The sequence below is a fragment of the Telmatherina bonti genome (genome assembly GCF_933228915.1).
Source record: "Telmatherina bonti genome assembly, chromosome: 4".
Lineage (NCBI taxonomy): Eukaryota > Metazoa > Chordata > Actinopteri > Atheriniformes > Telmatherinidae > Telmatherina > Telmatherina bonti.
The window spans coordinates 12,439,323-12,511,411 of NC_136622.1; the positions used below are offsets into that span (position 1 = coordinate 12,439,323).

Sequence of the window (72,089 nt, forward strand, 5' to 3'; positions counted from 1 at the left end):
ACCACAGCTATGTGCTTGTTTGTTCAGCCTACCTACCCAGAGCTAAATGCGGACAGTGATAGACGAGGGATGCCAAGAAGCTTGCAATGAACTGAAGGAGAGTTAATGATGGTTTTAGATAATGATTTAGATCAGTTCTGCATGTACTTTTTCCAACATGGCGAGGAGTTTAAAGCTGTCTAGAGGGTTATTTTAGTTAGCATAAATGTAAAAAAAAAAAAAAAAAAAAAAACAAGCCAGGAAGAAACTTTCCATGCAGTTTAATGTCCACTCTTACTCTGGTATAAATTACTTTCACTTGATGAGTCCACAACCTCACTTTGTATAACAATAAATACTTTCTGTGCTGAAAGACATAAATAAAAAGGCTGTGATGAGGTGCTCTGAATAAAAATCTGCTGTCAGCACATTCACCTGCGAGAAGAGAACCTGCTCCTCTGAAGTCTGGCTTTCATTTACGGCTCATTGTTTCTCACAAGAGAAAAGCAACGGTAGGATCTTCACGGTAGTGGGCGCAGCACGAGCGCTGGCGAGGCTCGTTTCGTCGCCAACTAAAGTCAAAGGGAACTTTTACTCAGGCAGAAATAAATACAGATCGGATCTGTGAAGAGTTTATGCTTTCTGTTCTACCAAACACAAAGAAGCAGATCCATGTTGTCCATGTTAAGCAGATCAGAGTCTTCTCAGGCACTATTTTGGATTCATCTCCATATTCCAGTCACCGGTGTGTTCGGCGACATGTAAAACTAGTTAAACGCCACAAACGTTTGTTTTCTTTGGAATCGCAGACAAGTCTGCTCTTGTGATGGATCACACAACGAAGGGATACGTGCTTAACTTCCATGGAAACCAAAAAAGTGCAAAATTATCACAGCTAAGCAGTCTGACATGAAAGTTAATATCTGTCGTCTCGTTTCTGCTCGTCATCGAGTCCTGAGATACTCTGGCGTGGAGTAGTTGAACAGCAGGAAGTCCATGCGATACAGGTTGAACAGTTTCTTCTGGTAGAAAGGACTGATGTGCTTGAAGAAGTGTGACGCCATGTCGCCATCCGTCCTGGTGCTCTTGCCAGATGTTGGGAATGAAACCGTCCCCTCAACTCCGGCTAACCTGAGCACGGCGTGGGCATCTGGCTCCAGGGTCTCGTACTTTCCCACGACGTCGTAGTGGATCAGACAGGGATGACACAAAGTGTGCACCCGCTCCCAGTGCTCATTAAAAGGTTCTTCCCGTTGTGTCCGCGGATCAACAAGATACTGGACAAACTCCCGGAAAGACACATCGTTCCCTTTCTCCAGGGCTTGGGGATCGGCATTGGGCCGGTGCCGGCGAATGATCTTGGTCCCGTAGCGCTTGTGGAAGGCCGTGTTGTAGCTACGCGTGAACTTGTTCCGGTATGCGGACACGAGCCGTTCAAAGGGCTCACGCACGAACAAGAACTTGAGGTAGCTGCGAAGGCGCTGGTTTATCTCGGTGACTGAGAACTCCGAGAGCGTGCGGAGGTTACCTGCAACGTGGGCCTCGTTGGCAGGAATGGAGAGAGGGTCAGTGTAGCGGCCGTCACTGGTGAGCACCATGAGGACACGCTTCCAGTTGGTGCAGGCTACCTGCAAGGTGTTGGAGAAGAAACAGCGTCAATCGACACAACAGGACGAACAGCTTCCAGTATCATGCTATGCTAAGCTTTCCACCTGCGCAGTTATGTCAATGTATAATGATGACATTAGAAATAAAAAAAACAACATTTAACAGACGATATTATAGATTCATCAGAAATAATAGAACTTCAATACAGGTGTTTTATTTCTTCTCACATACTGTAGCTATTAACTCTAAACGTAAGCAAGAGGAGCGAACGTCTTCATGCCTCTGAGAGCTGGAAGAGCTTTCTGCTTGTTTTAGTTTTGTCTCGTATAGGTTTTTCTCTTCACCCCTGAAGCTGCTGAATGTCCCGAATTTTGATTTAGATTTGATTGAACAATATTGCTACATTAAACTCTGTTATTCTGTCACTATCTCATTCACTCCAAATGGTCCAATGAGCAAGATGAATCTGGACAATTACCAGAAGTAAAACCTCGGCCACTGCTGTGGACACTGTTACTGACTTCCTAACTTTTTTACAACGTTTAGCAAGTTTTCAAACCTTTGTAAAGAAAAAAGCCATTGTGATTGATGTAGCGATCCTAAATATCGGTAAAAAGGAACACGAGAACAAGAACTAATACTAAGGGCTCATGGAGGATCTGGAGAAAGCCTGGAAGGTGAGGCTAACAGTAGCACCTGTGGCCATCAGAGGACTGGGAGCCGTGTTTCTCCCATACTGGCGAAGTGTCTGAAACCGATACCTGGAGAGAATCAGACATCAGTCCAGAAGAGCACAGTCCTTGGAAAGCGAAGATGCTGCGCATCCCAGGCGTCTGGTGGCTTGAGATGAAGAGCCACACAGATCAGATCAGGGATGGCTGAGGGACTAACTACTGTTGGGCAACTTTCAACGACACTGCAAGAAGTTTATCTGCTTAGATTTGCTGGGTGGTTTGTGGCCATTCATCTTCCTTTTGATATAATTTCAGAGATTTTCCTCAAGGTTCAGATCTGGAGATTGAGCTGGCCGTGACGAGCTACTGGTGTGGTGATGCTCCACCCAGGTCTTGACTCCCCTGGCTGTACGGCATGCAGGACCGGCCTGCTGTAATCCTCAGAGTTGAGCACAGGCTAAGTATGATGAAGCAAGTATTTTTCTAGGATAATCTTATATTTAGCTTTAATGCATCCTTTCCAAACACACATCTGCCTGATTTCAGCCCTGTTGAAGCCCCTCCATTACCACTGATCCTGCTTGTGATTTAACAGTCAGTGCATGACGCCGTGGCTTACAGACCTCTCCAGGTCTCCAATAGAAGTCTTCTACTCTCCTTGCTTACCGATTAAGGTGAGTTTTGCATGAGTCCAGTTTTGCTTGGAGAAACCAGCCGTTTTTTCCGTCCACTTCCCCCCAGTCTGTCACTGTGTTTGACAGTGACTTCACGTCAGACAATGGTTCGTGAGTGATGAGTTTATGATCATCCCTTTTAACTCAAAGTAGCTTTTTCCCTCTGCCAGACTGTAGCTTTGTAGTCCTTGTAAAGTAGAATTAGATATGCTTGCTAGTAATTTCAATATGACCAAATTATAATCATGATTATTATTCCTTCTATATTATTAAGACGATCTAGTCAACCTTCCTTAACAGGAAACGAGCATCTCTCTCAAACATCTTGTATTATTTTATACCAGAGGAGCACCGCCGCTCCTTTCTCTCAACACATTATCATGTTGCTGTCAGGGAAATGTGTGTTACGTTAATAACATGCGGCAGGCAACAGCAACATGGCATTTTATGGTTTTCATAGTCTTGAAAAGTAAAAATCTTCATTTTAATGTTGAATTGATCTTCCAGTCCTAATAAGCGTTGCAGCCCCAGAGTTCCTGGGCCAGCACGAGGCTGGGTCTGATAAGAAAGCAGTTTTATGGCAGAATAATAAATCCCAGCTTTAGTTGGGAGTGTTTTCAGGACGACTGCTGTGGTGAACACTCATTTAAATGCTGCTCTGACAGACACATGCAGACATCTTGCACCAAATGGCCTCATGCAGACCTTGTCTTTTTCTCTGCAAGTGTAAACACAACTGACTGAAGAAACTATTCGGAGTTTTACTTTTCCATACTTTTGTTTATGACACTTAAATCTTTATAGGATGTTTATTTGGTCATGAACATCTGGGGTAGTGACATTCTCTAAAGGTGTGGCTGAATATGTGCATCTTCTTGGTGTGCTTAATTTTTTTTTTTTTTTTGCACTCCCACCCTCGCAGTCATCTCCACCAACCTCTCATCTGGAATTTCAGCTGCACCGATTAAACTCGTGGTAACCAACCTTGGGTACGTAGCAGTAAATGAGGCTGTGTTTGTCATCCACAATGAGGTGTTTCAGGTCCTCAGGCGAGAGCACCCGGCGCTTCCTCGTGTGGCTCAGGCATGCCTGCTCCAACAGCTCCCTGCGGCCTTGAAGGGACCTCTGAGCTGCCGACAGCTCCAGCTGCTTGTGATGAAGACGATGCAGGATGGATGAAACAGGAACCAAAAAAAAAGGAAAAATATAGAAATCTTTTAAAACAAGTGCCGCAGACAAGCTGTCTCTAGAGCTTCAATTCTCGGGGTTGAACTCGAACTATTCGGTCTCTGTGACATTTCTGTTTACACTTCAGCTTTTATGATAGCTGGAAATAAGCTCCAGCTGCAGTTTAAGTGCTGTGTTAGTTATCAAGCTTGAGCAATCACATCTATTGGTTAAATATGCCACAGATAGTATATGACTATGGCCGATAATGCTGCTGTGGTCACCAAACCTCAGAAAAAATGACAATGATATTCAATTTTTGCATTTGAAGACATCAGAAAACACAGTGTTAGCTTTCTTTGCTGAGTTAACTGGGTTACTTACATTACTACAGTCTATTACACTGTTCTAATGTATTCTATTACATGTTTAATAGTGAACTATTAGTATAAGAGTGAACAGCTATTACATTTCTTTCACATGAATGTAATAGAAAACCTTTAAGTGTCAAAGTGTTTGCTGCCAACACAAAGCCACATCTCCTGAAAGAAAAAAAGACCTGTTTTCCTGTTTTTCATCACTAGAAGGGAAACATGGGAACCTTCAGTGTAATCCAGTTGGGAGGAGGGGGCAGGGGGACGCCAGGGTGGGGGTCTACTCACAGTTTATGAAGAAATTATGTTTGGAAGACACTAGGGGTGTGACGATATGCTTTTGTCCCGATTCAATTCGATTCCAATTTTTTGGGTGCCGATTCGATTTTAATTGAGATTCTCACAATTCTTCGATATTGTTGATTTTTGTCGATTAAAAACAAAGAAAATTGTACAAAACCTTTTATTTTGCTCGTCATTTTTCTTGATTTAAATTAGGAAAAAATAACACAGTAGCCAGACCATCATTCTGCAGCTATAACGCCCAAGATGAGTAAAAAGATCAATAAAAAACAAGAAAAATGACTAAAATTTTACATTAGATTATTTTTATTTGAAAAAAAAATTTTTTTAACAAAAAAAAAATAAAAAAAATAAAAAAATTTAAAATTGCCAATCAAAAAATCCCGACATTCGATTTTTCGCTTCGATTTTCCCACCCCTAGAAGACACCATACAATGCGGACGAGCCTGCGATGCAGAGATGGATTACAGAGGAAGCAGGCAGCGTGTTGAGATATCTCTGATTCTGCTGGGAAATATTTGCTACCTGAGGATTACGACTGGTCGTCCAGAGAAAATAATGTTTCTGTTAATAATCATGATGCTTCAGTCCATGATAAGATTGTACCTGAAGCACTTCATGTGGGAGATGACAACCAAGGCTTCACCCAAACCGAGGTTAGGGACCTTGTTTCTGGACATGGCAGAGGGAACAGGGGTGGAAAACGTAGCGCTGAAATATCTGTGGGAGCAGCAGAGGTCTAAGTAGCACAATAAATATCTCTGATGGCGGCTGGGTGTACTTAAAAAAAGTATACGACAACTGGGTATTTTAGAAACTAGATTTCATAAACACCAAACCCGTTTTTATTTTCGACAGAGGATCTGCACTACATCTCACCTCCATCTGGTTTAATGTTTCACGTTATCTTTAATATTATATATACACATAAATATGAAACCAGTGGTAACTCATGGAATCAATCACAGCTGCCAACCTGTGTTGCCATAATAACAAACTGATGAATTTACTTCCATCAGAAACTTGTTTCTTCCGCCTTACCATTTTATTTTTAAAACTTTGGTGCATGAAGGGTAAAAACTGCTCTTCACAAGTCCTGATTGGTGTGTTTAGACCACATATGTCAAAGTCAAGGCCCGTGGGCCGGATTCGGCCCACGAATGAATTATCTATGGCCCCCGGGATGATATTTGATTAGTATTAGAACCGGCCCGCAGGCTGTAGCCACCCGCTGGTGTTTTGCATGCACCAATACTACATTTCCCACAATGCAACGGTAACCCACGAACTCACTGCAGCGCAGCAAGCGGACCTCGGCTTCATCATTCATTAGCAGTCAGAGCAGATGTCAACTTTCAGCTACCTCCTCCCCAAAAAATGGCTAAACCGAAGGTGGATGCTGAGAACAAGGGGTTTCAAGCTAGGTGGGAGGCAGAGTACATGTTCACTGAGGTAAATGGCAAACATGTGTGTCTTCTGTGTGGAGAAAGTTTGACTGTAATGAAAGAATACAATCTAAGAAGGCACCATGAAACGTCTAACAAACACACAGAAAGTATTGTTTTGTCTGTGTGCCATATATTTTTGCATTTTATTTTATTGTATTTTATTTATTCATTTATATTTATGTTTCAGTTAATGGACTCAGGGGAAACTGCAGATAAGAGCCATGAGAAAGAATACAACTGATTTGATTTATTCTATATTTTCTCATTTTACTATTTGAAGCAGTAATTGGTAGGATAATAGAGCAGCATAATATTGCATTTTCAGTTTATAATGCATGCAGTTTCATTTATGCATTTATCTTGATATAAGGAACTTATTTTGTTTCTGAAGGAAAATTGCTTTTTTGCTGTTTGCCTGTTGAAAATGTTTTCTCTTTAACTTACTGACAGAGCCATAAGAAAATATTACTTTATTCATTTAATGTACAGGACATGTGATTTTTCTTTGAAGGCAGTTTGTTCTTGTCTGTGTGCCTGCTGAAAAATGTTTTCCCGATTATTCATTTAATCATTAAATAATACACTGTGTTAGGTCTTGGTTCAATAGACTACGTGCAATAATTTCAATATGTTTTAATAAACATTGAACCAATCCGGCCCTCGGCTTATAGCCAATTTGTTTTTTTGGCCCTCTGTGTATTTGACTTTGACATCCCTGGTTTAGACATTTAGAAAAAGTAAGGCTGTTTGTCCTCAAGATGGACAGCTGCTGGCTCTACCTGCATAGACTTTTGGGTGGCAACTCTTGGCTCAGAAAGAAAATACCTGTTTTCTGAAAATTTCCAACCAAGGACGGCAAAATAACTGGTCATGAAGTTTGCAGCTGTGTGTGCTTTTGCTTTTCACCTGGTCTCCCTTGTAGAGGGTCTGCAGCGGACTTCTCCGGCTTTTTCCTGGTCTGCTTCCCGTCTTCAAGGCAGGTTCTACAGTAAAGACAGAGAACCTTTTAAGAAACCCAACTATTCAACAAAGACCTTTGAGTGGAACAATACTGTGTATGTCTGCATCACCGTAAGAGCTTGAGCTCCAATTCATTTCACACTTTTTCCACAGAATTTATTAGATACGTTTTAACACAACAATAAATCTGTGCATGCTGTGTGTTTTATGGGAACAAGCGTGTATTTTCCGATGAATTATCACCCCGGGTGCGTTGCCGACACGGTCAGTGCTGAGTTAAGCCTAACCACATTACTGTGAATCACAAATAAAGGGCAGTTTTTAAAATGTGTGTCATGTATTTGCACAGACTTATGTTACACTGTAAAGATGTCCAGTTAGATGTAGTTTCATTCCGAGCCAAATTTCCACGGCTTCGCTGCTCTGATTTAGTCATGATGAGGAAAATCCTCCCTCTATTACTTTATAGATTCCATAGGAACGGCGTGTTCCTGACACACTTCGCCTTTGATACTTTACACTTGTCTTTTTCACTCTCTCTTGTTGATGTTATTTTCTTAACATCTCTTGTAAGATTTGTGTTTTCCCCTTCAGGAGGATTAGTTTATGTGTTCATAGAAAATTATAAAGAACAAAGTACAAAATCAAACCAATGGGTTGAACACCTACTTTCAATTTCCTCAACATTACGCAACCAAATGATAAATGGACGCATGCTAATTCGCTGTGCTTCGTGCCTCTCGTCCCTGCTTCCACCCTTAATAAATTTATCTTATCTTTTCATCACACTGCTGCCATCCGTCCTCCCTTCCTGCTCTTATTAAAAGGCTGTAAGCAGTTTCTGTCTGTAGCTAAAGGCACAAAAAAAACAACGGTGATTGTTTCACACATGCAGTTAAACAATGTAGGCTGAGTGAGACAATGGAAGAAAGAAGAAGGAAATGGGTTTATGTAGACCAGCATGAGGGAAACCGCTTGAAAAGAGCCTTATGGAATGATGAAAAATATTCCATACCTTCACATGGAAAGAATATCAGCTATAAAATGCGAGGCAGAGTGTCAAACTGTCCTAGCATGGAGTCCAGTCAGAGCTGAGAGGCTGTGTGCCTTCTGGGTTTGCATTAATCACATAAAATATATGTTTCACTGCTCTGAGATGGCATCCACATTCAATAAATCCCTGTGACATCTTGGAACTTTAAGGTTATGAAGAACATGAGACGAGCCTTTAGTGAACTTGTTCAAGCTTAAACTCGGGCTGTAAATCATAACAGCTTCCTGTCACTTTGAAGAAGCATAAATCACAAAAAGGAGAACAAGTTCAGTGACTCAGTAAATGTGTAGTACACATGCAGCACAAGAGGATCTAAGAGTGAAACTCTCACCGAGCAGACGGTGTTGATACAGCCCGTTCCTGTTAGTTCTCTCTGTGTGAGTCCACATGAATTAGAAAATCCTCAACTTCCTCTGGGAAATCTTTGCCACATCATCCAAACACACAAGTGGCAGATATCCCAATCTTTACGGACTATTTTGGAAGTTTTACTCCATAAAATCTGAATCCTAGGCAAACACAAATACTTGTTGAGAAGTTTGGAGGCACACTATTTATTTTTAGTACCTAATTAAGCGTTCAGATATATGGTAGAAGCATTTTGGCATTATGAAGAAAAATAAAAGTTATGCAACATTCCTGAGACATGCAGGGAAGTCAGAAAGGTCAGGGAGAATCAGGCCTCTGAATTGTCTGTTTAAAAGGCTTTAGCTTACATCTATAGCAGACGGTTCTTCTGCAGACTCAGGACGGTTCTTCACGAAGAGAGAAAGTAGGTCAACAGACTCGTGGGGGTTTTTCTCCTCTGTGGAGACCTGTTGTTTTTCTCTATAAATAGTTTTTTATCATGTATGCACTTTGCGGTGCTGTTTGTTTGAAAAGCGCTTTATGAATAAAGTTTGATTTGAAGACTAAATGTGATTCTCATATTAATGGTTTATGTGGTTGTAACATGCGCACGACAAATAGGAAGCATTTAAACGTCTCATTCCTGCTGATATGCTGAAGAGCTGACAGAAAAAGTTTAATTAGTCAACAAAAATAATTCAGAAAAAAATGTCAACGCTGTAAATATTGAAAGTAACTTTTTGTGAAGACTAAAGCAAGCATTTTATTTAACATGTCAAATGTTCTACATGTTTTTGCCCTAAATAACTGAATTAAATGTGTAACAATAACAAAAGCGCAACAGAACAATAGCAGAAACTTGAGTGAGAATCATTAATTTCTATTTGTGTCTGGTGTTTTTATTAGGGAGAAAATTCATGATAGTTCCATGGAAAGAATAAGTAGGATGTGTGTTGTTTCATAAGAAAGTATCACATGTCCTGTTTGGTGAGAAGTTTGGGGTAAACAAAGACAAATGCAGAAAACGAGAAGCTTTTCTGAGATGAAATCAGCAAAAAAAAGTTTTTAAAAGTTAAGTAAATTTGGATTAAACAAAATAAAGTTTTTCTCTGTTCCATGAGAACTCTGTTGGCTATTTGCCCAAAGTAATGCTCAACTTATTTGATAATTATGATAAACACGTATAAATGCTTCTTTATTTTGTATTGTTGCACAAAGAAAACAATTTATCTATGCAGGCTTACAGTTCTTTAACATAGATTTAATCGAATAGTCAGCTAAAGTAAAACAATTATAAAAACCTTTTCAGCCCACAAAGACAGAGGTATATAATCCAGATAGATGGTTTAGCAGAGGTCTGTCACGGTAACAAATTATGCCATGCGATTAATTTTTTCAGAAATTATTGCGATAGACGATAATATTGCGCTAAGCTTTTATTGTTGTCAATTTGAGACCATTTCCATCTAAAATAACAATAAAGTCATAATAATGCAATACACCCTTTCAAAGATCAACATACTTTCATTTCTAAAGAACATTCAGCTGGATGTGCAAACTAGTTTATGATCATCCAGTCCCCAGTCTGCTAAAACAGATCAGGATTTCTCCTGGGGTTTTGGTGTTAAATGTGGTTATCTGGAACATATGGTCTCTAAACACCATGTAACACATTTACACAGTCTATGGTCAGCTCAAATAAGAGAAAATGTTTAAACTTGACCAGAGGTAGAATGGTAAAATTGAATGTCTTTGATCGCCTTCACTATGTCATTTTTCATGTCATTGGAAAGTTGTGAAATTGTAACATGTATGTTCATCCAGAACATATGTTCCTACTGGCTGTGAAATGTTTGCAATATTCTTCAAAATGTCTCCTTTTTAACAATATTAAAGAGCAGCATGGCTTTACCAACCATGCAGTCTGAGTGCACACAATGTTTACACCATGTCCCGGTTGTATTTAATCTGTCGGGTAAACACCTCAGTGATCATGGACTGGATTGGAGCTAGCCTGTTTGTTCAGGTATTTTTTCACAGCAGGGAAAATTGCAGTGTTTTAAGTGCAGATGGAAACTTGTTTTATTGCCGTGTTTAGTTAATATGTTTTGAAACAAATGTGACACGAGAAAAGAAAGACAAATAAAAATGATCGCATCCGGCACACTTTTTGCGCACATTTTTTCTGATTGTGCGAATAATTCACTTATTGCTCATTGCGACAAGCTTCGTTTAGCAAGCAACTTTAAAATAAAATTGCCTGTTTAAAAAAAATTAGACAATTTTGTTAATTGTGTTCATCTTATTATTTGTACATTCCAGTGTGCATATGCAACAATATTTCTAATATATGTTTGTATCTCCATCAACCTGTATTTCAGTAGTTACATGAAACTTAAGGCCTGTGATGTGGTAGCCCAATTATTTTAGGATTTTCTATATTCAAGAATAACCTGGAAAACTTAAATAAATAAAAGAAACCACCGTGACCATGTCAATGTTGAATTTTGTCTAATAGTAAACAGCTAAGCTAAACTTTGTGTCTGGTGATAAGCAGCAAACCTTGCTACCATGCGTTTCATATACTTGAACCTTGAATTTCCCCTCAGGGATAAATAAAGTATTGCATTGCAAAGAGTCATCACTAAATTTATATGGAATGGAAAACGTTCCCGTTTGAAATTGTCCACAATACAACGTCGTAGGTCCGCAGGAGGCTTGTCACTGCCCAACTTCAGGCTGTATCACTGGGCTTTTACACTACGGCCATTGGTCACCTGGTTTAACAGTTCAGTGGATGTGGCTTGGCGGTGTTTGGAAGAATCTTTGGCATACCCATTAAAGTTACAAGAATTATTATTTGCAAACACTCCTCTGAAGAAATGCCGGACACTGCATGGTCCCATTCTATCTCATACCATTGCAGTATGGCGCTCTGTAGAGAAAGCGTGTGGTATTACGTCTAATTGGAATCCTTATTCCCCCATCTTTAATAATGGAAGGTATTCTTATTGATAAACGCTGTATTAAACACGCTGAGTGTAGACATTGGTTCGATAAAGGTGTACGTTCCCTGGGCGATATATTCGGTGAAAATGGCCTGCTCTCATTTGAGGATCTGTGCGTTAAGTTTAACTTACAGTGCTCCACTTTCTTTTTCTTTCTGCAGTTAAGATCAGCCATGAAAGCCTATGGGGTACCTTGGCAGGTTCCACTGAAAAAACATCCTCTCCTTAGGTTTTTTAATTGCACCAGTGGACTAAAAGGTGTTATTTCTAAGTTGTTTGTTTATATTCTAGAAATGGTTTATGTTCCTTTACACTTGGATTCCTGTTGGCAAACGGACATCCCTAATATTCCACAAGATTTTGACTGGGAAGCAGTATGGGACTCTGTATTACACTCATCCAAGAACCCCGATCACCAACAGATTCATCTGAACTTTAGTCACAGGACCTACATGACACCCCGTAAACTTTACAATATGAAGCTGAAGGCTGACCCAAACTGTTCTGTCTGTCATACGGGCTCATTAGGAACTTATTTTCACATGATGTGGGAGTGCCCAGGTGTGTCATATTTCTGGGAGGAGGTGAGGAATAGTCTCTCTAATTTGCTGTCTTGTGATATCCCCCTTTCGCCTTTGGTTTTGATCCTCAATGATATGTCTCAGCTGAAATGTCGTAAAATGCAAGAAAGAGTCTTTTTGGCTGGCTTGACTGCTGCAAAAAAGATGCTAGCCACAAGATGGAAACCTCCACACTCATTGTCTCACCGTCAGTGGGTACTAACATTTATAGATGTGGCTTACTTGGAATTATCCACAGCGCGGACGCATAATGCGAAGGAAGAAACTATCGAGCTCTGGAACCGAACTGTGACTGATCTTAAAGCCCTTTTAGTATAAGGCATGCGTGTTTGCCATATGCTTGCGTTTTGTTGTATGATTGTATGTTGTATTATTTTGTCGTGTACAGATGGAAATTTTTGTAAGTAATGTCCTGGACCTTGTTTGCTTGTTTGTTTATTTGGTTATATGTTTGTTTCATGCTGTAATTTAATTGTTATATTACAAAAGTCAATAAATATTTGATCACAAAAAAGGGATAAATAAAGTATCTTTGATTTGATTTGATTGATATATACAATGTCAAAGTTTTCACCCCCCACTCACCCTCACATCAACATTTTCTCTGTTGTTGGAAAATACAAGCGGAGGTTACTCCACTCTGATCTTGCTAAACCACATCTTTTCTATTTGGTGTGTTCTTTCAGAAGCACCAGATAACCACAGTTTCCTCTCAGACCCAGGAAGTGACAACACAAGCTGTTAGAGCGGCGTTTACAGACAGGACCATGTTGAACCTTCACATGTCTGGTTTAACAACGTGTCAGGCATGCGAAACCATGCTGATGTTTTGTTCAGAGGTAAACAAGGCCCCATTACTCCTGTAAACACACAGCACTTTCTTATGAGTAATCAATTGGCTGAGGGATAGTCACTAAGTTTAAGAGCTATACTCGTATGTTTTCGCTGTGTGTTTAGTAAATGTTGTCCAATCTTTTTCCTTGTAAAAGTAAAAGTAGTTTCCTTTCCTTATTCCCTTCAGAAAAACCCCTGTTCCTCAGTGGTATGAGACAATGTGCAGACAATTATGTGCCATCAGGAAGGTAAATATCCTGTATAATAAGAGGTGCAATTCAACTTAATTACACTTGTAAAGAAAGCCTGCTTTTATGAAGACAATGTCATGGAAGTCTTCTTGAGCAGTGAGAAAATTGCTGTGCCCCGATTAAGGTTCATTAACATGTCTGTCACTTTGGAAATGAGAATAAAAAAAAACATCTAAAGTACGGACAGAAAGAGATAATAGAGAGAGCAGCAGTAACAAGACGTCATGTTTGATGGGATCTACAGGCTAAAAGGCGGCGGTGGTAGCGAAACTACATAATCTGATTAGATAATAATCACTAAAAACTAGCTTGTAGATGAGCTCTTAGCTTTCTAATATTATACAGATGATATACAGATGAGATGCTGATGCAGCAAATGTGCAAAGACAAATGTTTCTGTTACTGACTAATGATATCAACCAGCTCATTTCCCAGTATGGAAGAGTTGTAACTTAACATGACGTCAGAGTTCAAGCTGACCTGAAACATATCTGCAGCACCCGTTCTAATTCTTTCTAACAGTACAAGGCTTTGGTTTTGATGGATTACCTGTTGACTTAGGTTAGACATGTAGGAAGAGGCTCCATGCAATTTGTGAGGCCCTAACCAGTTAGAGTAATTATAAACAACTGTATAAATACGAGATAATTCAAGCTCATTTTAAAGGTTGCTTTGAGCTTTTGCACCCTGCACAGCGTAGTGAAAATGAAGGTTTCTGGGGATAAATGACTACCTGCCAGTCTTTATGTCCTCTAACAGTTACAGTGAAGTTCATTTTTTTAAAAAAAGAGGAATTTTTCTACTCTGAATAAAAGGAAAGGGATGCGTTGCTGACTTGCGGTAAAAGTAAATGTGGCAATCAAGACGTTGCTGTCCAAATGATGGGCCTTTGCACCATGCAACTTCCTCACTCTTTTGCAATGTTTCCTGTCCCAACTGCAACTATCCAAAGCAAAGATAAAATAAATCCATATTTATAAGTTATAATACAGAAATACAAATGGCTGAAAACATCTTTTCAAGTTTCTATAGTTAAATTTCACTTCGGTTACCCCTTCACAATCGTGAAATTTTGCCATATTACAAAACAAACAAATGGTTTTGCCACATGTCACAACTACAGTAAGAACAAGGTTCTTTTTTTTCTCCTTCTGCACATTTTATGCAGCCCTGAGATGCAAGTTTTTAAATGACAACCAGCAGTGTAACTAACTTCTTTTATGTATTATTGCAGTAATTTATCAGATAAACATTTATCACATTAGCATGGTGTGGTTTACTCTGGTGCTGGAGAGCCATGATTAACTTAATGCATTGAAGAGTTTATGTACTATAATTTTAGCATAATATTTCAGCATACTTACTACATAAATTTGGGATCGGGAAGCTTGTTTTGCAGACCTGTGGGGTTTAAGGATACATGTAAGGCTGGGCGATATGATGATATATAGCCTTTGGCCGATAGAAAATGTCTATTGTTTCATTTGAGGCTCTATCGTTTACGCCACGACAAGGTGCTTCACAGCAGTATTTTATGTCAAGATGGGCTTTACGGCATGCACGCTGCAATATATAAACAAACATGGAGGAAGACGATAGCAGACGGCTTGTTTCAGAGCAGGATAATTCACAAACAGATGACCAGCCAACCAAAACCAATGAGCTTGTTTCTAGAAGAGGGGACATTTCTGTCGCATGGATGTGATTTGGATATAAAATGACTGACGTGGAACCGACAACAGACTAGCTCACAGTCCCAACAACGGACTCAGACACAACTAACTCATTTTATCACCTGCACAAAAATCAGAATAAAGAATAAAGTCAACAAGCAAAAGCCGCAAAAACAGCATCAAGCGCTCATAATAAACTCCAGATGTAAACGCTGCAACGGGTATGTACCCGTAAAACGCCATACGGCCATAGTTCCCCCAGATGGAAGGAGATCACTGTAGCCGTTACCAAGCACATTAGACACATAACTGATGACTGACAAAATTACTCAAACTATTTCATATCGTTATGTACATCATTATGGGGATATAAAATAAGCTATATCGTGCTATGAGATTTTGGTCAAATCGCCCAGCCCTACTGTACACCATGCTAGAGTTGAAGCTGCAGGAATTAAGCCTCCACGGAGACCACTGCTTCATTTATAATAACCTTTCCATGCATGTTCATGTCTCTCTCTGTCCACCATGTTGACTCAAGCTGAACTAGACTTTTTCACAACCGCACAGAGTTTTTCATTTTAGAAGAAAAAAATGTGCCACTGGGAAAGAGGTGTATTGGATTTATTAGAACATACAAGGAGGAAGCCTCGTTGAATGATGGAGTGCGAAACAGTGGTTTTATGCTGACTATCTTGTTTTCATCATCACTGAAGGCCATCCTTTTAAACAAATATAAAATTCAAAATGCACCTTTGTTCACATTTGCATAAACAAATCACATACAGCTTTCAAACGTGATAAGAAATGGTAGCTTTGCTATACAAGCATCTGCATTTTTAAGCCTATGTCGAGTCATGCATAACATTGCTTTTAACGTGACATATTATCACACAATGACATTCTCAGGCACTGAAACCAACCAACCATAGACAATAACTCATTGTAATAAACACTTTCATTTTTGTCTTGTTGTTTTGAGGGTGGAAAGCCTCAGGATGTTTTCTTTTTAGATGTTCGTGTAGAGTTATGCTGTGTGGTAGACCTATTGTTTTGTTTCTTTAAAAGGGTGCAGGGCATTGTTTTAGGTATCTGTTAAAAAGATTTTCACAATTTGGAGCATTTTGTTTAATCTTTATTAATCATGTTTAATTTTCTGCATAGTAATGAGCATAACCTGCCATTATTTTTGGCTTAAGTAAACAATGGAAAGTGTCAATGTGTGCTATGCAATATAAACAGACTGCGCTGATGTGCCAGTGCAGCTTTAGTTAAGACTTCATACACAGGAAATTCTGTGGGCTGCACAAGACTTTTAAATATATAGTAAAACTTTAAAACATGCACATCTAGATCTTGTCTTTGTATAGAGATCCATCTATGTTGTAGTATTTTATTTCTCTGAATGTGTATGAATTTAGCGGTTTAAAAAAAAAAAAGGGCCAGATGCCAGGAGTCTGAATGCTTTGCAAGACAGGTCATGTTTAACAAATTAACGTACTTTTGATAAAGAAGAACAAACAGCCAGCAGGTGTGGCATGTGGCAATCAGCTATTTTTTCAGAGTTGTGGGTAATGAGAGAAACCTAAGAAACATTATTTCCCAAGAACTGCTTCAATATCAATTTCAGACAGGTAGCAGTGTGCACACAAGCAGCTAAAAGGACTGCAATATCTCCGCTTCTGAATCGTTACGGTGATGCAAACACGCCTGTTGATACACATTTATGTTCAGTGTGTTTATGTGCATCATACATTAGGGTGAAAAATAGTGCACTGTCTTTATGTTTCAGTATAAAGCTTCAGGAATGTTTGGCTAAGCAACTGTAAAAGAAACATCACAGACAGCTCACTAGTTCTTTTAAATGAAACTTGGGTTCGGTCAGAAAATATGCTTGTAGTTTTGACTGAGCGCTCCAGTGAAAGAAGGTGTGTGAAGCTGAAGATCTGATGACTTTCAGGTTCCTGTTGGTGATGCCGCTTGCTAATCAGATTATTTGCTATTGTCTGGCACAGCTGAGAAACGCATTTTTTTTCCACCCTCCCATATGCAGTCATGTACAGCTGCCTGTCAAAATGCAGTGGAAGAGTTGGCTTTGATGAATGTAGCGGCACGTGCTCTTTGAACAGAGAAAATGCTGGTGCAGAAATAATCATTTGCCTTAGAAATGATGACTTAACAATATTCATGTCCTGGTTCTGCTCTTTCAAATACTTCAAGGAAGTCGACTCAGCATTAAGAATACTTTGTCCCTTTTTCATATTGTTTATTAACTTTTTTTGCACATATATCTTAAGTTTTTTTTACAGTTACTCTGCTACTGCTGGTGGATTTCCTGTGTCAAACTGCTCAGGAAGTGTCAATTTAACTGCAAGCGTAAGTGGATTTCCCTTATCAGGACGCTCCACTGTTTACAACTGCTCATGCTGTACACAACGATGGTACACAGAGCTGACACACTTTTCATAGTAACTCATTCATACAATCAAAGCACGCTTTGCTGAATCTCTGCTGAGTCAAAGCAAGAACATGAGAGGGCACGACTGAGAGGAAAAAGAAACTATTTTTTCTTGATGTTTGGATGCATTTACACAGAGATGCTGACTGGAAACCGGAGCTTTAGAAATATCAACAGAATGTCAGTAATGTTTTTACATAAATGCTGGGAGGGAATTTTATTAAAGGATTAAGAAGTGACGGAAACACTTCTTCAATCATCAAGTCTTCATTTCCATACAACAGCTGCTGCCATGAATTCTGATCTTAAGTTTTATTTTGCATATTTGGACATAAAAGTGTCTTTCTAAAACAACAGTTTGTGGCCGTGTCTCTTTTTTAATAATTTATTTAGTGACAAACTTCACAAAACCTTGGGGAGCAGGGACACTGTCAAGGTATGGCTGGTCATGCTACCAATGGATGAAAACACCAGTGTAACATGGGGACTAATATGCCGACCACCGGGGATGCCGACAGCTTGTCAAAACAGAAAAAAATAATCTAAATTAAGATCTAATGTCATGAAGAAAAATGCGGTATCGAAAGCAGAGATACCTGTGGGAAACTGAGCACAGGGGTTTAATTCACTGAAGTCAACTTTTCTCTAGCCTATCTGGTATTTTCTCCTTTTCTCTCTCAGATAAGCAGAGTTGGTTTTCAAAATGAACCTCTGCATACTTATCAAGACAGAGAGAACTGATTTTAAACATTTGTGAATGACCACATATCGATGCATTTGTTTAAAGGGAATACATTTGTGAGAGCAGTTCATGTCTGAGGCCATGACTGTGTGAATAAACGCTGAGCTGCGATTATAAAACTTATAGGATCATGCTCTAGTTAGAACTATAAGCTTAAACAGCAAAACCCCACAATGGATGACAAAACCATGACCAGAAGAAATGGAAAAGTAAAAAATAAAAGTATCTATTATCATTGTTTTCATTATGCTGTTCCCACTAGGGATGGGTATCACAAAGGGTTTAATGATACTACTAATGATACTCCTTAACGATCCAGTAGTTATACCTTTTTTTTAATTTTTAAAACAAAAAGGGAAAAAAACAAATAATAAATATGAACTGAATATTTTTTTAACCTTTAGAAAAATAAAGCAAAATAACTTTTGTATATTATGGACAGAAAACACTCTATTTAAAATTTTAAGGTAATGAAATCCAAAATCCCTCCCTGAGCCGTCACCTTATCGTGGTGGGGTTTATGCGTCCCGAAGATCCTAGCAGCTATGTTGTCGGGGGCTTTATGCCCCTGGTAGGGTCACCCATGGCAAACAGGTGTCTAGGGGAGGGACCAGACCAAGCACGGCTAATCGACCTCTACGATGACGACCAACATGGGCATGAATGTTCCCTTGCCCGGACGCGGGTTACCGGGACCCCCCTCTGGAGCCAGGCCTGGAGGTGGGGTACGAGAGCGAGCGTCTGGTGGCCGGGCCTTCGCCCATGGGGCCCGGTTGGGCTCAGCCCGAAAGGGATGGGCTCACCATCTGCGGGAGGAGCCGTAGGGGTCGGGTGCAGTGTGAGCTGGGCGGCAGCAAGGGGCGGGGACCCTGGCGGTCCGATCCCCGGCTGCAGAAGCTGGCTCTAGGGACGTGGAACGTCACCTCTCTGGTGGGGAAGAAGCCTGAGCTTGTGCGCGAGGTTGAGCGGTTCCGGCTAGATATAGTTGGACTCACCTCGACGCATGGCTTGGGCTCTGGAACCAGTACCCTCGAAAGGGGCTGGACTTTCTTCCACTCTGGAGTTGCTCATGGTGGGAGGCGCCGAGCAGGTGTGGGCATTCTCATCAGCCCCCAGCTTGGTGCCTGCACGTTGGGGTTTACCCCGGTGGATGAAAGGGTAGTTTCCCTCCGCCTCCGGGTGGGGGGACGGGTCCTGACTGTTGTCTGTGCTTATGCACCGAACAGCAGTTCAGAGTACCCACCCTTTCTGGAGTCCTTGGAGGGAGTGCTGGATGGTGCTCCTTCTGGGGACTCCATTGTGCTGCTGGGGGACTTCAATGCTCACGTGGGCAATGACAGTGAGACCTGGAGGGGAGTGATTGGGAGGCATGGTCCCCCTCCTCTGAACCCAAATGGTGTTTTGTTATTGGACTTCTGTGCTCGTCATGGATTGTCCATAACGAACACCATGTTCCAACATAAGAGTGTCCATATGTACACCTGGCATCAGGATTCCCTGGGCCGCAGTTCGATGATCGATTTTGTAGTCGTATCGTCGGACCTGCGGCCACATGCCTTGGACACTCGGGTGAAGAGGGGGACGGAGCTGTCAACCTGGTGGTGAGTTGGCTCAGGTGGTGGGGGAGGAGGCCGGTCAGATCTGGCAGGCCCAAACGTGTTGTGAGGGTCTGCTGGGAACGCCTGGCTGAGTCCCCCGTCAGAGCGAGCTTCAACTCCCACCTTCAGCAGAGCTTCAACCATGTCCCGAGTGAGGCGGGGGACATTGAGTCCGAATGGGCTGTGTTCCGTGCCTCTATTGCTGAGGCGGCCGGCCGGAGCTGTGGCTGTAAGGTCGTTGGTGCCTGTCGTGGTGGTAATCCCAGGACTCGTTGGTGGACACCAACAGTGAGGGATGCCGTCAAGCTGAAGAAGGAGTCCTATCGGGCCTTCTTGGCCTGTGGGACTCTGGAGGCAGCTGATGGGTACCGGCGGGCTAAGCGGCATGCGGCTTCGGCTGTTGCCGAGGCAAAAACTCGGGCATGGCAGGAGTTCGGCGAGGCCATGGAGAAAGACTTCCGGACGGCTTCGAGGAGATTCTGGTCCACCATCCGGCGGCTCAGGAGGGGGAAGCAGTGCTCCATCAATACTGTATAGAGTGGAGATGGGGAGCTGCTGACCTCAACTCGGGACGTAGTGGGTCGGTGGAGGGAATACTTCGAAGACCTCCTCAATCCTACCAACACGTCTTCCGATGAGGAAGCAGAGCTGGCAGACTCAGGGGTGGACTCTCCTATCTCTGGGGCTGAAGTCGCTGAGGTGGTCAAAAAGCTCCTTGGCGGCAAGGCCCCGGGGGTGGTTGAGATCCGCCCGGAGTTCCTTAAGGCTCTGGATGCTGTGGGGCTGTCCTGGCTGACACGCCTCTGCAGCATTGCGTGGACATCAGGGGCAGTACCGCTGGATTGGCAGACTGGGGTGGTGGTCCCCCTTTTTAAGAAGGGGGACCGGAGGGTGTGTTCCAATTACAGGGGAATCACACTCCTCAGCCTCCCTGGTAAGGTCTATTCAGGGGTCCTGGAGAGGAGGGTCCGCCGGATAGTTGAATCCCGGATTGAGGAGGAGCAGTGTGGTTTTCGTCCTGGTCGCGGAACAGTGGACCAGCTCTATACCCTCTTTGGGGTCCTGGAGGGGGCATGGGAGTTTGCCCAACCAGTCTACATGTGTTTTGTGGACCTGGAGAAGGCATTCGACCGTGTCCCCCGGGGGCTCCTGTGGGGGGTACTCCGGGAGTATGGGGTACCGGACCCCCTTGTAAGGGCTGTCCGGTCCCTGTACGACAGGTGTCAAGAGCTTGGTGCGCATTGCCGGTAGTAAGTCGGATTCATTTCCGGTGAGGGTTGGACTCCGCCAAGGCTGCCCTTTATCACCGATTCTGTTCATAACTTATATGGACAGAATTTTTAGGCGCAGCCGAGGTGTTGAGGGGATCCGACTTGGTGGCCTCAGGATTGGGTCCCTGCTTTTTGCAGATGACGTGGTCCTGTTGGCTTCATCTGGTCGTGATCTCCAGCTCTCGCTTGAGCGATTCACGGCCGAGTGTCAAGCGGCTGGGATGAAGATCAGCACCTCCAAATCTGAGACCATGGTCCTAAGCCGGAATAGGGTGGATTGCCCTCTCTGGGTCGGGAGTGAGGTCCTGCCTCAAGTGGAGGAGTTTAAATATCTCGGGGTGTTGTTCACGAGTGAGGGAAAGATGGAGCGCGAGATCGACAGACGGATCGGTGCGGCGTCTGCAGTAATGCAGGCTCTGCGCCGGTCTGTCGTGGTGAAGAAGGAGCTGAGCCAGAAGGCGAAGCTCTCGATTTACCAATCGATCTACGTTCCTACCCTCACCTATGGTCATGAGCTGTGGGTCGTGACCGAAAGAACGAGATCTCGTATACAGGAGGCTGAAATGGGTTTCCTCCGCAGGGTGGCCAGGCTCACCCTTAGAGATAGGGTGAGGAGCTCGGTCATCCGGGAGGGGCTCAGAGTAGAGCCGCTGCTCCTCCGCATCGAGAGGAACCAGTTGAGGTGGCTCGGGCATCTGGTCAGGATGCCTCCTGGACGCCTCCCTGGTGAGGTGTTCCAGGCACGTCCCTCTGGGAGGAGACCCCGGGGAAGACCCAGGACACGCTGGAGGGATTATATCTCTCGGCTGGCCTGGGAACGCCTCGGGATCCCCCCCGCAGAGTTGGCAAATGTGGCTGGGGAGAGGGAAGTCTGGGCTTCCCTGCTTAGGCTGCTGCCCCCACGACCCGACTCCGGATAAGCGGCAGAAGATGGATGGATGAAATCCAAAATATCAAACATAAATTCCAATGAAACAATTAAGAACCAAAATGAATGAATGAATCTAATTAATTAATCTGGATTAATCCCATTTTAATCACATAATATCTGCTCATAAAAAGCCTGTTTTAATAATTTAAAATGGATTTTAGTGAATGACGCAATCAAATAATAAACACAGGCATAAGTATTGTAAACTCGAGCTTCATTAATGTCCACAAAAATACATTTACTTGTATTTCAATTCAAAAGAGTAGAAAAGGACAGAAGATATTTCTGGCCAAAATTGAACAGACCTAAGTGTGGTTTGTAGTATTTTAATGAACCGTCCCAGCTGTTCTCTAATGAAGAATCTACAACATGTTACAGTACTACAAAATGTTTACATTTTTTCGTCCAGACGCTTCATTATTAGGCATTAACTCATTGGCTGCCAGGCAGTGTTGTAGCAGAGAGCCCTGTGTGTTTTGGAGCATTTTGGCTCATCTTGTGGGACTGTGGAATCTGGGGGGCCAATTTGGCCAAGTGCATGTGTGTGTTGGGGCATCTTCAGGGTGTGCACTCGGAGCACATTGACAACACGGCATTTTGAATGCATTTTGAAACAAACCTTGCCAAATCGGCTTTCCATATACAAGAACCTTGGCAGCCCAACAGGACAGCCTCATTTCTAATAAAGTTTCTACTTTTAGTTTCAACATTTTCAAATTTTAAACTTGCTGAACTAAGTCATAGCTCATTTATATGAATTCAGGTCTGTCCGAGGCAAACACATGAATTTGAATGCAATACCTAAAGTCTGCTCTATGGGTGTATTCACATCAGGATAGTCCGCTAGACTGGGTCTGATTGGGGTCTTGGTTCAGTTGGTGGGTGCCAGACCGAGATGCATTCATAATGCACAAATCAGACCTTTTAAAAAACATGTTTTACTTTCCACCAGATGCAAGAAAATATTGAGCTGCATCAGATCCTTGTGGTCTGGGTTGATCTGATTTCTATCAGAACTTTGATCAAACTCTTCCACGTCTTCTCAGTGAGATATTTCTCCCATCCAGAGCCACCTATTGCCCCACATGCATGTTTGTTTTGGTTGCGTTTACCACAAGCAGTAACATCCGGCGGTTAAAACTGAAGCTTATGCGGAAGTGCACAAAATTACAGTTCCCCCTTCATCCACTAGGGGCTCCAAAACAGAGTAAATCCCCAGAGACTCCCATGTTAAAAAGGCCAACTTCACTGCAGAAATTAAGATGACTGGTTCAAAAATCCATTTTCGGTTTATAGGTCAGGTTTACCTTCATGACAACTGTGGGGGGGAGTGAATTTTTTTCTAACTCGCCCGTTTAAAAGTTACTTAATCTTGAAGTTCAGCATATTTAGAGGCGTGTCTTTTTGATTGACAGGTACCCAATCTCCTGCTTCAAATAAGAACGTGGAACAATCGCGGTTTTAAGGCCGATTAACAAAATGACTTAGCTTTAGCCCGCTTACCTCCGTTAGCTGGTTAGCTCCTGTTATCTCTGGGTTAGCTTGGTTAGCTCTTAGCTACAGGCAGCTCGGAGTTCGCTCGATGTCAATCATCCACCATGACGTTCACAGCCCCCCTCTCAGCTCCACCTCTTTGCCCATATTTGTATTTTTCTAGCGAGACGACACGCATGCCCCTGCCAAGATGGCGATGGTAGGAACCGCCCACCGAGCTTCAATTTAGCTCTGCAGAAACCTTTGGGTGAAATCACGGAGGCTCCATCCATCTCTTTTTATACAGTCAATGGTTTACCAGCAGTGCCATGCGCTGAACCCACAATGCACTTTGTTTTGTAGTCCACTTGCAGTATTTGGGCCTCTTGAAACAGACCAAAACCTGCGTTTCTAGTCAGCTTCTTTGATCCTGATCAGAATTTGTTTAAGGTATTTTGAATGCGCCAAGTGGACTTTCCCAGCAAACGGGACTAGTTTTCGAATCAAAAAGCTACTGTGTATATGCCCTATATAATTACACTGGAGCTATTCCCAGCTATGGCATTCAATAAGATACAAGGTTTTTGTGGCAAATAATTCACATGCAAACAGCACTAAAAGGCAGGCACAAGGGTAAAGCATACCATGTTGTGGTTGCTGATATAACTGAAACTCAAACTTAAATTCCTAAATAAATTAGCTGGTTATGGAGCAATGCATCTGTCATGACTTAAGTAATGAGTGTGTAATCATTTGCTGGACAGGAATCATATTTCTTTCCTGTGTGCCAAGACCAGGGTGTTGCTACAGGAAATCACACACAAAATCAGGACACAAAACAATAATATAGACTGTGCTTCCTGTCCTGTATTTAACAGTAGCCTTAATTAGCAGATGTATCACTGCAGGGTGAGTGTGTGCATGTGTGTGTTAGAGTGGGGTGAGTGTATGAATGATTTATTTTACATGCTTAAGTGAAATTAATTGGCATGTAGTAGAATGAATTTAAAAATAAATATCTTTTTAATCAGATGATGGTTGAAAATATCTTTTAAAAAGAAAAAAAACAAGAATTTATGTGCTAAATAGAGAATAGCAATGCTTTCTGCACAATGTTTTGTCTCGAAGCCATTACTTGCCTTTCCTGTCTGAGGGAGGGTGGCTGAAGCCGGGGTGAGGAAAACAACGTAATGACCAAGACACAAGCCAGAGGACGCAAAATAAAGAGAAAAAGAGTGTTATATAGTTATTATTACTATTAGTTATTATATAGTTGTTGTGATTATTCATAAGGCAGGGTGAGTTACCACAACAGAACAGAGATGTAACACTAACTTCAAAACTAAGCTATTTACTGTCAGTGCCGATTTACCAACTCATTCCTCCAAAATCAGCCATCATTACTGGAATCAGTCTCTCAGCCTCCACAGACAAATGTGGGCTGTTTGCAGAACTAAGTCTCCATTAGCGTGGTTTCACCTTACTTAAATGACACGGCTACGTAGGTTTCCATCCCAATGTAGACTAAATTTTTATTGAGGTTGGAGGAAATCTGAACATGAGCAACGGATGCTTGTTTTCAACCACTAACATTCACTACTTCCATCTTGATATACTGGTGAGTGTGTTACAAAATTGCTCCAGCTAGTTCTCCAGTGAGGCACCGGTAACCACATTAGAGATGATGCAGCAGTGGTGAGAAATGATGCAAATGTAAAAAGGAGCTACAGAACAAAGTGCATTTTGTTGTGACACTGTTTATGAAACAGAAAACACAAGCGTGAATGCATGCTGGGGTTTGTACTGTGTACAGTGGACAACAAGACTGGAGAGGAGCTGAATAAATATCTATCTTATATTCAAATGTTAGGCAGCTGGAAGCAGACATGACCTAATTTTTTAAAGAGTGCTTATTATAAAATAAGCACTTTACTGTTGCTAGGTTACAACAACCATCTCCAGCCTGGATCTGTATATTCTGTACAGTGTTTATACTGTACGCCCGGCTCGTTTGGACTTTTCATTGGTTGGTGAAAACAATTGCAGTCGGACTTTTTACATATGACTTTGAAGCCAAGAGCCGAAGAATAGGTGTTGAGTGAAAGTAGGGGAGGAATGGAGGGGAGGTGTTAAAGTTCAAGTTTATCCACCGCTGACGCCTCTGACCAAGCAAGCTGGGTAGTCAGATGTTAAACAGCCATGTCGGCATTTCAACACTGTGCCCTTTCTGCAATGCAGGCTTAATGTGTGCGGTGTGTAAGCACACACCAACGCAGCGCTGAGACACCTCTGATGTTCATGTGAGAAATACTGATTAGGAATAGTGGCAAGTTTAAATGGACATCAGCAGTGTTACTCTGCCAACCTCACAGGATTTACTGGGAAAATCGACCTTCCAGGTGTTGAAAAACAGCTGGATGGAGACACATATCTCAAGTGTAGAACGTAATTTCTAATATTGGCAAAGATTACAGAATGAAAGCAAATACCTCCAAGCTACGATGGCAATTCAGAAACCACAAGCATCCCTGGCATGATCCAGAGTACACCATAAAAATCTGTTGGAAGTTATCATCATTTTCCTACATTAATTACTTTAATCTTTTGACATACTTCTCTGAACAATTAGTCATGACTACCAGATGCTGGAGCCACTTTTCAGTCCATACATCATCAAGTTTGTTAAAACTTTTTAATGCTACTCATCAGAACATCCCTCTTTAAATAAATGACAGTATAACATAAGGGTCTATACTTTAAATCTAGTTCTTATTGTTGGTTTTTGTTATCCTGAATCAACTAATATTACATTACGAAAGACAAATGGGAGAATATTTTGAGAAAGACAGAATAATCACTGAAGCAATGTATTTTAAAAACATCCTGTGAATTTGTCCCCTCTGATGGGGTTCCCACCAGCTTTCTATGTGACTTTCTTTTTTACTGCCGGCGCTCCGGAGCTGACAAGCCTAAACAAGCCAGGCAGTTTGGGCATACAGCAAGTGGGTGGAGGGAGGTCAATGAGGGTGCTGAAGAGTGCTACTTGTAGGTTAAGCAACATGTAGTTTGTGTGTCAGGCTCCGACAAGCTATAAAAGCTGGTACATTGCTTTTCCTAAATGGAGTGTGCTGGAGTGACAGTTCAGACTTGCAGCACAATTTTTCCTACAAGGTATTATTTGTATATATATTTATGGACCTGGGGAGTGTCTCACTAAAGTTGCACTAAACTGTACCAATCTTGGTGTCTTGACAAGTAAACTCCACATCAACGGATCCAACTCAGTCCATAAAAAATGAGGGACATTCGTCACCATCTTCTCTCTTCATGACTAACTGCAATGAAAAGAGCTCTAGGCTGTTAAATGATGATCCACCCTCTCTTTTATCCTTATGAGCCATTCTGCCTCAGAAAGTAGACTCAGCGCTGATCAATCATCTGGATGATTTCTCTGACTGAGAAAGGGCTCTTCAACATGAGATTCTGCAGCTCGGATGGGGTCAATCTGTCTTTTAGGTTTGAAGTGAGGCGAGGTAAGAAGAGGAGCAGGAGGGGGGGTACAGCAGAGGAATGAACAGGAGGGGGGAGGGTTGGGGGTCTTCAGGAAAGGGTCTTTGAAAACATTCCACTCTTCACAGTGGGCTTATTCATACATCATTTCATTCACATTTCATTATACCATATGTTGCACACGTGCAGATTAAACACAAACACACAGGTGTTCCCTTTCTGTTTGTGTTGAAGTGATCAGTCAGCAGCAAGCACAACTAAGATCACACACATTTATCATGAGAAGAGCACATTTTAATGCCTTACTTAAATATTACACAGAAGGTACAACACGTACGGGATTGTGTAATATACACAGTCCCTGCAGAAACTTTGATTTGCTCACCGCTGCCCACATGAGGGACAATGTTTTTAATATTACCATCATTTCATGGCGTATGTAAACATAAATATTGTACTCTAACTACATAACAAAACGGCTGGTGTAGTTAAGTAAGGAATGTTTTAATGTGTGTTGGGTCTTACCTGGTTTGGCGATGCTCTGAAAGTAAAGGAGGAGGACGAAGAGCGAGCCGACGCATGTCGCCAGGAACAGACGTCCCCCCCGGGGCGTCTTCATCGTGAAGCCCGGCTCCGTTGCTGGAGCCCCCGACCCCTCGTCGTTGCCTCGCCACGGTTCATACGAGACCACCCGAAGGAGGATGGAAGATAGCCGAAAGACTAAAAGAGTGACTCATTTAGCTGTGGGAGAAGAAAAAAAAGACCCAGAAGCCCGACCGAGAGAGAGGCGAACGACACGGTGATGAGACGTTCATATGTGGAGCGTAAATCCAGAACCGCTCGCTGTGGTCCCTTGTTTTCCTAAACAATGTAAGTCATTTTGTTAGTTTTTTTTTTTTTTTAATCACGAAAACCTTTAAATTACAACCAACTTGGCATGACAGTTAAAGCGAACAGAAACTGAAATTAACCGACGGTCTCGCCCCCGTTTCGTCCCTCCTGCATCAACAGTATGATGTCTGAAGTTTGTCGAAGCGACACCAAAACTTCTCTGCTGCTAAACATGGACGGGGCACTGTGCCATGACGTCACACCCACCCTTCTCTCCCCGTCTGCGATGCTGCGTTCACGAACAATTCGCACATAGCAGATAAACTTTAAAAGTTGGTTCAATGCGCTCACTTATTTGGAATTTCTGCACGGCATGAAGATTTCTAACGGGACTTGATAAGGAAAAATACAATTAACAGTCTTGAACTAGCAAGAGAGTTTTCACCTGCGCCCAATATTTTACGATTACTGTCGAGATAGTCTGCGATTCCCTGGTGCACTTGAAAGCAACGTGAAAATTACAGTTGAATGAGGCTGGCACAGTGCTCTGTAGGCAGAGAGAGGGCAGAAAAATAATCCGAGTAATCTAATCAGATTAGAAAACATTTTTTTTTTAAGATTGGAAAAAGTAGGCTTATTCAAAGAGTTTTCTTTTGTAGCATATTTTTTTCCATTTTAGTCACGTTTGAAACAGCAAAATGCTCCAAGAAAAACTTCTTAATCTTGCTTCACTACTGACCCAGTTTCTTCCTGCTTTGTGCTCCATCTATATTATGCAATATTGTATTTAGACAATATATAGTAATACTTACACTGAACAACTAATCAGTTTCAGTTTGTAGAGCTCTGGAGGACTGACAGGTCCCTAAAGGGCTTCCCAGACAGGCCGAAAAGCCCAAAGGTGAGCACAAATTATAAGGTAATGGTAACCATTTCCAGTAGTTAAGTAAATCTAGTCAACATACAAAGAAAATGAATGGCAAAAAAAAAACAAAAACCCAGCAACTCAAGAAACTCAGATTGATCATAAAGTGATGCAAAACATACATCTCAAACATGAAAAAGAATTGCAACCACAAAAACAGCAGATAAGCAACTGACTAAAATGTGCAGAAGGAAGCAATATGTTGGAGAAAAATCCCCAAAAGAGATTTAATTTCTACTATAGAAAATAGTCTCAAAAAAGCAAGAATGAGTCTACTCTTAACCTTTAGAAATCCAGTTCCTATTGGACCTCTTTTTTCAGACTTATTTTGTCTCATACTTTGCATTTTGTGGTAGATTAAAACAGATTTTAGGTCATTTATGCTCAACATTAGAGTTTACAGTTCTACTTTTATACATTTCTTAGAATTGACCTTTAATCATTTTTTCGCTCATGCACATTTATCCCTGCTGAATAATACTCATTATAAGCAGTATTTATATAGCACTTTTTACAGTGCAACAATGTGGTTTTACAAAACACATGAATAAGATCTGGTGAATGTTCTCAAGAACAAAATAACAAAAGGTTTGTAAATACATCAGACAATGCTGAAATATTTCTTGCAGAGGAAAGGTTCAAGGACAGATAAGGTCAATAAGTCTGAATTGTATAAGGCATATCAGCTTATGGCTATAAAGGAGAACATTGAGAAATCTATAAAAGGATCCAGTGTACAGAGGGAAGTGTAGAGGATGAACTTTTGTATAGTGTATAGTATAGTGTATACTGTATAGTGGCCCTATAGTGGACACCTATTACAAGCTTTTTTTCTTGTATATTCATGAATGAGGATGGTATTTTTATACATAAACCATTTCAGTGGATGTTAGTGAGTCATTCAATACGTTTCCACTTACTGGAAAATAGATGTAGATGAAGTATATGACATGACTAAACATCATGTAATTACACAAGTTTGCCTTTTTGATAAATAGGAAAAGAAAATGATGCAGCTATATTTTATAGAAGATTTACATTATATAATTAGGATTATATATTGTATTATAAAAATTTAATAGAATACATTAAAATAAAAAATTCTAAATATCACTAATAAACAAAAAGTATCATTGCATATGTCTGTAGAGGTGAAATGTTCCATTGTGTTTTAGCATTTAATACTAATTAACAATTATTCATACAGGAAATCCAAATCCTTTAAGGATTTGTCTGGATTTAAACTAAGACGCCTCCACTTTATTTGGAAAATTGAATTAGAGTTGTTTTGGCAGTTCAGCATAAGATTTAGGAAAAATATAATTTGTGAAACAAAATCTGATCTATGTCTGTAATTATAAACTGATCCTCAAGAGTTTTTTTTTTACTTCAAACTGGACAACTTTCCCCCTGATGTTCAAATTTTCTACTTGACTGTGATCTAAGAGACCCCACCCCCCGGTTTCAGAAACGGGTGTAGATTTAGTGACATGAATGGTGGTTAAATAAGAGTAAAAACTGTTGATTTAAAGGCAATGCTATATGTAACTCCATCAGAAATCAGTGGCACAAAAATGCAACAAAATAACAGAATTTAGACTTGTGGGTTTGGTTCGTTTCCCTTTTTACTTATGTTTGTTTTTGTTTTTTTTCCTCTTTCAGAGTGGTAGGTGGATCTCATCAGGCCAACAAGGAGCACCTGGACAGTCCTCCTTATATGCCATCTGTTGCAGCATGGAGAGCCCCGCTTTTGCCCTCTTCCCTTTCTCCCTTCCAGCGTTTTGATTTTGTTGGGCACTTTACTTTGTTTAATAAATTATGTTCCACTTTTGGTTGTAATTCTACCATGTACCGCGTCTTTGTTCTGGCTTTTGAGCTGGGTCATGACAGACTAAAACACAAGTGCATACGACTCACAGTTCTCAGCTAATGTAGTTCAAATTTAATGCTATTTTACATCTTCTGTCATCGCAGTAAAGAGTTAAAAGTCAACTGCATTACCTATAGAAGATGTTCACATATTTACAAAAAACAATTTTTAAGAGTCAGCTGGACAAGTGTGCACTCACCTGCTTCTTAATTTGATATAACTTTCTCGTACCGTCTTGGACACCCTCTTGGCTTCAGAAATATTTTAATTATTGGTGACATCGATTCAACAAGCTTTTAAAAACATTCCTCAGAGATTTTCAGATGACAGCATCACACAGTTGCTGCAGATATGTCAGCTGCAGATCCATGATAAGATTCTCCAGTTCTACCACATCCCAAAGATGCTCTATTTGTCATGATCTGATCTGTTTGTCATAGATCAGACAGATTAAAGACAGATCACTGTCATGCCACTCATCTGTTCTCCTTTTGCATTTTAGCCTCCACATGCCACTCTGTCGCCACTTGTTCTGTGATCCAGCATCATTCCAGCACCACTAAACCTTGGAGTTCTTTTTAATTTACTTAAAAACATTACAGTAATGTTTTCTGCACCTCAGCCCTGTCCCTTCTCTGCTTTCATGTTGGCAACGTTTGCCTGCCTGTTCGACTTTGCTCTCTTGCTTTGCCCTTTACCAAGTTTTGTAAGTCTGGACTCATTTGTTTATTCAGATACTGGTCTTTTCCTGGCATCATGTAACACTTTTATATTGTTTATAGATTACCTGTTTACCAACCCTGAAGTTTGGAGTAAGTCTCACCTTTTCTCCTGCCATTCCATGTTTAATCCAAGTTCATGATTTCCATTCTTATAAAATAAACTTTTCATTCTTTTTGTAGTATATATGCATCCAAGATTGTCAGGCTGTTACACTTTTGGATTGAGATCTGGTCAATGTGGACGCCATTGGAGTACAGTAAACTAAGTGTCATGTTTAAGAAACCAGTTGGAGATAATTTGAGCTTCGTGACATAGTGCATTATCCTGCTGGAAGTATCCATCTGAAGATGCTATGTGACATTTAAACCATGCTCCACTGATGTAAGAGGCCCAGTGTGTGCCAAGGAAAATGTCTTCCATGCCATAAAACCACCATCAGCAGCGTGAACTGTTGATACAAGGCAGGATGGATGCATGTTTTCATGCTTTTTACATACCTTACCATCCGAATGTCACTGAAAAACTAACTCATACCATGAAAAGTTTTCAAATCCACTATTGTCCAGTTGTCCAACCTGTGTGAAATTTGGCCTCAGTTTGCTGTTCATAACTGAAAAAAATAGCACCTGGTGGGTCTGCTGCTGCTGAAGCCCATCTGCTTAAAGGTTTGACATGCTGGGCATTCAGAGATCATATTCTCCATACCTTGGGTGTAACCAATGGTTACTTGATTCACAGTTGCCTTTCTATCATCTCCAACTGGTCTGCCTATTCTCCTCTGACATCAACACAGCTACTTCCAACACCTGGATATTTTCTGTCTATAAAATTAGGAAGTTTTGTGTGTGTATGTGTGTGTAAATCCCAGTTTTTCAACTGTTTCTGAAATGCCACAACCATACCACATTTAAAGTCACTTAAATCCGCCCTTCTTCCTCATTGCGATGCTTTAGTCGAACTTCTTGACCTTGTCTACAAGCTGAAAGTCATTGGAGTTGATGCTGTTAGATTAGTTGATCATGTCTTAACAAGTAATTGAACAAGTGTAACCAAAAGGGACCAATGAGTGTATAAACCATAGAGAAAGTGTTAACTGACTGGCTAAAATACCAACATTTTAGAACGTAAACGGTGACATTTTTCCTTTTTAAATGGTGCAGCATTTGATCTGATTTAAGTTTAAAGACGTGGCAGAAATTGCGGTACAATGCGGATGCCATGTGAGCAATACAACCACTTATTCTGCCAAAGCTGAGGATGCTGTAATTGCACACATGCCCATCATTTGGCCTACAACATGCACTGCCTTGTGGGTTTTTTGGAGGCACTTGACAGAGATCTCAACGTACGAATGAAAGATTCATAAATGGGTTTGGCTTGGCAAATTGTGGTTGTTGGGACAATGTTAGCTTTTACTACACAACTCTCACCAGTAGATGGCTTACTGACCACCCACATGGTTTGATGTAATCCCGATTTGTCACTGATAAACTTACTTACTGCAGCCCAAACAGTGTATCGTCCGCAGCCCACCAGCTCATGTTGTGAGAAATGGTTGTTTTTCTACAGCACAAGTTTAAATCCCCAAATAAACATATCTGTGAGTTGATGATGAAAATAAGGGCATCTTTCAGACAGAAAATCAAAATGTATTTTGTTCCTTATTCAGTGGCAGGAAGTAATAAGTATGCAACTGTAAGCTTAGTACAGTGTTGTCAGTAGCTCATGGGAGCTAACACTGTTGCTTTTTAACTTTTTTTTGTAAAATGTTGTTTTTTTATGTACCAGAAAAAATGACAGCTTTCCTTCCTTAATGTTGGCATTGCCAATCAAAAGGTTTTGAGACGACTAATCAAAGTAAATGTGAGAACTGGAGCAGTATGCGACTGGAACGGTGATTTCTGAGAAAAATGCCTGCAGATTAACAGTCTTTTGCACATTTCATGGTCGCACACAGGGATGAAAGGATTCCTCAAGTAACCTGAATAACTGGCTTACGAAAAGTATCTGATGCAAATTATTTGCTTAAATTCTTCACAGACACACACACACACACACACACACACACACACACACACACACACACACATGTAACATGTAACATGCGTCTGTGCTGCTTCAGGTTTGTAGCTATGGAATAAGTTTGAGACCATTTAAAGCAACAACAAATAAAAATCCTGAACATTGTATACATTGTAAAACTACTCTTAGTTAGCTGCCACAACAATACAGTGCGATGTCATCTACAGAAAGCAGCCAATTTACACATCCAGTCTTCAAACCTGAGCAGCGAGAACTTTCTTTACTAACAAGTACAAAATTATGTAATTTTGTTTTTGTGACCTTGGTTTGGGAGTTTTTGCAGCCTGGTCTTGACATCAGTCGAGCAAAACTTTCTTCAAGGAGTATTTTGTGATTGGTCAGACATTTGAGGTGGGTGTGGTTAATGCGGAAAAGCATGAAGCAGAAAGTTGTTACTTCTGCAATGGGTTTCAGTGAACACCTGATCGAGGAGGTGAGAAAAGAATAAAATATAAGCAACATGTGGCATATGAAGACATAGGCACCACAACATGCACAACGCCTCCCTGCTTTGGACAAAGTTTCTTTTTTTGTATGAAATAATCAGATAAATTGTTCATTGTACAATCTACCCTGGCAGTATGAATTAAACCAGACCAAAGCAAACATTTTTTTCTTGTACTTGTGGCTTCAAGAACAAAAACAAAAACAAAGTTCTTGTTTCATGTGGATTATGGAAAGGTTTGAGTTGAACTGCAGGTTAAAACTGGTATGGAGACACTCCACTCTGCATATGTCTGCGTGAGATAGGTTACAGTGTCACTGTTACATGTATGCACAACAGACGCTTACTTTCAGACCTGACGTGCATCCCTGCTTGCTATGCAGTTAGGCGGAAGTACTTCCTTGTGAATTATTGGTTTGTGATTGCATGCTTCTGGATTTCTGTAGCTTCTTACTGAGGTTATGTGCTAAACATGGAAGAGAAACTATAACACAACACCATCACCGTACACTTGAGATCGACAGCAATTTTCATCTGCGTCAGCTGCACCAGCCTTTTCCTGAGTATAAATAAAGCTTAACATTCCATGCTAGCATTTATAATGGATATTGAAAATGGAAGTAAATAATGTATTATAGTTGAGGATTGGGCTGGGCAGCAACTAATCCTAACTAATCCTTTCTGGCTGATGTTTTGGTTACTTTTGAATGCTGGCGGTGCTTTAACTCTAGTGGTAGCATGAGATGAAGTCTACAACCCACACAAGTGGCTCAGGTAGTGCAGCTCATCCAGGATGGTACATCAATGTGAGCTGTGGCAAGAAGGTTTGCTGTGTCTGTCAGCGTAGTGTCCAGAGCATGGAGGCGCTACCAGGAGACAGGCCAGTACATCAGGAGACATGGAGGAGGCTGTGGGAGGGCAACAACCCAGCTACAGGACCGCTACCTCCTTCTTTGTGCAAGGAGGAACAGGAGAAGCACTGCCAGAGCCCTGCAAAATGAGCTCCAGCAGGCCAAAAAAGTGCATGTGTCTGCTCAAACAGTCAGAAACAGACTCCATGATGGTGGTATGGCGTCCACAGGTGGGGGTTGTGTCTTATAGTCCAACACTGTGCAGGATGTTTGGCATTTGCCAGAGAACACCACGATTTGGCAATTTTGCCACTGGTGCCCTGTGCTCTTCACAGATGAAAGCAGGTTCACACTGAGCGCATGTGACAGATGTGACAAGAGTCTGAAGATGCCGTGGAGAACGTTCTGCTGCCTGCAACATCCTCCAGCATGACCGGTTTGGCAGTGGATCAGTAATGGTGTGGGGTGGCATTTCTTTGGAGGGCCGCACAACCCTAGCCTGACTACCATTAGGTACCAATATGAGATCCTCAGACCCATTGTGGGACCGTATGCTGGTGCGGTTGGCCCTGGGTTCCTCCTAATGCAAGACAATGCTAGAAACAACTCAAGTTTAATCAAAAATATTCCACCAATCAATTTTCTGTCTGCTTATTCCAATGCAGCATCATAGGGAAACCAAGAACATCACCATTTGCAACTGTTGCAATGCATTGACTGCTCAATTACACTAATCTCCCAGCAAACCAAAATATCAGCTATGAATGGGATCCAGTTGGAAAGCAGTATAGAAACAAGAGTTCAGCAGGTCATTAAGATTTAAATTAACAGGATTTGTTTCAAGTTGTAAGAGAGGGTGTAACAAACTGTTGTATAGTGTACTATAGTGTCGCTAAAAGTGTGTATGATTTGCTCAACTCCTCTGTAACCCATCTTTTTCTTGACTTGCAATTATCCTGTCAGGATTTCTTCCAACCAGATGTAATCCAAGCCCTGGCATTACTCTTGTTTATTGCCATGTTGATTTATAAATCTACAGATGTTTTGCGACATGAAAGCCAATTTTGTTTGCCTTTTTCATTTTCTTCCATCCCATCCTGAGTTAATTACAACGTGAGGAAATCTTCCTGCTTTAATTAAAGTAAACCTCATTGATTTCCACATTTGTCTTACAGCATATGTTCTGATAATCAGTTGAATATATTAACAGACCTTTTAGTTTTCGAGTTTGCCTTAGAAAGGCATTTATTCAGGTAGCTTAGTCAAAAGTAATGAATTACATCCTTAAATTGTATTTCCAAATATGTAGTGACTGATGGGACTTGAAAGTAAATGTTCACGCCTGTCTTCCTAGCAAGTGTTAGGTCTGCAGTGTGTGGTTAACGACATTGCCATCCTTTGATCTTGTCATATGGTTTTCTGTTTGTGGCGCTGGGATGGGCTGCGTTGATGGGCCTATAGTGTGGTGACATCCCTGTAAAACTGAAACACAATAACAGGGCTTTAAAACATGCTGCACAGTGTGAAGGCACATTTTAGAGAAAATGTAATCATAACTCTGTGAGGCCACTTTGTAATTCTACTCCATAAATTAGCTTCAGACAAGCATGCTCAGATAAACTGCAGGACGTCTGCTAGCATGTTGTTTAACTCAGGTTTTCTTTAATACTTAACTAATGGGCTCATCATTGTCTGCAAAATGTAAAAAAAAAAAGCAGCTGTCAATGAAAAAGTAAGAACAAAGGAAATATTTTCACCACAATGCCATGACATTTACAACCAAAACGATTTAATATGCTGAAAATTCGCCTTGTAAATGCAGAACGATGATACAAGTCACTTCTCTGCACACTCTCAAAAATAGAGGTTCAAGATCAGGACATTTCTGTACCTATAGGTACATTTTAAAGAAATGTTCTCTCAAAAGTACAATACTGGTCTTTAAGAGACCAGAAGCACACCTTCAGAGTACAAAAAAGGGTTCGAAGAGACATAAAGTACAAATTTGTACCATTTTAACCATAAGGGTACCTGCAGCATTGAAAAATGTTTGTCATGTCAAAAACTATTTTTAGCAGCAGTGCTTTAAGTGGGCCGGTACGCAGCGGTACGCAGTACCGGCACTTTTAAATTCTATCCTTTTGCATACCGTGACTTTTTTTTTTTTTTTACAGTGTATAGTGCATACTGGGACTTTTACCAGCTTTTCTTCAGCAATCAGTATACCCCCCTACGACTTCACCACATATTACAACTGATATTTGATGATTTTATTTTAAAAAATTTTAAAAAGTCGCCTCAAAAGAAATGTATTGTTAAGACCGGTTTAGACGCATAGCACTTGCTGTGGCCCACAACGTCAGTATTTTGAGTTTTTGAAGAGTATTTCTAGATTAAAGATAAGATAATATTGCTAAGTGGCATGGACCAGGCCTAATGCTGTGAAAAACATAAAAAACATAACTTGATAAGTTAAGGTTGAACTTGATAAGGTACAAAAATAGACCAGAACTGAAGGGTACAGAAATGTCTCTCAAAAGAGTACACCCCCAGCGACAAGCATTTGTACCTTTTTAGGTACAAGCTGGTACCTCTATTTTTGAGTGTGCGTGTGTCTTCATAATTGCTTGAGTTCGAGTTTGAAAAAGACCTCAATGAAATGAAATAAATGAACAATAAAAAAGGATACTGAAAGATACTTTATTTAGATGGAAATTTAATCTTTCATGCCTTTGTTACAGATCACTACCCTCTTCTTAAGGTTCAAAAGCAGAATGGGGCATCTTCACATGGGTGTCAGTCAGTGTTGCCCTGTGCAGTTGTACACAGATCGAGCATTTTTTTTTCTCAGGACCGACAGACAAATGTGCAGCCTTCCATAGTTCTTACAGCTGTAGTAACTGCTTGGTCAAATATTCTCTGCCTGAAAGTTGGCAAACATAGATGAGGTCCATCACAACTGGTAAACAGAAAAGATGCATGAGCAAAAACCACCAGTAACAAGACAATGTTCATTATGGAAAACATCACAACTAACTGTATACAATGTATACTGGGTAGTACCCAGTATGTACAACATTTTATTGCATTTATTTTTCTTTATTCAGCTGCAGCAGGTGGGAACAATGACATTCAACTGTCTGAAGGGGATCTTTGCTGTTGTTTGCATCATGCCATCAACATAAAGTATTGTAATGTGGGTGTGTCGGACCAGAAGTTGAGATATATATATATATATATATATATATATATATATATATATATATATATATATATATATATATATATATATATATATATATATATATATATATATATATAAACTGTTGTTGTGGGTGCTCTCTTGCCTGACACCGGACCAGACCGGATTAACAAAGGTGGTGGCCGTGCGATAAACAGAACCCTTATTACAGCATTGTCCATACTGCTAGGACATGCTACCACATGACAGATATAACTGGTTAAATTAAATAAGCCCATACAATCTTATTATTTAACCCCACTAAGGTTTATTGTAATGACAGTTAGCAGTAAGAAATTTAGAGGTTAATATAATAATGACAATGTTTGATCTGATAGAAATATTCCCCTCAAAATGTATAAAATTATTTTGCTGGTTACACTTATTTCATCTACTTGTGCATCACTTAAATCACCTTTAACACAATAATGCATTTATTCACAACTTGTATGTGTACCTATAGTGTGTTTATTTATTTTTCATCATCAGTATTCACATGCTGCTGTCTGTTCTATAGTAGAATCTGACAACACTGGGTTTGTTTGGAACTATTGAAGGCTCTATGACTCACTGACTGCTCTTAGAGAGAAGTTAATGGATGTCGTAACTGAGTATATCAAGGACAACATTTTATCCTTTAAATCTATCATTCTTATTATTGCATTATTATATCTAAATTAAAATAAAGTTGCACCAAGATGTTGCAAAAACTGGACAAGTCTAGCCAATCAAATCAATCAGAAGAGTTACCGCCTCCAACCGTCAATTATACCAACTAAACAGATAGAGAACAGAATTTTCCAGTGAGATGGTACAGATGATTTTGTTTCCCTGCTTGCCGTGCTGCCTTCATGGGCCAGTGAATAATTAAACCTCTCACAATCAGAGCGATTAACTCTCTTAAGAAATGCGCTGTTATAACTAATGAATACGTGCCTACCAGTATTTGGCCTGTAGCATGACATGCTGCGCCACAGTTTGCATGCAGTTTAGATACACCATACCAGTTAAATATGCTGTTTTTAAAATCCACTGCAAGACTTTTGCAGATTTCACCCTATTGACAGCTAAATCCACATCTACCTTGCATCCTACGTGTCCTGTGAGCTCGCTCCAGCCAGTTAAAAGTCTTAAAATCACTCATGTCTTATCTTTTACTCTACAATTTTTCCTTTACTTTCCTCTCTGCCTCTGATATGTCTTCATGCGTTTCTTTGCTGATACCACTGTGGTACTCGTTCAAAACAGCCAGTGATTTGATATCCACTTGCTAGCCTAACTTCACTGTTTGCCTGTCTCTTTGAGAACAGTTTTTAAAGTTTTACTTCTGGCTATTAAATGTTTAAATGGTCTGGCACCTGCATATCTTTCTGAGCTTCTGCACCGTCATCATCCTGTAAGAGCTCTGAGATCTGACGACCAGATGCGTTTAGTGGTTTAGGACTCGACTTGTGACTGCTTTTCCACAGCAGCCCCCAAACTCTGGAATGGTCTCCCTCTTTCTCTGATGTTGGACTTTAAGTGATTTTCTTCTCTTTTAAAAACATATCTTTTCATGCAGAGTTTTAACTCCAGGGAACAGGACCACAAAGTCTGGATTTGTTTTTTTCTTTTTCTTTCTTATGTTGTCTATTTAACTGTCTTATGCTATTAGTGTTGATTTGTTTTATTGACCTGTACAGTACTTTGGTTACATTGTGGTATGTGAATGTATTCTATAAATAAAGTTTTGATTGATTGATTGATCTGGTGCTTAAAGTGAAACTCAGCTAGAATCTAATGCTCCATCCTGGAATCAAAAGTTGTGAAGTGCAGTTTCTCAGCCTCGGGTTGCCTGCTGGGCAACGACGGTTCCAGACATGTACATAATAAACATCACAGCCACAAATGCCGAGTTTTAAGGTTGGAAATATGCATCTTTAAAACAAGCACCAACAACAGCACAGCCAGGAGCAACGACTGGACTTGGACTGTTGCTCGTATTTCTGATTGTGCACCGTTTTAAAATGGCATGAAAACAATTACGTAGAAGAACATGTTCTCAAATGATCTAATACAATTGTTACAAAATGATCTTATGCTCCATTTAAACAAGAATTTGCATTTGCTGGTAAGATTTTTATTGCATAGCACAAGAATGGGGGGGGGAAGCACTGCTAGAACAACCTGCAGCTATCCTATGTGACCACCTGTTCAATACATAAGTGTTTAGTCCAGTCCTTCAGTCACAGGCCTCCCCATGGAAGCAGATTATGCAATAATGTGACTTCTCAAGCCACCATCTAGTCTGAAAATAAAAAAAAAAGGCAACATTTTTTTGTTTTGTTTTTCTTTGTGCATATAGGTTAGTCTTGCAACACTATTTTGAGAACGACTCTTATGGCTGGCCAATGCTGCTGTGACACCAAATCATTTTCCACGCTCCATCTGATGAGACTGTTTAGTCACCCTCCAGGAGATTATTAGACTCTGAAAGCACATCAATAGAAACCCTTACATGGACCATGGAAAGCATCAATCACTGTTTTTGCACACATTTACCCTGGAGCCCATCATTTCCTCTTTGCCATTTATGAGTGTGTGTTGAAATGCTGCAGCAGAGGGAAATTAAGCAAACTGCTCCCTGTTTGTTGCTGCTTTGAATATTTGGACACTTTCTACTCAACATTTCCCAAACCTGTCTCTTTAATTTTACTTGCCAACAATTAAACCAACTGGCATCTCATATTATCATAAAGGTTCACCTTCAATAAGAGCCTAAACTTAACTGGGAAGTGCAAAAATCCTCCTTCCACCACCATCATGATGTTTATAGGATGAAAGTGGAAAAACTGTCAATATCATGACACAACAGGCTCTCTTTTAGGAGTTTAACTGGGCCGAGATAAGACGTTTAGGTTTTATGGCTCTCCAAAGCATTGACCATTTGGCCCCCTAAAGATTACAAGCACAAGTCGCAATTATCAAGACCCAGAGGAATTGCTTCTGAAGGAGCTCAAAAGATGGAAGAAAAGGTATCAAAGATTTTTTCTGTTATAGAATATGAGGGTTGATTACATGGAGTTGGTTCCATACAGCTTTGCATTGGGGCAAAATCATTTCCTTCTGGCGGCTATTAGGTCTACTAGTAACGGGCAACACATGCTGCGAACACAATGCAGATATCATCACATTTAGCAGACATATTTACCTAAGTAATAGGCTTTTAGGCAACAAGGCAAATATTTACTTCCTTTTGGCTCTGTTGGGAAACGAAGTGCTCTATCTAAAAGTTTCACCGTGTTTAAATACTATTAGAAGATTTTTGTCCAGAAATGAGTAAAACTGTTAGGCTGCAAGGCAGTGAAACCTACAGTTAAACCTAGAAACATTTCATGATTTGGGCTCTGCATGGCACCTCATTGGATTTGAAATTAAACAATCGACATGTTGCGCAGACTGTAACATTGCTGTAAATAAAATGTTTGATTTTAATACCTACCCTGTCTCTCACCCAAAAACTGCTGGGATAGGCTCCAGCTTCCCCGCAACCCTTCATTGGTGTAAACGATTAGGATAATGAAGAAATGAATAAATTTTAATACCTTGTTGAGAATCCTTTGCAGGCAACGCTCTGAAACTAAACATCACCAACAGTCAGCTTTCCTCCTGTGTGATCTGTTGCTCTACCTACTTGTGCAGTCTTCACTTGTTTCATGTGTGTGTGTCTTTCTGCCTTAAGTTTTATCTTAAGCAGGTGAAATTCCTATTCAATTGCGTTGAGATCTGATGACTTGACTCGACCTTTGCAGAATACATCACATCTTTGCAATAAAAAACACAGAAGGTCTGTACATGAAGCTGAATTTTCTCTTATCCAGTTAACTTGAGGGTTAATCCTGGGTTTTCTGTAGAATAAAGCAGGTTCAGTTCTTACTGGGGCAAATCACCTTGGTAACATATGCAGAATGGCTAATTTGCTCCTCGGCAGGTTATGTTCATTTGTTGTAACTGAACCAGCGTCCAGGCACAACAAAATTGTTCTAGTACAACCCATCCAAGAGTAGATAAACAACATACAAATAAACATTAACAGGACGAGGCAAACTAAGCGGCTGCAATGTGATCGGTGCACCTTATTTATGTAGGATGGGGAGGAAAAGATAACCTGAGGAAAAGGATGAGTGAAGGGAAAAATATGCATCTCCACATTGGGTTAATGGCATAGCATGGGGATTCAATGAGTATAAAGGCAACACCTCCTGACCAATCATTTTTCTTGGAAAATAGGTTACCCACTCTGTTAATGTGTGTTGATGCATGGATTCTAAGAGGAGTGCTTAGGATAGAAAGAATATTTTGGGAAAGATGCATTTTATATGAAGAAATAAAGTCTCATCACTGACAACTTTAATTATGTTTTTGCATTTGACTTATTACCAAGTCCGTTTTCTCCACTAGGGTTGTATCTGAATGAGGGTAATAACAGTAGCACATGGCAGAACTGCAGAACCATGAATTTATGAAACACAACTGGCTACTTGTATCCAAGACAAAATGTGTTTACATACGGGGGCCAAAAAGGACTCGTATATGAGGAGGGGAATGAACTGAGGAAGCTTTGCTTGTGTTACGGCTGCCTGCTCATTCTCTGATAGTCTACACCTGTGATCTATTGCTTATTCAAATCTCTTCTCCCTGTCCTCTTGCTGGGATTGGCCCAACCGGTCACACCTTCATTTCCACCCTTCTCAATGGACAATTGATGCTCCAATCACTGCTGGTTCTACCTGCCTGGAAATAAAAGACACTTGGTAGTATTAAAACTAATTGGCTTTGAGCTAACTGATAAGTTTTGTTTTATGGTTGTTGTAAAGCCCTTATGGCTTCTCTTTCTGTTAGTTTGGTAACTAGTTAGTTTGGTAACTGTTTGTCTGGTAGTTATTGGTGATGCTTTTGTTTGTAAATATCTAGCTTTTGCTGACCTGTTGTTCTGTTTTCCTTTTACTGGCTGATTTCAGCATTTTGTTGTTTTAAGCAGCATTGTAAACCCCAACTCCTTTATTACTGTTTTTATCTTTTTAAAAAAAAAAATCTATCTCATCTCCTAACGCGACAATAAATGTGTATTGGTCCATCTTTCAACATCTTGCTAGAGTTTTTCCTTTGTTCGGCTCATTTGCCCTAACAGAGTTGAGCCGTAACAGCCTGAAATGTCTGAGCTGCAACCAAACGATCAGTGTACTGTTTGTTTATATTGTCCAGTGTATTAATAATCTTTAATTTGCCGAATTAATAAATTATCAGTGTTGCTTTTGATGAAGTAGCTGCTCTGGAGGGGTTCTCAATGTCTGTAATTGTCCAGATGCTGAACTTCTCCCATTTTTTTTATGTTAGCATGCACTGGTACAGATGGCAAAACCATAGGCTCAATTACAAACGGGCTGCACAATGGCATAGTGGTGAGCACTGTGGCCTCACAGCAAGAAGGTTGCTAGTTCAATCCTTGACTGGGGTAAGGTTTGGTCAGTGGCCTTTCTGTGTGGAAGTTTGCATGTTCTCCCCATGTATGCATGGGTTCTCTCCACGTACTCCGGCTTCCTCCCACCATCCAAAGACATGCATGATAGGTTAATTGGTTACTCTAAATTGCCCCTAGGAGTGAGTGTGAGTGGTTGTTTGTCTCTGTGGCCCTGCGATGGACTGGCAAGCTGCCCAGGGTGTACCCTGCCTTTTGCTCAATGCCAGCAAAAGGTAATCGGTCTAAAGCTAAGTCACATTGTTAGCCGGCTAAAAACCGGCTAACAATGTGTCCAGCTTCCCCGCGACCCTGAATTGGATTAAGTGGTTTAGAAATGAATGAATGAATGAATGAATTAATTACAAAGTTAATGACCAGCTTTGCCATACTGCTTATCCAAATCCTGAATGTCTGGGTTGGTTAACCCAGGTAACAGAGATATCTGGGGTATTTTTATCACGCTTTGTCATACAGGGCTCATGTTTGCTTTTGTAGTATGTTTTGAGTCATTGTTCACTGGTATTGTGTCGTGGGATTTTGTTAACTTGGCTGAATGTGCGCAAAAAGTACATTTCAATAACTTCCAAGTTCTGGATTTGGATGCTTCTGGTTGCTCATCGATAAATACCAGTGACCCAGAGCTGCTGGAAGTTATGCATGCCCTCCCTCTTATTGCCTCCACCAAGTTTTACAGAAAGTGTGGTATACTTTCGATCATGTAACCAGTCTTCTTCTTACTTTCTTCTTCCCGTCATTGTGGGTCATCAGAGAATGCTGGTCCAGAACTGAGCCTGCTTCTTTAGACGGTCTTTGGTAAAGTCTAAGCTGGACTCTATATTCTTAAACTGATTAATGATTTACACCTTGTGTTGAACTCTGTGCTTTTGTCCTCATGATGTCTGCTCTGAATGGAAGATTAAGATATTGATACTCTTACTTTCTGGAGATTGTTCTTCACTTGGATGTGATGGTCAATAACCTGATGGCACCCCTGCTTGTAACAAAGCATCCATAACTTGGATATAACATTAATTAAGGAGCAAACAAAGAGTTTAGATGTTCAGACTTAAGATCTTTTTATTATTTAGGTATCTTTGTTTTTAAAATAATTTTAAAGAGACTAAAAGAGGTACAAAATGGTGATTACTCACTCTTTTCTTTCGGTAGGCCATCAGTAATTAGAGGTAATTTTATATCGAAATTTGGCATATTTAGGGACGTGTCCTTTTGATTGCCAGGTAGCTAATCTTCCGCTTCAAGAAGGAGGAATGTAGAACAACCGTGGTTTTTAGCCGGCTAACAATGTGACTTAGATTTAGACAGATTACCTTTGTTAGCTGGTTAGCTCCTTTTAGCTTCACTCGGTTAGCTCTTAGCTACAGGCAGCTCGGAGATCACTAGATGTTAATCACACGCTTACATTCCCTGTCTCAATTGAAACCTTTCTGCCCATTTTTGTATTTTCCGGGAGAGACGTTACATGTGACACTGCCAAGATGGCGATGGCAGAAGCCGCCCACTGAGCTACAATTCAGCTATTCAGAAACCTACAGGTGACGTCACAGAGGCTATGATCAGCACCCATCAGCAAAATAGTATTATTAAGGTGATTCATAAGCATATCAAACCTTTAGACGGCAGTGGCGCACCTTAATCCTATCCAATCTGAATAACCTTTTGTTTCACGCTATCACTTCCACATAACACAAAACACGCCTTGAACAGGATATGATTAGGACAGTGTTTCTCAGTTCTGGTCCTGAGGTCCCTCTGCCCTGCATGTTTTATAGGCAACTCTACCTTAACACACATGAATGAAATAAAGGGCTCGTTAACTTGATGAGGAAGTTCAATAATCTGACTCAGGTGCTTTGGAGGAGGATCATGTCTAAGACATGCAGGGGAGGGGGGCCTGAGGACCGGAATTGAGAAACACTGGGTTAGGAGGTGGAAAATAAGTGTCCTTAATATCGTCCTTCGCCTTTGGTCATCTATGTGTAGCGGTACTGACAACTGTAAAAACAAACAAACACAAAGCGCCTGAACAATGGATAACGCTAACGGTGTGTTCAGACCAAATGCGTTTTGAGCGTCAAGAGCAGCAGGTTTCCATGTAAAGTCTATGTAGAGGTGCGGCAAGGGGGTGTCGAGCTTTCTCATGTTGCGTTTTGAGCGTTGGCGTTGCGTGCGAACCGCGCCAAAAATTTAAGAAGTTTTTTAAGCTTGACATTCCGTGGAACGCGCGTCAAAAGCCAGAGATGGGCAAAGCTGAACTTTGGCCGCTCAACGCAGGGCGTTAACTAATCAGAGCGATCAGCTCGCAGCTCCTGGAGGATTTCTGTGGTGAACCCAGACACGGGGCCGAGATGCCATTACTCCATGCAATATTTAGGATAACCATTTCTTGCTAAAAAGCTGATTTGCTAACGTAGCAGGATACGTTGCCTAGCAACGCTTTGTTTGGGGGGGGGGGAGGCGGCTCTCTGCTGATTGCAGCTCTTGTTGCATTTACACTGACTATCACTGCCCTATGACAACGTTCTCTAGCTTTATTTAATAAATAAAACCATGCCATTGCTCAACTGAATCCGCCATCATTCAGACTGACCGGAAGAAAAGCTCCGCCTTTCCTCCCTCTCTTTTCCGCCGCGTTTGCCACTCGCTCCAGACAAGCGGCAAACGCGTCAGGAGCGTTTTGGTCGTCGAACACAGAAGTGACAGTTGAGTGACCAGTGTCGAGCGTTCAGCGTTTTGAGCATTTTTGACGCTCAAAACGCATTTGGTCTGAACACACCGTAACACAGTTTTGAGCATAGACATAATAGACATAGACGCCTCATTGTGTGATGGAGCATAATGCAGCGTCGCTGCCATATTGGATGGGTCTCCGCTTTCAAGTCTAGCTTTAGATTCAACAGTAATTTCCACACACAACTGTTTTCTGTGGAAAATTTGTATGTATTAAACAAAATAAAATCATACTTTTCTACATAATGTTAACATAGTGATCAACCTACTAAATGCAAATGGTGAATTTTACTCCTGTGAGATGTTGATGGAAAAATATTTTATTGATACTTCACAAAGAGAGTTTTACATAGTAATTGAGTCTTTTCCTGCTAGTATTGTTTCTCTGGGGCAGAGCAGATAAATGCTTCTCTGTCTGTAACAGCCAGCTTTCCAACAAATTATGGCATCACAGTTACAGATAATAGATGTAAAAACAACAATGTTTTGATAAGAAACTTACTTGATTCTGTCACTACTCCAATATATAAACACCGATGGACACTCCTGGACAAATTAAAACTTGATATTTCTGCTGCCTCATCAGTATATAATTGCAAACAAAATCAAACATGCTGTTCAAAATTGTCCACAGGATGACCCTTCAAAAGCAAATATGTCCACATTCTTTTCCTACAGTATGAAATGATTGTACGTTGTGTAAATGTAAGGGGGAAACCTTTGAGCATGTTTTTGTTGATTGTTTCCATGTGACTTCCTTTTGGTTCCACCTACAAAAATACATCTTTTGAAAGAGAAGAAAAAAATTTGTATTTGCGCTAACTAGAAATATTCCTTATAGTCACTAACTCAAATCTATCAGCCAATGAAAACTATATAATTAATTTAACAATTGTTTTAGCAAAATACTAATTGCTCAAAATGGTTTGAAATAAAATTCTACCCTTATTTTACAACTTTAGAATAACAGACTTTAGCATGTATTGAAGCAACATGGAGAGTTTAAAAGAGAAAAACAATAACGAACAGAAACAAATTATTACTTTATAGTATATACTTAATACTTATGTATGTGCTTACTCTTTCATGGTTATTTTTATTGTTAATCGTTCTTGTAGTTTTTAGGCTTAATTTATTCTTTGTTTTTTTGTTTGTTTGTTTTTTACTTTTTGATTACAGTGTTGTCCTTATGGAGACCCTCCACATCAGGAGCTATGCTCACTGGGTCTATGGGGTCAATGGCATGGAGATCATCCTGCTCAGGGTGATTGGTGGGGTCCAACTGTAGCTGTAGTGTGGCCTCCTGGTGGGTGGCTTATCCATACATACATATATATATATATATATATATATATATATATATATATATATATATATATATATATATATATATATACATACATATATATATATACATATATATATATACATATATATATATATATGTATATATATATATATATATATATATATATATATATATATATATATATATATATATATATATATATATATATATATATATATATATATACGTATACATATATATGTATATAAAAACTCCTCCAGGGTAGGGCAGGTGGCTGTTCATCTCTCAAGCTTAGGTTCTCTACCAAAGACCTGAGAGCTTGAGGGTCCTATGCAGTATCTTGTGTCTAGCAGTATCTAGCTGTTCCTAGGACTGCGCTTTTCTGGACAGAGATGTCTGATGTTTTACCAGGTATTTGTTGGAGCCACTTCTCCAGTGTGGGGGACATGGCCCCCAACGGTCCGATCACTATGGGTACTACTGTTGCTTTCACCCTCCAGGCCTTGTCCAGTTCTTCCTTGAGGCCGTGATACTTTTCCAGTTTCTCATGCTCCTTTTTCCTGAAATATCCATCATTGGGGATAGATACATCGATCACTACGGCTTTCCTCTACTGCTTATCCATGATTACTATGTCCGGTTGGTTGGTCACCACCATTTTATCTGCCTCTTGCCTGAAGGCTGGTGGGATAGGCTCCATCTCCACCACGACCCTTAATCGGATTAAGCAGTTTCAGAAAATGAATGAATGTTTAAAACAGCTAAGATGTCAATGAAGGTAATAAATCAATTCCTTTCATTTCTTAATTCTTTCTGATATACACATAACAAAAATCAGGTATGTGCCCATGTGAATGCCATCTTGTTAAGGAAAATGCTTACGTTAATAAGTATGATGATATTTTCGTTCATCTTTCCTGTTATAGCTGTAACGCTGTTTAAACTAATTAGGAAAGAGGCCATTTGAAAACCAAACAAGTCTTTTCCCACAACACAATTTGGAAATTCATCCTATGAGAAGCACATCCTGGAATAGTAGGGCCTGCCTGCAAATCCAGCAGCCTGAGAAGCAACCCTGTGATCAGCATCCTTCTCAGGGTGATGAAGACTGGACACCACTTTGTGTTTTACTTCAACTGCTTCTGTGTAGAGTAAGATTTGGGCGCTTTGTATCTCTTAGTTTTCAGTGTGTGCCATTCTTCTTTTAAGTAGAATAATTTAACACAGCTGTTCATGAGGAGCGCTCTTAAGACTGCATATTGTTCTTAAATCTGTTGCAGAATGAATGATCTACCATTGTCTCAAGGCTATGAGGGCAGCAGACTATTCCAAACTCTCCTATGAAATGGTTAAACTATTTTCCACACATGCAGAGAGTATTTAGTATCCTGGGGTGCAGAATCATCAACAATGATCCTTATGGATACTTTTTTGCTGGCATTTCTACAGCTTTCCATGCCAAAAGCAGGATCTAATGGACACTTATATACAGCGTTGTTCTCGCCTACCCTAGCAGCAAAGACTGAGATGATTGTTTTAGCACAACTTTAGTGTTAGTGTTTAATATGCTAGTTGACAGATTGGTCTGGCTTTGCGTTATAATGAATATCAAATGTCATCGAGCCAGTGGACAGAAGCACTGTTAAATATGAACCTGCCAATTGTGGTCTCCTCTACGCTCTATCCATCATCTGACTTCAATAGTTTTGCCTTTAATCTAACATTTACTGTAGATGTTGGGCTAATCCTTCTCTACGGCAAGTTCAAAGAAAACACAAAAGAAGTTAATTTTAAAAGAGAAAAATTCCTTGGAAAATTGTTTGCAACAGAAAAAGTCAAATGAACACCCTGCAGAAATGACTGGGTGTATATTTTAACTTTGACACCCATTTTCCTCCTTTATCTTTATTTCATTTATTATTTTTAAAAAAAAAAAAAAATTTGTATTTATTTATTTATTGTTAGTGTCATTCTGTGTGGATTTGCCATTGTGTTTGGGATCATTATATGACCCGATTTCAAGTCTTTGCTGTCTCAGCAGGTAATTTGACTGAGATACCAGGGTCATGTCCATTCAATGACTGCAAAGGGCTCAGGTCTTGAAGTTGTTGAAGAAGCCCAAATCATCAGCCTACCGCCGCCATGCTGGACAGTTGGGGTGAGTTATTAGTGCTGATGTACTGTTTGCTTTTCCTTGGTGGAGCTGTATTATGACCAAACATCTCCACTTTTCTTCTGGTTTGTCCAAATAACATTTAAAAAGTCTTGTAGCTGGTTCTGATGCAGCTATGCTAACATAAGATGTATTGTCGTCTTCCTTTTTAGAGAGTCTTTGTCCTTCCAAACAAGCCAAACTTGTGCAGTCCTTTTTCTGTATTGCTCTCCAATCCAGTTTATTATTAGAAGATATTTAACACTGCACTGTTGACCAATAAAACAAGAACAAATCATTTATAACATGTTGTTACGACCCCAGTGTTGTCTAGGGGAAAAGGGGGTTGCAACACAAAAGAGTGGCAACTAAAAGTACCAATAAAAGGTGGGATTTTATTTACAAAGGATTCAAACCAAAGAAACTAAGGGGTACGACTTAAAACATCCTGTGACAGGAGCAAAATACACTTTTTAACATAACTCCAAAAGCTAAACCAAAATTCTGTAATCACAGACCAAACAACTGCTGAACTTATCTCCCATATTATTAGTATTTTAGTATGCAGGTGTGGTATTTTAATGGTTCTGTACCCAATCTGCTTTAATATGACTCAAATAATGAATTATTAAGTAAAATTTTCCTCTTTTAAAGACACTTCTGTGTGTCTTGGTAAGTGAGTGAAACTCATTTGTCAGTAGGCTGATAAGATTTATAGAAATAACTTCATCAGCGAGGTTGATTTTCTTTCTTCTTGAAGCAGCTGCCATCTTAAAAAGTTTGTAAAACTACCCTAATAAATGTTTTTTTTCGACTCAGGGAAAACATTATGGCCTAAAAGGGCTGTTTTATTACATGTGGTAGAAAATCATGGTCTTTTAAAAGGATTTAAAGCCTTTTCACCTCACTCTATTCTCATCTAGTGTTCTGAGATTGTTGTTTCCCTTTCGGCTTGTCCCTCTGAAGGAGTCGCCACAGCAAATTATCACACAGTTGAATGTTTGGCACGTTTTACGCTGGATAACCCACTGCATTTATTTAGTGATCTGAGATTATACCTGCTTAAATTATATTGTAGATGTTTGAGAAGCAGATCCAGTAAATGTTTGTCCTCTGCCAGTGTTTTCTCAATTGTTGTTGTATGAAAATCTCCATTTCTCACTGATTGGTTGAGGTTTTTCAAGAGCTTTGAGTTTTGCATAAAATCATGTTCAAAATTAGTGCTATTGTCTTTTTATTGTAAATATTTGAGATAAAAAGTATAATCATAACCAATGTTGATAAATTCAGGGTTACTCTGTTCATTTGGGGAGTATATCAGATTGATGAACATACTCTTGGCGTATATCAGATTGATGAACATACTCTTGGCGTATATCAGATTGATGAACATACTCTTGGCGTATATCAGATTGATGAACATACTCTTGGCAAGGACCTTCACATAGATTGCTGATCAATAGAAATTTCCTGCTTGTCATTTCCCCGCTGTGCCTTCCCACACCTGTTTAAACTTCCACTATCCAGTACAGGCAAAATCCCAAAAAGTATTTTAAAATAGAGAAGTACAATCAGCTGTGATTTATAGGATGTCTCATGCTGTTTTGTGACCTCAAACTTGACTTTTTTGAAGAAACCAAAACATGAGGATGCTGCTGTGGTGAAATCTGTGCTCTCCCAGATGGCTTTGATGATCTTTTTAGCAGTAATTACTATTCTCATCCATGGTAAGGTGGTCAACAGATGGGAGTAGCCCAACACAGACCGAGTACTTCCACATGCTGCATCTTCCCAAATGGTTTGGCTCACTGGCTTAAATGAGAGCCCGCGTTTCAGCACCCATGTTCTAAGATGCCACATCAAGAACAAAACACTGGGCTTGTCATTACATCGATTTGATCGAGTTTGCAGATGTTAAATATGAAGAAGAGTGATTTCTCTACATATTTTCACTGACGCCAGTTTGAAGAAGCTGAGCAGACAGTTGTGCCTGGTGAATTATCCATGCTGACAGAGTGGATTACTGCAGAACTTTTACCTTTCCAGAGTTTTAAATGAGCGCATAGCAGTGGAATGGCTTCTGTATTTCCTCCTTAAAGCTTCAGCTGGATCATAAAGAAAAGAAAACTCCGTGGATCTGTTGCAAATGGGTCGTCTAACCACAATGACATCCCAAAGTATACAATTTCACTCCCGTGGCACTCAGGCTGCAGTAATTCCCATATACTCACTGGGATTTAGGCATTACAAAAAGCTTAAGCCGAACAGATGAAATGTTAATGTCTTTTGCCGTCGAAAAGGGGAAAAATGACCACAAAAGATAGACTTTCGGCTGACTGCTGGGATACTTGCCAGATTCTCACGGTGGAATGAAAAAATACCACTAAACAGTGGGTGCAGTAAAAGAAAGAAGTCACGTTGCAGCGTCCAGGTGAGCCTCGAGTGTACAAGTCTAGTCCCATAAAAGCTTTGGTTTTGTGTAAAATATATACAAAAGGATGCAATGATATGCAAGTTTTATAAGCTAATATTTGATTTTCAATATATAATAATGAACAATAAGAATAGAAAAAAGTTCATGAAAAGAATAAGCTCTTTAATTTCTTAGATTGTTGCTGTAAAACATGTATATACCTCCCAGTACTGATGGTGCCTTTCCAGATAAGCAGGCTCCGCTTGGATCCACAGTTTCCAAACATAGTTCAGTACTTCAATTATTCTGATCACAGATTTCCCACTTTGGCCAAAACTGATTTTAAAGAGTTTTACACCAGAAATACAGTAGGATGTGTGTTTAAATGTTGCTTCTTCTTTAACCTGGATGACACAATGAGCCGTGTTCCAGAGTTGATGGAGTCAAACTTGTTTTTAAAGCTGTTCCACCTTTTTGGCTAGCTGTGTATAGAAATGTGTTTCCAGGTTATCTGGATGTTTTGATGATGTGACGTAGATGATGGAATATTTTACAATTGTACATTGAGACACCTGCGATGGACTGGCGAGATGTCCAGGGTGTACCCTGCCTTTTCGCCCACATGGGTTTATAATGGGCTCCAGCTTCCCCGCTACCCTTCATTGGACTGAGCGGTTAGGAAAATGAATGGATGGATGGACATTGAGACCAACAATTGGGTGCATAGTGATTTTGCCGTTAAGTTGCTTTCAACCAGAAGGTTCCTCCCTCACATCTTGGCTGGGGTCTCACTGTGTGGAGTTGAAATGCTGCTTTGGGAATTCAGGAGTTCATGGTGTGCCAGCAGGAAAAGGTTTCAGAGATCCTGAAATGGAAGTATGAAACATTTTACTGAAACTGCTCTGCAAAGATTACGATCTTACAGATTGCTAAACATTTACTCATCTTTACTTCTGAGAGACTCTGCCTCTCAAAGGTGCTCCTTTTAATATGTAATCATGTTGTGACTGTAATTTTCCTCTGGGATCATTTCTTTTTTACATGTAATTTCATTTTATCTGTTGCAGATGAACGTAATCAGTTGTGTACTTCCAGCTGTTCCTTTTTAATTAACATAAACTTTTCAGGCTTTTATTGCAGCAACAATTTTCTTTGGATCCCGGGTTGGTTAAACTTCGCAAAGATATCCTTTTGGGCAGGCACAACAATATGTTTGCTTCATACTGAAGAGATTTTCTAGCCAGCTCCATAATCATATCTCCAGAAAATTTATGTGTGACAACGTGTGAATAGAGCTGTTAATTCTCCAGAGTCTGAACTGTGACCAAGTGTGTGTGCTGGCAAGACCTGCTGCGTTGTGTTCTTTTCTACTAAGAGTAACATGGATTCATATGTGTGATACTGACAAGGACAAAAACAGGAAATATCAAAACATTTTCCAAAGTGCTGCAGACAAAATGCAATAACTTCCACAGTGGACCTTTACCACACTAATACACACATCCTCTTCTTTCTGGAGACTTTCTGGCTGCGAGAACGCATCTTCAGCAGTGATGTGTGAAAAGAAGGAAGTCAGGGCCAAACTGTCGGCACATTTCCCTAAAAATGTCCAGTTTTAAACTGTTTAAAACATACAGTTTTATGAAGAAAGTTTTAAAGTGACACATTATTATATCTATGTAATATTTCGCAATAAGTCCCAAAACTCAATGGGATTCTACAAATGTAATAAACTACATTTGGTAGCCGCTGTCTGTCAACTCCTATCACCCTATAGGCTTCATCTCCTGGATTTAGATAGAAAGAGCAACGTTAACTTGAAACAAAACTGAAGCTTAAGGAGACGATTTGTTTGAATCCTAAACAAAAACACACACTGAGACCAATGCTTTCATGTTTCTGAACTTTGAAATGAATAATTTGCAAGCCAACAACTGGACCTGTAACCTTCCCAGCATGTTAGCATCCTCTGCTGGTGGCTACATCCTACGTTCATCTTCCCATTAAATAAATAAATAAATGATAGATAGACAGACAGACAGACAGATAGATAGGTAGATAGATAGATAGATAGATAGATAGATATTTTATTCATCCCCAGGGGGGAAATTCAGTGTGGTACAACAGCTCCTTTAAAATAAAAAGAAAGACAAATAGATTAAATTAAAGATTAATGTTAAACAGTCTCATTGCGACTGGAATGAAGGAGCTTCTGAACCTCTCAGTTGAAGGAAAGTTCCAGAAACTGTTTGTTCATGATAAGCTAAAGATGATAGATACAGTGAACCTGAAATGATCTTCAACCTTTAAATGCCTGCTTTGTTCTTTGGAGCTAATCTTTCAGAGACTTTGATGGATTTTCTTTAGAATAAATGAAGTTAAGGAAAGAAATCTGCCTGAGCCATCTCTACTACCTGGTTTGAGTCTACAGGAAAAAGTCAACGTTTCTATCAGAACTGTTTCTGATTTTTTTTGCCATTTCATCACTTGAACTGTCATCTCAAGCAGCTGTGAAAATCTTTTCACTGAAAATAAAAGATGCACTGGAACATTTTTATTCTGTTTTCTTACTGGGACCATGAAAGGGATAAAATAAAAAAAGAAAAGATACACCTAACAGCATATTTAAAGTTTAGCTGTTAAAGATAGGATACGCATATTTTTTAAATCCATGTCTTCAGAACAAAACATGGAGACTTTTCCAGTTTTTACACAAGTAAACTTCTTTTCAGCAACATAAAACTTAATACGTGGTTTCAGTTTTTCCATCTAAAGCTGGGCCAAAAAAACAACACATTTCTGTCTTGCATGAATTAAGACGCATTCAATTTAGATGAAACCAGACCAAGATCAGTGAGAACAAATTGTAAAAACAACAGAACACAGAAAAAGATTTCTCTGTCAAAATGTCTGACATTCATTGTTTAAACTAAAACTCAAACCAAAAATGAAAAACAACTCAGCATTGTTCTGTTATAACAAAAATAAATTAAAAAAAAAAACCAAAACAAGACTTCGATCTTACTTTATTCAACTTGCACAGCCTATTTCCTCTGAAATAATGATGCAGAACAGCAGCTCTGAACTGGCTTATCTGAAGAGGTTTTATTTAAATACTTCATTGTTTTACCAAGGATTTCTCATTTATTCTCACTCCTTCTCTTGCACACACACACACACACACACACACACACACACACACACACACACACACACATACCAGGAGTAGGCTGCCATCAGAAGAAACTTGCTGTGCTTTATTTTTTTGCCAAGGAAACTTCAGCAGATGGAGGAGCTCAGGACTGAATTGCCAGCTCTCAATTAACAACATCTTGATCGACACCACATCTTCGCTTGGATGAGATTTCATGTTTTTACCGAAGAATCTTAATTCAGCACTAATTTATAAAATTGCAAGATGTGTTTATAATATTTATACATCTGTTGATGTATGATAAAATCATGTTTTTATATATGAAAAATCCCAGTAGTACCATATTGAAGCTTGGATCATGCAGAAGCCCAGGTTTACCACAAGATGGCACTGTTGACCCATCATCATCATCATCCTCATCATCACCATAAGGATGGAGGTGCAGCAGTTGGTTGAGCTCCAAGTGACAAAGATGGAAGTGGAATAAGTGACAGGCAGAAAGAACCCACGGTCACAGTTTTCCAGTCAGTTTACAGACATTATAGTCATTATGTGCCAGCTGAGAAACCAACCAGCGATGTATACATTTTTCCTTCTGCAAACACGCAGTTATCAATTTGACAAAGACTTAGACACTCATGCCATCCATTGGCTGAGTAAAGTCTAGTCAGAAGCAAAGAAAAAGGAGTAAACAAAGTTAGATAACTTGGATAAGTTGGGAACATGGGTGTCATGTGGCCTCCAGACACCTGGTTGGCCCTTCAGGATCTGTCCACACTTCCATCTGTCGCTTCGTCTTACTCATAAACAACTCTTCAGCATCTCAGTTTCAAATGCCAAGAGGCACAGAGAGAATCCAAACAGGACTGAAGGAAAAAAGGAAAAAAAAAACAAACAAAAAAAACCGCTGTATGACTTTTTCCAAACAACAACTGGCACTTAATATTTTCCCACTTTCAGCTGGATTTATTGTGCAATATGAGCCATTGTGCTACAATAGGCTGCAATGCTTGTGGACACATCTGTCCCACATTATGAGCATTTGGCAGCCAGTACAGCTGTCAGAGGGCCTGGATTTCCACACCTCCTGCTTAAAAAGCAACAGATTCTGCTCAGTTTGTGCCTTCATCTGATGTGGAGCTTTTTCAAACAAAAACACAAATTAGCTGCATAAATTAGAAAGAAAACGGGTTACTTATTTATTTAAACCTAAGTAACATTTTAGTTTATAAAGGCACACTGGTCTAACTGGTTGGTACTGTTAGGAAACCATTAGACTGAGGTGAGCTGGTAACCATGTAAACAGCTCTGTCAGCAGCAGAGGTGAAACTGATTAGAGACTGATTGCTCAAAACCAGTTGAGATTTCTCTGCAAAGTGCACATGCATGCGTGAGCCTTACAGAACTGGGGTGAGGTTATTTTACATCACCATTACTACTGAAGGTGGGTAAATAATGACCTCTGCTGATCACAAAGTAAACAACAACTTGGTAAATAAATGAGAAAGCTGTAAATAGCAAAGAAAACAGTATGAAGCTGTAAGTTTTTCTGTTGCTAAAGCACTTCACATTAAACATTACATTATTACATAAATAATTGCATCAGCCTGGAGATGCAACTTCCTGAACTCTTAGTGAAAGGAAAACAAACTTCTGTGTTTTCATTTGAACTTTACAGTCTTGGCACAAAGAATTAAGTTATTGTGTCAGAAAGAGTCAAAAAGTCTAAAAACTATAGTTTATATTGTTGTATGACAAAGGTTGGTCACTTCATGCAAGATTAGCTTCAAGCAAAAGCTAGAGGTGTGTAAAGATTATACCTGTTTTAAGGCCATTGCATTGGCTCCCCGTGTGTTTCAGGATCGATTTTAAGGTTCTTTTACTAGTTTATAAATGTCTTAACGGTTTTGGGCCTTCTTATCTTTCTGAACTACTATTACTTTAGAAGCCCTCGCGGACCCTGAGGTCCTCTGGTGCTGGTTTTCCAGTCATTCTGTAAGTCAGGACTCGTACCCATGGGGAGGCATCTTTTCAATATTATGGCCCCGTCTCTGGAACAGCCTGCCGGAGGACCTGAAGGCTGCAGAGAACATTAATGTTTTTAAGCACAGGCTCAAAACTCATCTTTTTAACTTGGCTTTTAATTAGTATTTACTATATTAGTCTGGACATTTAGTTTATTTATTTGTACCCAATTCTTTTTAGGGATTTTTTTAAAAAAATCTGCTTTTATAATTTTTATTGTATTGTTTTTACTTGAAATATTTCTTGTTTTATTATTACTACTACTTTATTTTATTCTTCTTTTAATGTATTTTATCTTTTTTAGGATATTTTTCGATGTTTCCTCAGAGGGAGCCCTCTGCACTGGGTGTCATAATGGCCATGGCGCCTTTCATGGCTTTGGTCTGTAATGGTGCCTCTGGTACTGTGGTCTTGTAGACTCCTGGTGCAGATGGCTCCTGCAATGGTGTTCCTTACCAGGCTCATCTGTGCTCAGCTATATAATAACTAGGTAGGTGTATGTGTAATGTTAAAGAGTAGTGTTGGAAATTGATGTATGTGTGTGCATGAGTTTGAACGTGAGAAGGGAGGGGCTGATGAATTTTCTTTGTTGTGTTTTTATTTTTCATTCATTCATTGAACCGCTTTATCCAATTCAGGGTTGCGGGGAAGCTGGAGCTTATCCCAGCTGGCTTTGGGCGACAGTAACCAATTAATCTAACATGCATGTCTTTGGATGGTGGGAGGAAGCCGGAGTACCCAGAGAGAACCCACACATACACGGGGAGAACATGCAAACTCCACACAGAAAGGCCACTGACCGAACCCCTCCCAGCCAAGGATTGAACCGGTGACCTTCTTGCTGTGAGGCCACAGTGCTAACCACTGTTCCACAGTGCACAGTGGTTAGCACTGTGCACTTTGTGTTGCATTTTATGGTAGAAAAAGTGTTTTATGAATAAAGTTTGATTTGATAAAGAAGTGCAACCTTTGCTGCTTATATCACAGCTATAAATAAGTGCTCATGTTGGAAAGCCCCTATTTTTATATAATTTTATTGAAGCTGCCACTTAAATCGACAATAAACGGAAGATAAAAGTTTTCTTTTAAAAGTTTCAAATAATCCAACCCAGAAAATTATTTAGTGAAAAAAAAAACTCATGCTAATTAAAGTCCGCATGTATTTTTCAATGACCTAAAAGGATTTTTAAAAAAAATAAAATTAACAAAATATATGTAAAAAAAATACATTAAATCATTAACTTTTATTTTACAAAGGGTAATAAATGATTTCCTGTCAGAAGTTTGAGAAAACATTTAAAAAAATTTCTGTGAAATACCTTTTGAGATAATTTAACACAATTTGGAATTAACGTTGTAAAGCACCAGGTAGCGCGGGAATAAAATTCTCAACCTGGGTCGTTATTTTAATCATTTATAGGCAAACCCTTTACAATGTGCTTAAACGTCTATCACTCAACCTTGATTACAATTTTGAATCAGTTTGAGATATTTAGAAATAATGAATCTTTGTAAACCGCCCTGCGATGTCCAGGCTGTCCAGGCTGTACCCTGCCTCTCGCCCAAAGGCTGCTGGGATAGGCTCCAGCTTCCTTCATCGGATTAAGCAGTTTCAGAAAACAAATGAATGAATAAATATATGTAAACCATGTGTAAGAGCGTCATTGTGGCCTGCATGGTGGTTTGGTTAACTCTGCAGCCTCTTACAGAAGGTCACAAAGCTCACAAACAAACCAAACTACCTGAAATAGTGTTCATACATCGGCTGAAAGTAAGTCAAAGATTTAAAACTATAAAACTGCAAAAGAAGAAAAACCTTTGGTTTTCCCCAATGATGTTGTCACCAACAGCAGTCAGGAAGGGATAAGCTACTCAAACACCTATCCTGCAAACCTCCAAACATAGAGCAAATAATGATCAAATCAGGAATGATGCCACAAACAAACCTGGGATATAAACAGAGATAAATTCTGTTGCAATGGCAAATGTATATGAGGAAACTTTTCCACTATCGACAAAGTCAAATATTTGAAACTGCTGTTATTTGAATGCAATGTTACCTTTTTTAGTTAATCAAACTCTTAGTGAGAGGTTTGTACTCATATAGCTTGTTAGGCTTGCTTGTTTGGTCGTCTACTCCTCAGCTTGTGCAGCAGAATTACCTGGTTTTCTTCTAGGTCAAAGGATTTCAGAACCCTGCAGCCTCACGGGGATGTTTGCAGATTCCTGGTGAAGCACAACGTATCTTTCTTCTGTTTCTACACGTGTTGAATGACAACAGCTGTATTTCGCAACATGTTGGGCTTTCAGCAACAAAGCCAAGTTCAGAAATTACAGACTTCAAACTTCAGGAACTTCGCTTCAAAGTCCACTTAGAGGGTCAAAGAAATGAAAGAATACAAAAGCAAATAGCTACAGGACAGCTGAGCCTTTATAGGAAGGATGGACAAAGAGAGGTTTGCTCACAAAGTAGGTTGGTGCAGCTGAAAGTAACCTTACAGGCCAAAGTTCTGAACAGTGAGACATGTCCACTCACCTCGGTATCCTTTATTTCTGAAACAGTATGAAAAGGTAAAGGCAGAAGAGCGTGAAGAGAAGAGGTTCTCAGGGATTCAATTCCCCGTGCAGCAGGGAGAAAAAAACGGCTTGACAGGTGAGGGGAGTGTGTGTGTGTGTGTGTGTGTGTGTGTGGGAGGGGGGTTTAACCACTGCATCATCACAGCGCCATTCATTCAGAGAAAATAATGTGTCAAACTCTGAGAGGTATTCAAAAAAAAAGTGTCAATCTCAAAAGACAAGAAAGCCCAGGTGGGTATATTCCTCCATTTCCCTTTCCTTCAATGTTTTACCACCTTTTTTTAAAAAATAACTTTTGCTTTTATGTGAACAGTTTTATATTTCCATACGTCCTCCCTGCTTCTCGACAAGCTGGGTGCGTTCCTGTAATGGAAATGTGTCCCTGCACAACGAAAAGTAAAGACACTTGTCACTTGCTGAAACTCTGCATCACACTCTATTAGTGACTTGCCAAAAAACCGTTTCCCTGCAGCGACAGAAATATTCTTTCTCTCTGACCTGTCACAAACACCAAAACGCTGAAAATGGAGTTTTAATATTTACATGTGAAGCAAATACAAAAGCCACATCTTTCCATCTGGTTTCCCCCCCTTTAGAAATGAGCTGACTGACTTTGTCTTAAGGTGCTTTTAGCCTCACAGCAAGAAGGTCGCTGGTTCGAGCCTCAGGTGGAGGAGGCACAAACAGTGGCCTTTTTGCATGTTCTCCCCACATATGCATGCTCTCTCGTCAGATACTCTGGCTTCTTCCCACCATCTACAGGCATGCCTGTTAGGTTAATAGGTTTCTTTATATTCTCCCTTTGCAAGGCCATTTTTTAATTTCTACAACACATATCATGCAAGACCTTTTAAAGTGCTTTACATAAAACCTTATAAGAATTATAGATGGTGCAAAGAAAATTACTATAAAAATCTCTATAATGACATGAATTTGATTAAAATTGTTAAAAGCAAGATCAGTTCAAAGTAACCATGCAGACTTCATGCATAAGTGCATGACAAAAATGCCTAGATTTGGTTAAAGTTTCATCTCCATTGATAATTTCTGGGGTTGTAAACAATCAGTTGGAGTTTAAAATCTATCCTGTGACCAGTGGTGTAGTCCAGGGTACACGTGGGTAAATGGAGTATACCCACTTCTTTTTCAGTCAGCATTGAGTATACCCACGTCTAAATCCAATGTGATGCTGCTGTTACAGTTACAAATGTCCCTACACATGTAGCTACATCGCCCAGCAGCTAAGCTAATGTTACCTTTGCTACACTGGTGCAGTTAGTCAACGGCTGCATTAACTTTAGCCTGAACATAGACAAAATAAAGCTTTATGTATATATGTCTATCAGTCTGTCTCTTACTAGTCTGTGTACCAGTACTGGTTTAGTCATTTCATCTTCCTCCCTGAAACAAAAAGAGTAGAAATTATGTGACAATGAGCAAATACACTGATGGATTTTTTAAGTAGACTAAATCGAGTCTTACATGTCACTTTTTCTGAAACAGCATTTTTCTGGGCTACTTTTTTCTGTTTTTTAAACAAGGACAAAAACATTGAGAGTATACCCACTTGTTGATGGACCACTACACCACTGCCTGTGACTGACTGGAAACCAGTGTAAAGAGTTTAAAACCTCTTCCTGTTAAAGCTTTTGGAGCAGCATCTGGATGAGCTGCAGATGTTTAATTCATTTTTTATGAAGTCCTCTTAAAAGACCATTACAGGAATCTAGTCTACTGGAGATGAATGGATGCATGAGTTTCTTCTGGTCTTTCTGGGAGACTAAACTTTCTATTTTGTCAATGTTTCATAGCTGGAAGAAGCTGTCATAGTTACAGCTTAGATATAGCTTCTGAAAGCAGATCTGATTATCAAAACTCCAAGATAACAGACTGGATTGGTAGATATGAAAGCCCGAGTCTCCAGGTGTTTACCAATGCTGACCCTCTTTTCTTTGCTGTCAAAGAGAATGATCTTAGTTTTTTCCTCATTTCTTCATTTCAGTTCTGCAATATTTGACTCAAAGGAAGCATATACAAGTTGAACAGAAGAGGTCCAAGGACTGATCCATGGGGACTCCACTAGTGAAAGCCACTCACACAGACTCAGAACAAAATTACTCCAGGCCTTCTGAGAAGGACCTGCTCCAATGAAGGACCCTCCAGAAGGTCCAACTCAATTCAAGGCGATCACATGAAGAATCCTCTGCCTTGCCTGTTGTTCATACTGCAGTCAATGCGGTGTATTTCTGCGGTATGCTAGCATAAAACAGAATTTAAAAAATCCAAAACAGTGATAGTTTCCTGCTTCATTTTTAGCTTTCTTCTTCACGCAAGTCTTGTCCTTTCTTTTGCTAAATACTAGTGCAGCGCCACCTTTGGTGGGAGTTGGGATATATTATTGTAAAGGTTTGGTGCGTTTGACCAAAGTGCACCGTAAACATGACCTCAGTCCGCATGGATACACCCCTCCACTCCTGAGCCGAGTCCCTAATCGGTTTAGCCACTATCCTAATGTGTGTGCACATACAGTAGATTTAACTATTTATCCAAACAGGTGGTTTTTTTTTTTTGCTGCTGCATATTTCTGATGGCAATGGTGAAAATAAAAAACTAAACAAAGACAGTGGCTGTATTTGTTTTAACACTTTAAAATATTTTACACAGAAACAAGATATCATCTGTTAAAACAAACATGTCAACATACATTTCATGGTTTTTTTTAAAAATATAATTCTGTATTGTAATGTGCAATGTATCTTTTTCTATCATCTGTATATGTGCAGTGTATTTCTATGTGTAATGTCTTTCTAAGTGCTTTAGGGAGTGCAGTTGATGCAAAGCATCCTTTCCTCTGTGATTAATGCTTAATTAATGTGATTAATGGGCCTTGTTCATTAATTAAATAAACTACAACTACTTTACCACTTTTACCATCTGAAGAGTTAGGCTGTGATGTAAGAAAATTGTGTTGGAGACAAGTAAGAAAAAACAATACAAAGCAAAAGAAAAAAAAAAAACCAGAAGCACAGTTGTTGTCATTTGATGCAAGAGAAATTGAAAATTTCAGCAAGCCAGACCTTTTGCTGCAATGCATCAAAGAATTTAAACTAATGTAATTAAAACAGCACAGAATGAAATAATAAAATGATCAACTGTCTCTACTGGCAGCCAGTTTCTGTGCAAATACACCAGTGGGTAGATGCATAAATCATGCATACACATAAAAATAACTACCCATACACTTTGTTGTGCATGCACACTGGGGGTGTGTGAAAACTGCCAGCTTTCTTATTGATCTGATACCAAATAAATAAAGAGCAAATATCATTGATACCAATAATGATACTTTTCACACAGGGCCGTGAAAATGAACAGATTAATGCAAACCATAATTTGTAGAATAAGTCTGTTCATTTCTTTTAATGCAAGAACAATTAAGTTATTACTTATGTCATAAAATTTGTAATATGACATTATGTCATCAAGAGAAGCCAATTTTGGACACAAAGGTGCCTTGTTGCAGTGGTAGACCAAAACCACCACCAAAAACCACTTTATCCTTCTTATTCCTGAAGATTCTAACAGTTTTGTGTCGTACATGTATCGCTGTTTAGCCGTGCAGCTGAGTCATGTGACTTTACAAGAGGAGGAAAGTGTTTCTGATCTGTATTGTGATGAAGAGGCACTTTACAAAGACATGGACAGCCAGGTCACTTTTTAAACGAAACATAGCAGAACATACTACAAAGAGGAGAAGAAGTGAAATTAAAATATTGATATTATTACACTATTATTGTTCATTATCAACACCAACATTCAAACTGGATCGATGCCCCTACCATTAATGCAATGTAATAATAAATAATAATGTGGGTTGAAAATACACACACCTCACGCGTTCTTCGCAATATGAGCACACATTTTTACAGCAATTTGATCAGGATGGAAATGGAAAAATAAGAATCTAACATAAAACAAACAAAAAAACCCACCTCTAATAGGAGACTCCTTTGGGCCTAATCCAGGGACTAGTAAGTACTGTGTTTGCCAGATGTGGTCCAGTTCTACACTTTAATGTGGATCACAGTGAGTGTTGTTTTCTTCAGGTAAGTCAAGACCAAATAGCGCCAAACAAAACTGCAGATGTGGGCCATCATTGGGCCAGACATTTTTGTTGTTGTCTGGGACAGTCACAGAGTAGGGATCGGTGTTGACTTTTGACTTTTCAACTGTTCAATTTACATATGCAGCTGTTCTTGTTTCAACCAGCACCTGGTAATGCTTCACCACAGCAACAAAGTGTGTGATGTTATGGGATTTTATTAATTCTGATGAAGTGCATATACAAGAAACATGTGGAGTCACGCAATTGCCAAGAATTTCTGTGTAGTACCCCTTCACCAAAATAAACAGAAATGAGATCCATCATTTTTAGCACTATAAATACAGTCTGTTCTGAAAAGTATACATCGTTCCACACACACATAAACTCTGATGACTCACATATTTAATCTATAGGATGTGTGGAGTTGGCCCACCCTTTGTAGCAACAACATTTTAAACTTTTGCTAGAAAATTTAGCAGAGTTTATAGGAGTTTTTGACCAATCTCCCATCAGTGCATTGGTGATGCCTGGTACTGATGTTTAATGAGTCGACCCATATATATACCATTTCAACCATACTTCTGTGAAATCAAACTGTCCACTTATGGAGCACCACTGATTGACAATCAATTTCACATGCTGTTGTGCAAATGGAATAGACAACAGGTGGAAATTATAGGCAATTGGCAAGACACACCCAATAAAGGAGTGGTTCTACAGGTGGTGACCACAGACCACTTCTCAGTTCCGATGCTGATGTTTTGGTCACTTTTGAATGCTGGTGGTGCTTTCACTCTAGTGGTAGCATGAGATGGAGTCTACAACCCACACAAGTGGCTCAGGTAGTGCAGCTCATCCAGGATGGCACATCAATGCTAGCTGTGGCAAGAAGGTTTGCTGTGTCTGTCAGCGTAGTGTCCAGAGCATGGAGGCGCTACCAGGAGACAGGCCAGTACATCAGGAGACGGGGGGGGAGGCTGTGGGAGGGCAACAACCCAGCAGCAGGACCGTTACCTCCTTCTTTGTGCAAGGAGGAACAGGAGGAGCACTGCCAGAGCCCTGCAAAATGAGCTCCAGCAGGCCACAAATGTGCATGTGTCTGCTCAGTCAGAAACAGACTCCATGAGGGTGGTATGAGGGCCCGACATCCACAGGTGGGGGTTGTGCTTTCAGTCAAACACCGTGCAGGACGTTTGGCATTTGCCAGAAAACACCAAGATTGGCAAATTTGCCACTGATGCCCTGTGCTCTTCACAGATGAATGCAGGTTCACACTGAGCACATGTGACAGATGTGACAGAGTCTGGAGACGCCGTGGAGAACGCTCTGCTGCCTGCAACATCCTCCAGCATGACCGGTTTGGCAGTGGGTCAGTAATGGTGTGGGGCATTTCTTTGGAGGGATGCACAGCCCTCCATGTGCTCGCCAGAGGTAGCCTGACTGCCATTAGGTACCGAGATGAGATCCTCAGACCCCTTGTGGGACCATATGCTGGTGTGGTTGGCCCTGGGTTCCTCCTAATGCAAGACAATGGTAGACCTCATGTGGCTGGAGTGTGTCAGCAGTTCTTGCAACATGAAGGCATTGATGTTATGGACTGGTTCGCCCATTCCCCAGACCTGAATCCAATTGAGCAGATCTTGGACATGTCTTGCTTATATCTTGAACATCCGCCGCCTCATCAGTAGCATGCCCAGGCGTTGTAGGGAGGTCATACAGGCACACAGAGGCCACACACACTACTGAGCCTCATTTTGACTTGTTTAAAGGACATTTTATTAAAGTTGGATCAGCCTGTTGTGTGTTTTTCCACCTTCATTTTGAGTATAACTCCAAATCCAGACCTCCATGGCTTGATACATTTGATTTTCTTTGATAATTTTTGTGTGATTTTGGTGTCAGCGCATTCAACTATGAAAAGAACAAAGTATTCAATAAAAAAAACATTTCATTCATTCAGATCTACAACGTGTTACTTTAGTGTTGCCATTTTTTGAGCAGTACATATATATATATATATATATATATATATATATATATATATATATATATATATATATATATATATATATATATATATGAGAAAAGCGGAATAATACAGTACAGCAAAGAAATGATAAAGAAAAAAATGACTGGGGAGTATGTGGTGAAAATAATCTTGAGTTGCTTTCCATTTCCGCATTTGCATTTCTGTCCACAATGTCAAGCATTATCAAAGTCGTCAAGTATATATCATAATGAGAACTAATGCAGTCGCATCAATACTAAACGCTCACATCTTTGATTTCTTCTGTGTTTCCAGCATTGCAGAGGAATCAAACCAAACTGATGCAACCTTGACAGAAAATCTAGTTAGTGGTCCTGCACAACAAAATAAGAGTCAAAGTGGTTGCTTAGCAACAGATATATCTCTTTGGCCTTCCTCCAGCGGCAGATGTTGTTGGAGGATGTTTTTCATCCATCTCAGAAAATCACAGGTTGAGATGACTGAGGCTGGCCGTCTTCAGTCATCAAAAACAAGAATCTGGCGATTCCTGGGGAAATTTTAGCCTTCATTTTGGAAGTCAGAGATCAACATGAGGATGTTAGACATGTGATGGGATGTTTGATCAATTCTGTTCACACTTTTAAAGATGATTTCAGCGCCAGGACATGAAAGCTGATGTCTTTATTGCTTCTCACTCTAATTTGAGACTTAAAACAAATCAGTTTTATATTGGGAATTGTGCATGAATTCCACCAGACTTGCACACCTTCAGTGTTATAATCTTTTATTCAAAAGAATCATCACCCATCAGTGTTCAGTGCTTTTCTGTTCCATCTGATGGCGCCATTGATTCATGTTGAAGATCTTCCTCTCTGCAGCACACATGGAAAAATAACTTTCCCTACAACAGTATGGTAATGACGTGAGTTTCTAAATATGGGCTTCAATATATACACTCACACTGTGGCATGAGCACTTAGGCTAGTTGATCCTTTGATGTACCAGAAATAGGCCTGGAAGAAGGTATCATTAGGGTTTCAGAGAGAGAGTGAGAGTACCCTCTAAATCAAAGCAGGTGCGCTTTCCTTTGTAACAGAAACTCCACATAAAAGCTGCGCTGAAGGAGTCTAGCCGAGAGTTTTTCCTGTTTGACAGTAAAATGTAAAACATGCCACAGATGGTGCACAATGCCTCACCGGTTTGGTAGGAACAAAGCCTGTTCATGTTTGTAGAGAGGGAAATGTTCATGCTGCTTGCTTAAAACAAACTATTAAACTCCAGTTTACAAATTGCAACAAATTAGCGATGCTTGCTCTTGCTAATTTTACGTTTTTTGTTGTTTTTTTCTAGTGCTCGTGTTTCAAATCATGGATTATTGTTGCACATTATCTTATCTGGTTCCAGGACATTATCTGAGCTAGATTATGGTATATCAGAGTTTATTACGTCATTCCAAGGTGAGAGTAATTTGTCTCCGTCTGTCCCAGAAAACCAGCTACAAAGCAAAAAAATAATATAATTATTTGGAGAAACCAGGAAAGGTGGAAAAAGAAGAAACCATCTAATTTTATCATTACTCACCGTTTTTGTGTTAAAGGTAGGGTAGATGTTTTCCCAGAAGTCTTTTTCACTGTATTGCTTAAAATTCCTGTTCACACCCCGAATGTAGTCAATTAATTAAATGCTCTTACACAAAAACAATGAACAGACTTGAAAAAAACACCATCCAATCAATTTATCTGGGCCTTGCTAAAAGACGAGATTAATATGTCTATTCAACTCACCTGCCATTTGTCCCTCCCCTTTCAACACTTCTGCATGTGCCCCTCTTTGTGCATGAATTGTGCTCTCTCAGAGTCATGGAGTACTTGGAAAGCCATTTTAGCAAGAGCCAGCGCTTAGCTACATTAGCTAGCATATTACAGTGGTTCCCAAACTTTCTGAGCCATGATCCTAAGCATGGATGATAAAGTTTTCTTTGGTACATCATCTTTATAGTTGTGACAAAGCACCCATGTGCTAAAAATCATCTTCTCTCAACGTCATATTATTGACAAATCCAGATTTTGTTGTAGCACATATAGCAAAAATATCTGCAAAACAATTATAAGAGGAGGTAAATAATGTTGTACAAAGTAAGAGTCGTAGCCTGGAATGTGCTATTGTCATTGTCATATATATTAAGATTTGGTAACAGTTGTGATGTCATCTAAGACACAAGGACGAAGCATGAACAGCCTTATTGAGTATCAGTATCAGTAACAGTAAATGTACAGTACTGGTTACAAAAGTTCTTGCTACTTTGGGCTACAAACAAGCAAAGACAACGGTGGATCATTTAACTTGCCATTGCATTATGTTACTGCACTATGTTGCCCAACACATAATGCACGCTTTAGCATAAGAAACTGATCTAGTCTCACTCTGAAAAGGTAAGTGGAAATAAAAGTAGAGTAGCTGTAGATGCAGTATGCACATCCCATGCTTTGTGTGCTTGTGACACTTATAGGACCAAGATGTGCTGTCTGCAGGAGCATTTGATAAAAGTCTAAAAGTTATGCACTTAAGAAGCAAAATAAAACATCAGCTTTTTCAGCTTCTAATTTAAAGATCCATATTAAGTTGAAGCATCCAGTTCGAGAGGATATCTGCAAGTCCTGGTCATTACAAATAAAAGAAGTCAATACGAAAGGGCAACACTCCCTGCCGACAGCCGCCAAACAACCCAAATCACGTTACCTTCAGCCCTCATAGGTTGATTAGTTGGTTAATTACAGGTTTCTCAAGTCTGTTATTCTTAGTTCTAAGTTAAAAACACTGGAAATAAACTGAATTTTGAACTATTTCAACACTAGCTAAAGCCATTTCTGTCAACCACCTTCCCCATGCCATAAAAGCTTAATTTTTTTTTTATTATAAAAAGTAGCGTTAACTTAATTCCTGAACAGATACAGGCTGAAAACTTGGCATGTCTGCAAAGGAAAAAGAAAAAAATGAGGAGAAAAGGCTGAGCTATACTGACTGACACAAGAACTGGACTGAAAATCAGTGGCAACAGGTCTGATAGAGTGATGAATGCTCCCCAGAGCCCAGATTTCAACATGATTGAAGCAGTATGGGATCATCATGACAGAGAACAGAACAAAAGGCAGCCGACATCCAAAAAAAGACTTAAAATGTCCTTCAAGAAAAAACCTGGAGAATTATTCCTTAGGAATACTTAAAGAAATTAGAATAATTCTTGTCCAAACCTCTATTTACACTTAATGTTTCCATGCAAAACAGAAAACTTTGTCCTTGGCGTATTTAAAAGAGAAGTGCATTTACTCAGCAGCAGAATGACAACTATATAGCACACATGCCAGATTGCTAGTGGGCAGTGAAAGTCTGTAACATCACTCTAGTGTGTGGCGTTTTCTAATTAGACTGGGAAACCCATCACAACAACTCTGGCACTCTTTGGAAATGCCCGAATTAGGGCACATTCACATCAGCCTTTTTGATTTGAATCCTAGTCTGTTTGCTCAGAAAATCCACTTTGTTTGGGGAAATGTAAATGCGATTTGGATCAAAGAAATGGACTCCATCTGCCTACAAACACAGGTCTCCGTCCATTCCAAGCAGACCAAATACAGAAAGCCGACTACAAAAAAGTTACTTCCTGCATTTGGTGTAGCATTTCATTGTGGGTATCAGTCACGTTCAGAGTCCTCTGCTTCGTCTGTAGTTTATACTGCACCCATTGTTGCAGTGCATTCTGCAGTGTACTTGCATAAGGCAAAATAAAAAAAAACCCAAAACAGTGATAGTTTCATGCTCCATGTTTAGCTCGCAAGTGGAGGAAACAGTTTTCTTCCTCATGTAGGTCTTGTCCTCTCTTTTGCAAAATACAAGTGCAGCACCTTTGGTGAGAATACACTATTCTAATGGTTTGGTTTGTTTGACCAAAGTGCAGCAAGAACACGATCTTGGTCCACATGGATATGTCACATAGGGTTCTTGTGATTCCAAATAGTCCCCCACTGCTAAAGGAACAGAATGCCAGGAAAAGGGTCAAAGGGATGTAAGTTCTTTTTATTAAAATTTCCAGGATAAAAAAGTGTCTTCTCCCTTTAAAATGATTAAAACTTGGCCCACACTCAAGAAGGGGATCCACTGTTGACAAGGTGTGGGCTTGTCCTCCTCAAAGTACGCCAGGACATGCGCTGCTGCCCACCTCAGTCTAGGCCACATGGTTGCTAGGAGGGAAACACTGATAAAGTCATTGTACTAGGTGATTTTAATATTCATGTTGATGATGAAAATGACAGTTTAAACATTTCCTTTAGTTCTATTCTAAACTCAATTGGGTTTTCACAAAATGTTAATGTTGCCACTCATTCTCATGGTCCTACTCTTGATCTTGTTCTAACATATGGCATTGAGACTAATAAGCTCAAAGTATTTCCTCAAAACCCTATCCTGTCTGATCACTTCTTATTAACCTTTGAATTCACTTTATTTGATTACTCACTGACCAAAAAAAAAGTCTACTATAGTAGATGTTTATCAGACAATATTATTACAAAATTTAAACAATCAATTGAATCAATTTTCTCACCTCTACCTTGTGTTAGCATGACTGCGAGTCCCCCTTTAAGCTTTACTCCTGCTCAGATTGATCAACATGCTGATACTATAATAGCTTCAATGCGTACAACCTTGGATAATGTTGCTCCCCTAAAGAAGAAGAAGAAATTGGGTAAGATTATGAGGGCTCCTTGGTTTAATTCCCAGCTTCGAGCTCTAAAACAGGTGTCAAGGCATTTGGAAAACAAATGGCAATCATCAGGATTAGAGGAGCCTCGCTTAACCTGGAAAGAAAGTTTCATTGTATACAAAAAAGCCAAGAACAGCTTATTATTCATCATTGATAGAGGAAAACAAAAACAACCCTCGGTTTCTTTTCAGCACTGTAGCCAGGCTTACTAGGAATCGGAGCGCTGAGGAGCCATGTATTCCTTTCTCACTTAGCTGTGATGATTTCATGTATTTTTTCAGGAATAAAATTGAGACTATTAGAGATCAAATTCACAATACTCTTCCTGATACCTATAATGCTGAGCCTGTTGTGGACTCCGATGCATCCTTAGAACCAGGATCTGACTTGTGTCTAAATAGTTTCTCTCTGAATTAACTAAAATAGTAGCTTCATCTAAACCATCCACCTGTATCTTAGACCCTCTCCCAACGAAACTATTTAAGGACATTTTCCCTTTAATTGATACATCACTATTAAATCTTATCAATATGTCTTTAGTGACAGGATATGTACCACAATTATTTAAAACTGCTGTAATCAAGCCTTTACTTAAAAAGCAATCTCTGGATCCAGAGGTGATAGCAAATTATAGACCTATATCTAATCTCCCGTTCATGTCCAAAATTCTGGAGAAAATAGTTTCAGCTCAGCTACATGCCCACCTAAACAGAAATAATTTATTCGAAGAGTTTCAGTCAGGATTTAGAGGTCACCATAGCACTGAGATGGCATTGGTGAAAGTTACTAATGACCTTCTTATGGCCTCAGACAAAGGACTTCTGTCCGTACTTATCTTGCTTGATCTTAGTGCTGCATTTGATACAGTCAATCATAACATTCTGTTTCAAAGACTAGAACAGGTGATTGGAATTACAGGCACAGCGTTAAGCTGGTTTAAATCATATTTATCTGACAGACTTCAGTTTGTTCATGTAAATGACAAGTCCTCCTCACAAACTACAGTAAGTCATGGAGTTCCTCAAGGTTCTGTACTCGGACAAATACTCTTCACGCTATATGTGCGCCCTTTAGGCAAAATTATTAGACAACATGGAATAAACTTTCATTGTTATGCAGATGATACTCAAATATACTTATCCTTTAAACCAGATGAAACAAATCAGCCCGATAGGCTACAAAATTGTCTCATAGACATATAGACTTGGATGTCTAGAAATTTTCTCCTCTTAAACTCAGATAATACTGAAGTAATTCTCATTGGATCTAAAAAACTCAGAGCTAAATTTTCCAGTTTTGTAATGAACCTGGATGGCATTACTTTAGCTTCCAGTGCCACAGTGAGAAACCTTGGAGTAATATTTGACCCTGACCTGTCCTTTGGCCCACATATTAAGCTGGTTACTAAAGCAGCCCTCTTTCATTTACGTAATATAGCCAAAATTAGGGACATTCTGTCTCAGAGTGATGCA

At 39.9% G+C, this 72,089-nt stretch overlaps 1 protein-coding gene across 1 annotated transcript; it reads right to left on the reverse strand.

The window, feature by feature from the left end:
- Positions 1-249: 249 nt before the first annotated feature.
- LOC306755390 (carbohydrate sulfotransferase 11-like) lies at positions 250-27,910 on the reverse strand. Its single transcript, XM_079239756.1, has 4 exons — positions 27,446-27,910; positions 7,135-7,211; positions 3,920-4,081; positions 250-1,607 (listed from the first exon to the last, which is right to left on the reverse strand). The coding sequence occupies exons 1-4, from the start codon at positions 27,537-27,539 to the stop codon at positions 924-926; spliced, it is 1,017 nt and encodes a 338-aa protein (XP_079095882.1). The 5' UTR covers positions 27,540-27,910; the 3' UTR covers positions 250-923.
- Positions 27,911-72,089: the final 44,179 nt, after the last annotated feature.

Coding starts and splice junctions, on each gene's coding strand:
- LOC306755390 (XM_079239756.1), bottom strand. CDS start 27,539: ATGAAGACGCCCCGGGGGGGACGTCTGTTCCTGGCGACATGCGTCGGC. Junction 7,212..27,445: donor TCAGAGCATCGCCAAACCAG/GTAAGACCCAAC, acceptor TCTTTACTGTAG/AACCTGCCTTGAAGACGGGA. Junction 4,082..7,134: donor CCCTCTACAAGGGAGACCAG/GTGAAAAGCAAA, acceptor CATCACAAGCAG/CTGGAGCTGTCGGCAGCTCA.